Source organism: Falco rusticolus, chromosome 3, assembly GCF_015220075.1.
Source record: "Falco rusticolus isolate bFalRus1 chromosome 3, bFalRus1.pri, whole genome shotgun sequence".
NCBI lineage: Eukaryota > Metazoa > Chordata > Aves > Falconiformes > Falconidae > Falco > Falco rusticolus.
In genome coordinates this window covers 45,812,097-45,884,185 of record NC_051189.1, presented here as the reverse complement: position 1 = coordinate 45,884,185, position 72,089 = coordinate 45,812,097, and the positions used below count along the sequence as shown (strand labels likewise).

Genomic DNA, 72,089 nt, shown 5'->3' with positions numbered 1-72,089 from the left:
TTAGAGCAATTCTGGGAGTAGGTCTAATTGATTTTAGAGAGTTGGGGTGGGTGTTCTTTTTTCTTTTGTTATCGTGGTGTTTTAGGTGTGGGTTTTGTTGGTTGGGTGTTTTTTGGTGTGGGTTTTTTTTTTGGGGGGGGGGCAGGGGGTAGTGTGTGCGTTTGTTTGTTTTCCTCTAAATGTAGTATTTGTCTGCCTCCTAGTTGAGGAGGCCAATGCATAAAGACAAAGCCAAGGTCTGCCTCCAGCAGAAGAAACCACCCTCTGCAGAGCAGAATGTGAAAGCAGAGGCTGTTTTGTTTCTTTCCACACCCCAAACCCAAATGGCCGCTCACAGCCTCCTGATGCAGGCTTGCCTAAGGGCCAGTTTGTGAACTGCTGGTACAGGCAGCTCAGCCCTGTCCTGTCCCCGTCACTTCACTTGGAAGGAAGATTTGGGCACATCACCACCAGTGTGTTGGGGCTGTCCCTTTCCACAAAGGTGGGATGCTCTTACTCACAGCCAGCGTGCCAGTGTCCTGTTTGGCACTTAAGAACTGTTTTTATGCACTAGTGCAGTACAGACTGGTTGGATTTATAGAAGAATGATCTAGGCTCCTTTCCCAAGCGCGTAATTTGGATATTTTTGGGGGATTTGGATTATTTGGATAATTTATTGCATCTTTTCCTGCAAAGGCGGCATGCATCCTCCTTGCTCCAGTATGTATTTGTGTGTGGTTTATCCTAGCTTTCCTGAACATCTAAGAAGTTGTTACTGTGGTATTTTATGCACCCAGTGATGCTTCTTGTCGGGAGAGAGCTGGCTTGCAGGGCTGCTCATTCACAGTTGTTCTTTCCAGTGTCCCAAGCTTTTATTTACCTACGCATTAATGTTCACTATGCCTGGTGAAGCTAGGTTTTGCCGTTGGTGTCAGTGACGTAACTTGCCTGTTTTCTCACAGTCTAGTGAAGGAGTAGAGAACAGAGCTGGTGTTGTGACTGGAATTAACGTACCATGTGGTGCCTACATCACCTTTCTCTTGTATCATTGTCTACTGCAGAAAAATTCTTGGAAACCAGCTTTGTTTCCAAACCCAAGTCTTCAGTGCAAATTGTTTCTTTTTCTTCCCCAGGTTCCTGCATATTGCATGCAGAGGCACTGTTGCTTTTAGACTAGAAAATAAAAACAATAACTCCTTAGGTGCTAAAGATAACCTAACTGTAACTCTATAAAGAATTATTTTCTGCTGCTTCTTACTTTTTAAGCAGCAATGTTGTTTAGTATTTCCAGTAGGTTGGCATCTCTTGAAGTATGTTTTTCTCGAATAAGGTAGTATAATCTCTGATCTGTGAATCTGCTACTGGTGTTTTATCCTCAGTTTGCCGCTTCCCATTGCTTTATTAAAGACGCTAGTCTAAGCTTATATAATTTTAATTCTGAGTTATTGGGATTTTTTTTCTTCAAAAAAGGTTATATTTCATTTGTGCCAGTATTTTAGGACTTTAAGTCAAAAATGCTTCAGCAAAAGTAATGTGTTGGGTAGTGTGATAAAACAGGATTTAACTGTTGCATCTCTCTTCAAAAGCTTTGTCCTGCTTTGTCTCTCCAAAAGATTTTAGTTCTTTCTAAATTAAACTGATGGTATGAAGGGGATTCAGGTGCTGTGCAAACCACATTTATATTAGGAAGAGCTGAGTATACAAGTCTGGACAAATATTTAAAGTTCAAAAGAATCTGAAGAGGTCAGGAACGTAAAACAAAATGCAAAACTGTAATTAACTTTACAAGAGCTAATCCCAAATAAAACGATTGCATGTTATGGAGAGACTTCAAAAAGAATATCACCATAAAAAACTTCAGAATAACACTGAAAGTCTGAAATATGATGGGAGGGAGCCTTGCAGGTATTAGCCATGTAGAGATGCCGTTGTGAGCATACTGCAAGGGGGAGTAGCGGCTCTGAAGGTCTAATCCTGACCCCACTGAAGTTGGTGGAAGATCCCTATTGACATTCGTTGACAATGCATCAAGTTCTGAGTTTCGCTTGTGTGAACACCTTGAATAGGCAGTCAGTTGCAGATGCTTTATCCTTTGGAGATCAACAATATTTGAAGGATTTCAGGAAAGAAAAGCACAAATGTGAGAAATTAAGGCAAAATAAAATTGAAATACAAATTTTCAGCATAAGTAATGTAACAAGAATCAGGGATTAACAGAGAAAAATAGAAGCATGATTTCTTTAATACTCATTTTGTAGATGCATAAACCTGTAAATGGTCTGCTATAGAAGTTGGGAAAAGTCTGTATCATTTGTGGTCTCTAGTACTAGATCTAACAAGCCATTGCCTAAGAGATGGTAGAGAATAATACTCATTTGGCAGGGTAACGGACTGGAGGAAAGATCAGCTCTCTTTCCTAATGCCTGTAATTCTTAATTGCTTATTAGCCTTTTATGTGTGTGAAAGTTATAAAACTGCCTGTCTCTGTGATTCCTCTGCAAATCTCTCATTGGAGAAAAAAATTGTATCCCATGAATGAACATTGCTATTTCTCTAGAAACCTATTAACTAAATTAGACAACATGAACTCTACTTATTAGGGATATCATTTTTCTGTTGTCTTGATATGGAGATACTAGTTTTTCTTCCATTTATATTTAGGTCTTTCATGTAACCTATCTCAATTTACATAACGTGGGATTTTTTTTCTCCCAAGTTGGATCTATTCTGATACATCTCCTTACTCTCTCTTCTAAAACTGAAAGTCATAGAATCATTTAGGTCAGAAAGTACTTTTAAGATCATCAAGTCCAACCATGAACCTAGCACTGCCATGTCCACCACCAAACCATGTCCCTCAGTGCCACATCAACACACCTTTTAGATACTTCTAGGACTCACCCACTTCCCTGGGCAGCCTGTCCCAATGCTTCACCACCCTTTCAGTGAAGAAGTTTTCCTTTTCCTAATATCCAATCTAAACCTCCCCTGGCAGAACTTGAGACAGTTTCCTCTTCTCCTATCACTTGTTACCTGGGAGAAGAGAGTGACACCCCACTCACTACAACCTCCTTCCAGGCAGCTGTAGAGAGCAATAAGGTGCCCCCTGAGCCTGTTTTTCTCCAGATTAAACACCCGCAGTTCCCTCAGCCGCTCCTCATAAGCCTTGTGCTCCAGCCCCTCCACCAGCTTCGCTGCCTGTCTCTGGACACGCTCCAGCCCCTCAATGTCCCTCCTGCAGTGAGGGGCCCAAACCTGAACACGGCATTCGAGGGGCGGCCTCACCAGTGCCCAGTGCAGGGGGACGGTCACTGCCCTGGTCCTGCTGGCCACACTGTTTCTGATCATCCTCTGGGTAAATATCTACTAATCGCTGGATTTATCCCAAACTCCTTAAAACAAAGTTTCTTCTCATGCTGTGACCCATTCAAATAATTTTTCTCCTCTGTGAATCATTTGCAATGGCCAATGACAAGCTTGGCTGCTTTAGGTGCCAGTGAATACTCAGTAGGTGTAGTTTCTCCAGTGATTCCTCTGTTCATCTTTGGCTAAGCCTACAGCCAGTGGGCAAAAATCCTCACAAGTCACCTTCTCTTAGGTTGCCCGTGATGCCTGAGCTTGAGGATGCCCATGAGGGAGAGACACAGCTTTGAACCAGTAGGAGAAGAATTATGGGGCAAACTAAAATACCTCATATTGCTATCCATTAAGCTTTTCCCCTCTGGGTTCATATGTAGTTGAATGGCACAGTCCTTTAGGAACCATTCTTCTGTAAAATCATGCTAGCTGCTGTGTTGCACTAAGCATATAATCCTAAATTTGAATTATTCTTTTTTTTTTAAAAAAAAAGAACTACAGGAGAAAAAAACCATATGTTGAGTCCAAGAACTAGAAAGCAGTTTGAGTAGAAGTGGGTGCAGAGGAGCCGTCAGAGCTTGCCCTGCTGCATTGCTCTAGGATGGCTTCAGCCACCATGGGAGGCTGGGTGGTGGGGAGCCCCTGCCTCTGGGGAACAGCAGAGCCCTAAGGGATGAGAGTCGGGGCTTTCCCCCTTTCACCTTCCAGTAGCATCAGACCCGGCTATGTTTCTCACCTTCCTGTGACACGCAGTTACTTCCTCGAGGAGTTTTGCTCTCCCGGATATGGCTGGGTTGGCTCATTTGCAGAAAGGTGGGCAGGCTGCTGGTTTGCCAGCCTCGGTGCCTGAAGTGCCGTGTATAGCACTAGGGAGGTTTGGCCTCGGTGCCGGCTCCCCCTCAGTGGTCTGCCAGCACGGAGCTGAGGTGCAGCGCAGCAGCACGCAGCCTCCAGCAGAGATAACGCTTATCGTGTGTGCTGCTGGCTCAGCAATGCTTTTCCTCACGTGGTAACAATTTCTGCCTGCCATCAATCCCTACTTTGTGTACTGGTTCTGCAGACAGTGAACACGGCCGAAGGATGCGTGTTTGTGCAGTTTTAGTGCACCATCAGCCTCCAGTGGCAAACTTTGGGAAAGTTAATTCTTCTTTCCAGTCACTTTGGCCCTTTTTTGTCATATTTAGCATTAAATCTCTCTGGTGCTAACTTTGTTCTTTAAGTTGCACTGGGACTGTCATCTCGTTCGAGACGCAGGTCAGCAGGAAAACAGCCAAGTGTGGAAAAGCACGCCATTGCTGTTCCCCGGGATCAGAGTGGCAAGGGTGACCTAAATTTGAAATGCTCCCTACTCTGTGTCCAATCCAGCATCCTCGGGCTGCAGCCTGTCAGCTGCAGCGGCAGACCAAGATCTCTGCGGGTTTAATCTAATAAAATTTGGGGGTTGGAAATCTGTGACAAAATGGAGGGAAATAGCGAAAGCAAGAGAAAGGAATGCAGGAAAAGAAGTACTTGAGAAGCTTGACCAAAGCATAAGAACTTGCATTTTGGTTGTATGCTGGGGTGTGTTTCGGCATTTTGATTTGTTTGTTTTCCAGAGCAGGCATGAAATTGCTATATTTGTGTATATGAACAATAACAACAGGTTAGAAATGCAACATTAGCGCTTTTTTGGGTAGAAAGAGAAATCAAGACCTGCCTAAAGGCAAAACATTTCCAAGGTGGGTGGTTTTTTTTTTTCTTTCTTTCTTTGGAAAACCTCATTTTTTGTTGTGTGTGTTTGGCTGTTGCCCACACTGGGGCTGGAGGACATCTTTGTAATCTGCAAAAATTGATTCAGCAGGTGGCCAACTGTGCTCGGTGCTTCCTCCAGGTCTTGGCTGCCACAGTTTGCACAAGCACATGTGTTTGAGGTGTGGGAGTACAAGTTATAGGAGCACCTGGCAGCAGCCCCTGCACATGCCAGTTGTGATGCTTGCTTACAGACAAATACAGCCAGGGAGGTTTTCCTGAGGAACAGTAAGACACAGCTTGTAGAAGCATGCTTTGTTTTTGCTTCTGCTCTTAAAAGCAGCGATGTTTTGGTTTACTTCCACGCCACAAAAGTATTCCTGACTTCTTCTTTCCTGACCCCCAGCCATGGCACCAGCACCCCAGGGAAGGGATCCTGTTATTCTCTCTTGGACAAGGGACAAACCCTGGGTCAGTGGTGATGACCCAGGAATGTTTTTTACAAGGTCCATCTAACAATGAGAAAAAATGTTTTGCTTTTTTTGGGTAGAGGTTTTGAATGCAACAGAACTGAGGGTTTCGGGTGGGTTCTGCCCCCCATTCCTTCTTTTCCTTGATTATGAGACGTTTCTGGATGGTTGTGTCTGTTGAACAGTCCAGAGGAAAACAGCAGCATTCCTGCAGGGGCTTGCAAGAATTTATACTGGATTTTGCTGACACCTATTTTTATATCAGAGATGGCAAAAACATACTGACGTATCTAGTCTATCTGCTTGGGAATAAAATTCATTTCCATATGCATCCAGCCTTGCAGTGGATTTAATAAGTTGGGTTACTTGTGCTCATCTGCACATCTCCCTTTCTCTGGAGCTGATCGAGAAAAGGTCTTGAAAAAGAAGGTTTTTTGGGGAATTGAGATTTGATTTGTATCACAGAGAAAAACTGAAGTGTCTCACAAAATTTGATGTCTAGATTTTAAATCCTATAGCTTTAGTTGGTCTAGGAATGTTTTGTTCTGGTCTTTCCAAATCCTAGTAATCTGTGGGGATATTGATCCTCTGTTATTTTTATTCTTTGGTATCTTAATCTAGGAACTAAGTAACTTCTTGAATAAATGGTCTCACTGTCTGTCTCTGGCAGTATTTCTGACTTTTGTCACTTATCTCCCCCTGCCATGAGGTAAATTCTGCTTACTCTTTAGAAAATATTTTACGTTATAAACAATGATATTTTCCTTAGGAACTTCATCCTTTGCAAGGAATTGGAAAGTATGCTGGGGAGGAAAGCAGTGATTTTTCTGGAGTTCAGGGTGTAATATATAAATAAATAAATGGTATAAACACACACCACACACATCTGTAATGTAAAAAACCCGTACTTTAACTGATCTCTTTTCAAGTCTTAAGTTTACAGAAATTTTCACTAGCAGACTGGTATATATTTATTATCCAGTGCATGCATGGATAAAGGAAAAAGGTAGTCTGCTACTTTGATGTAATTTGGTGCTTCGTTGTGAAAATGGTACATACATATATATTTAGCAGTTTGGTGGGTTTTTCCCCCCTGAGTTATCGTGCTTCTGTATCCTTAAAGAGAAATGCGCATAGGTCTTGCACATAACACTGACATGGATTTCTTCAGAAATACCAGTAGTTGTTCACCTTTGGGCACTGCGGAAAATAGGTATAAGTTCATACTTGTTAAATTTTATGTTGATCTACTAAGAAGAAAATGGACAGATTTTCCCAAAGACCATGCCCAAAAACCAGAATACTGTATGTTTTTGCTGAAATCTTGGACCTAATACAGAAATCTAAGAGAAACTAGAAGGAATAGAAAAGCATACACAGTTGCCCATTTCGAATTTCATATCATTACTGCCCAAATTTATGTTTTGGACAGAGTTTTCTTATTGTTTTTTGCCTCCCATACATTTTAAAATATGAAACTTACAAACCTGATTTTTTTTGATGTACCTACTCATTCCTGGTTTATCTTATCCCCTTCGCTTTTATCCACATATTTTAATCCAGAACTCATAATGATATTCACGCTTTAAAAAAGGCGCACAAAATGAGTGATCTAATGAACGGTTTGTCACTTTTAATTTCATAACAGCTATAAGATAAATAAAATAATAAAATCATTACAGCACAAGGGCAGGCAGTTTTATACAAAAAGCGGTTACCCGAAAGAGTACAGCTAAAAAAGAAGGGAAGTGCTGACTTTCGTAATTCACTGAAGTTTGACACTTTTAAGGTTTGTATTATAACAGCACCTCATAGGCTATAGATGGGGCTGTTTCAAGTTCTGTTGTAAATCTGACTTTACAAGGCTTTAAAGTTCTGCAGGCTAGTAAAAATCACTCTGGGATTGTACGTGTGAAATAAAAAATTTGGTGGTTTTAATATATTTTAATGCTCAGGGGATTTTGTCATCTTAGATATTTTTTTACCAAAATTTCATTGTTCTTGTATTTTGGAATAAATCTTAAAGCTTACCTCGTGTCTGAGGGAGGTGGGGGGGGTGGTGGAAAAAGAGAGAACCCAGAAATACAAGACTCACATCTGCACAGTAAAGTTTGAAGTGTCAACATGAGCTTTTGGCACTGGAGAAAAGGGCATAAATATTTACCATGAAACATAGCGTAATAATAACTGATAACGTTGTCACATGGTTAGAGCACAAGCCTCCCCATGAGTTACAAAGGATAAGCTGTAAGCCCCAGAAAGTTAGCTTTTCTGGAAACCTGCCCCTCTGCACCGCACGGCTCTTCTTGTTGGAAAAGTCTGGGGTTAAGCTGAAGAGGAAATTGTCTGACCTGAAATTTTGAGGGTTTGTGTAGTTTTTGCATACAATTGTTTGAATGATTCACCTGCTTGGCAACATAAAATGGAAATGCAAACAGTTAGGAAGTATGATTAAAAATACACTTCTTGATTCCAAATAAGCAGCGGTGGGTAATACGACAGGTTAGCCGTTGGCGTGCTGCACTTTGCCATTTAAGGGATCTCTATGCAAGGCTGCGCAGGGCTGCTGTCACAGTCTCCTTGGAATCTCTGCTCCCCTCACTTTGTAGCGGTGATGCAAGACTACTGAAAAGTTTGGCTCAGGAACACTGTATTAAAATTACCCTCAATCCCCATGCTACTTGGTAATTTACGCTGGTTATGTTCACTACTAGAGTAGTTGTTTCTGACTCCATTGCCTAATCTGAAAAGAGCGAGAGATTGTGTGCGAGGGTGACAGCCAGCCCACCTGTGACCTGCCAGCAGGGCTTTCAGTGGCCTCCTCTTGGGGAAGGAAATAGTTTTGAGTGATAAACATAAGGGTGGGAGCGATCCTGGAGCAAAGACCTGCACATTTCTCTCTGCCATTCTCCTTCCCCTCTTTCTGTGGGCTTGAAGTCGCATTAGTTTCCTTTACTGAGGTATAATAAGCTTTCCAGAGGGTCAGGGGTTGGTGACGGTAGCATGCTGTCCTCCTTTACCAGGTCCTGGTTCCTGAGCATCTCTGACATTGCTGTTCCTGGACATTCCCATGCATAGGGCACGTTGCACGGCATTTGCTTGCTGTTGGGCGAAGAAAAGAGAATCGGGGCTGTCTCTGCCCACCTCACAAACCACACCGTGCAGACCCGAGGGAGTCACAGCAGTCACAAAACCTGTGGCAGATGACATACATCCTGGGCAACAGCACACTTGTTCTGAGTTTGTATGTAAATCCTTGGCTGGGAGGGACGCTGTGCCTGGGCAGTGCTTGTTTGGGCCAGCAGAGATAACTGGGCTTGCGTGGCACAGGTGTGCAAGGGACCTGCCAGGAGAAGAAGGGGAAATAAGTGTAGGATATAAGCAGCTCCTAGGATAGCATGTCCCTGTCACCTTGGTCCCTGGCAAGGTGGCCAACTGCCAGCTCATCCTGTCTGGCTCCCGTGCAGCCTTAAGCGAGGTTTAAGATGCGCTGGCTGTTTGTCTAATATTGTTCTGTGTAAGCAATTGCAGAAACTTGTGTAAGCATTCAAATAGGGTAAAAAGTAAGTGGTTTTTTTAAGATTTTTAGGTGTTGCCTACATTCTGGATATTTAACAAGCTATGGTCCACAACTTTCCTCACAGGCAAGAAAATAGCTTTTCTTGCAATTAGATGCTTGTTTCAAGGGGCAGAGACATTTGTCTGTAAAACTTAGTCCCCTTCAAGTATTCTCTTTGGGGAAAAAAAGCAATGCTTTTTATTAGTATTATTTTTACTATAGCCAGATCTACACTTGAACACTTTTGCATGCTGTATTGTTTACTCATGTTCTCTAACTGGAGCTTAAAACTGCCAGCCAGCTAGGGACTTGTTTCCCTAGCTCTTGTCCATGAGGAATTACTGGGGAAGAAGGGAAGTTTCCCCAAGAAGTAAGGCAAGGACAGGAGCTCCCGTGGGCACACCAGGGCTCCTAGAGGAAGGGAATTAAGGTATATAAAGTTTGATTATATGAATGTTCTATTGGCCTCAGTTTACATGCTTTAAATTCATGTACTGAAGTCATGTTCTGTCAGGCAGGAGAGCTGTTCAGTTGCCTGATATTGGGAGAGTGCATGGCAGCAAAATCCTTTCATAATAATGATACCCAGTTGGAGTATGTCTGGTTGCATGTTAGAAACATTAAACATAGGAGGTTTTGTTTTAGAAAGTATAAAATAACATGCCTTCAGGCAGCTGTGCAGCTTTGGCGTGAGGAAGACTGTGGAGGGCAGTTTCACAGTTGTAATACAAAAAAATGCATGCTCATTTTGACCCTCCTGTGTTTCACTTCAGAATACAGAAGCTGCGCTCTATGCAGTTTCTGTTCCTGGTAATGGTTTGGTTAAGGGGCAGAAACACGGACAAGTTTGAACACAGAGTGGTTGTTTGCTTTGTTTTTAACGTGCATCGGTATCAGCAGTGCGCAGTGAATTGGCAGCACAGCCAGCCCTGAGATAAGAATGAGTGTCTGGGCAGTAGAGCCTCCCTGTGCTCCAACTTGAAATCTTCTGGATATTTCCTGCTCTGGATGGGATTGAACGTAGCTGGGGGGGTATGTTATTACATATAGTGAGAAAACATCTGAGTGATTTTTCTTCTTGAGAGGTGCTGTTCGGATTTGATGGGGGAGGAGGGGAACTTGAAACTTCTGTGTCAACATTGTGATGCTGAGTGCCTGCTTGCGGGTACTGTCTCTGCTCGTGTTGTGGAGGTCACCAAATAAAGCCAGGTTTAGGCACATATGTTTTTAACGACTTAGAACTCTTTGGGGGTGGCTTTGAGTACTTGTTTACTACCAGATCAGAAAATAGGAGTAGTCTTAATAAACTATTTGAGACATGTTTGTTGAGGTTTTAGAAGCACAGCAACGAGGGTTGCTTTTGCATTGTGTAGAAAGTGAGTTCTTCCTTGCAGATCTGCTTATTTTTACTTTTGAATGTGTGTGGATTTAACTGAAGAACATGTGTTCACACAGTTGTGCTATTTAAATTAACGTGGGGTGACTCAGTGTGTATTCAGTGCCGTCATCCCACAGCGACTGCGGCAGAACATTTTGTTGTCTGAAGACAATGCTAATAACGGTAGCATTAAAACAGCATTGTAATTTCACAAGACAGTCTTCCGTTCCCAGAACTGCGAAGTGACTGAGGGATTTGCCGTTGTCAGACGGGGGAGCAGGAGCTGACCTGCGGTGCGAGCAGCACCCTCCGCTTCGGCTGGGCTGGGCTGCCCTGCCTCCCTCCGCTCCCGCCTCCCGGCTGCTGCGCCGGGGTTTGTCACGGCAGCCGACACCTTTGCAAAGCAAGCGCTCGAGCGTTCAGCTGTGCTGGGAGCTGTCGGAACACAGCCCCTTGCCAGGGCAGTCCTACGCTAAGCTGCTTTTGTCTAACGGGTGAGCCACCCACCAGCAGCCTGGACAGCCGAAATGGGTGGGAGGGCACGTGCTGCATCTGGCAGCCCCTTACCTATTGCTGCTCCGGTGCTTGGCCCCACCAGGTATGCTGTTTGCCGAAGGAGAACAGCTTATGGGTTTAGTGCTTTGCAATTGATACATTGTGGATGCTATAGCATTCCCATAATGTATAAAACAGCGATTCAGAACTGAAGCATTTTACAGTAGTCATGCTTTCCTTTACCTTGGTGCTTTACTTTAGCTTTGGTGGAGGGATTGCAGGATGAAAGCAACATGGCTGCAGTGACTAGCTGAGGACAGCTACGCTGTCTTTGTAATTGATGTATAGCTTATAAATGCAAATAAGTGGTCATTAAGAAATGAATAAACATTACATATCTTATTCATCCTTAACATCACCACCTCATGTAAAGATAATAACAACTTCCTTATCAAAAGAGTTGGTAATAGTGCTTGGAAGCTGAAAACAATGATGCTGTGGTGGGAGCCATATGCATTTATTCTTTAATAGGAAATCTTAAAAGTAAGACATTGCCACCCTCTTAAGTACTCCTTTTCAGTGGGTTCCTGGTATACTGTTGTAATAAACACATTGGATAATGACAGCATAGAGAACATGATGAGAAAATGAGCTGAAGAAGAGATTGTTGGCACTGCAGAGGCACTGGAAACCTTACCAACATTAAATGCATTTGTAGTACTGTGTCTTACATACAGCATGGATGATGTCTGCAGCATAAAGCCACTTAGAGGTTCATTGGTGAGCGCGTTGGTATTGCTATTGCTAAGTTTGCTTTGTACGCATTAGTATTTAGCAGATAAGATAGCTGTGAATACAGACCCTGAGACCTTGCACTGAACATCTTTAAGATGCGCAGCCACTGTGCAGGACTTGCTTCTTCAATGACCCCCTTTCTCCCAGCAGTGTTTCCCAGGAGCCATGTGACAGTGTACAAGAAGGTTGTGCTTTGATTTCAGTAGCTTCATTATGGAATTGTGCTCATGTCTTAAGATGGATGTTTTTAAAATGTAGTTTGTGTTGGATTGGAATACTGAAGATAAAGAGGAAAATTAAGGAAAATGCAATGGGGGAAAACAGTCGCATGCTTGAGATTCCAGGCATCCTTGCTGTGAAAAGTTTGTTTAATCAGCCAGTTTCTGTGTGGGTTTGCTGAGTTGCTTTAGTTTGTTTGTTCTCTGTCAGTTTCTAATAACACTGTTACTTATTTCCACTAAACAGAAAAATACATTTTTGTGATCTCTGTTGTTCCGTGTCTGCTAGGAATGCTGCTTCTGAGTTGTATTGCTACAAATATTTGTATGTTCTTTCCTGTGCTGTTGGCAGAAATACTGGGGAGAGCCAAAGAGCCTAATTCAAGATTGTTTTGTTTGCATATCTTCTATTTTCTTTTGACAAGATCATTGCATGGTTGTGCCTGAAAGTGATCTTCCATGAGCTGCAAGGAGCAGATCACATCATTATCAAACTGGCTAGTTCAGTTGATGCAATAAGAACCACAGGACTTTATGTGGGACTTTCAGTGATTTCTCTGCCTAGTACATGCTTTGTGGCATCAGAAAATCTCCTTTGATTAGACAGTTTCTGAATAGCAGTGTTTGTTATACGGGCCGCTCAGTTCTGTCCCAACATATCCTGTGTGTCCCTGCATGTCTGTGTCACCAGTACAGCGTATCTGGGGCTCCCATAGTGTATTCAATATTACAGTGTGCCAGCCAGGCTTGCACAGAATGGCACAGCCCATCAGCCCCCTGTTTAACCTCTACTGACAGTCAAACTCTGGCATCAGCAGCTCTTGTCCTTCTCAGCCCTTCCGTGAAGTGATTCCTAAATGCTGTACACAAAGAAGTCCTGCACAGCACTGTCTGTTAACTAACTGCCTTACTGAATATGTTACAGGTGCCCTCTGCTAAAAAGGAGAGATCATGCTGGTTTTTTTTCCTAGGTAGTCCTTGTTCTGCCTTCTCATTTTTCTTGATTTCCTGAAGTAATCCTGTTTTGTGTGCTGTTGACAACTAAATCACTGAGAGATGCAAAATGCAGAAGAGCAGAGGAAGAGCCCTGTGCATACTGAGAAGCAAATATCCCAGTCTTTCAAAAATGGAAAAAAGGAGCGATAGAAAGAAATCAATGTATATGGTGATGAATTTTTAAGTGTACATTGTAATATTTGTTATCAAGTCTCCCATGTCTAGATCACTTGCTGCTGAGGATAGGGTGAGGCAAAGAGACATTGATTTTTGGTACCACTGAAACAGAGGTAGCAAGATGAGATCAGAGAATCATGTAGGTTGGAGGGCACTGCCAGAGGTCCACCTGGTCCAGCCTGCTGCCCACATCAGGTCCCATTGGCTCAGGTTGCTCAGGGCCATGCACAGGACAGTTTTGAGTCTCTCCAAGGTTGGAGGTCCAGCAGAAGCTCTGGTCTCCCGCTCTAGTGTGTCACCTCCCTGACAATAAAAAGACCTTTTTTCTTGTGTAGAGCTGGAATTTCACATGTTGCAGCCCTGGCTGATGCCTCCCCTCCCTCTCTGTGCACCTTTGAGGACAGTCTGTGTCCCCTCCCGTCAGGCAGTTGCAGACGGTGGGTAGGTCCCCCTGTAGCCCTCTCTTTTCAGGGCTGAGCAAATGCAGTGCCCTTACCCTCTTCTTCACTCCAGCCCCGCAACTCTCTCTGTTGGGTCAACATGGGTCTGGCGCTTTCTCCAGGCAGTGTGCCTACAGGATGAAATCTTTTTCCTGTGCTGCGTGCCAGATGTACTCCAGAGACTGGTTCCTTTTTTTTCCATATTAACTGGGCTTAAGCGCTCTCTTTTTTTCTACCTTTCCATACAACATGTCCAAAAAAGTAACATTTTCAGATAGTTGTATATAGTATGATGTCACACCAAAATTCTGTGTGGTATTACAAAAAAAAAAAAAAAAAAGCGCAATTCTTATTTCTTAACTGAGGTATTTTTTCTCTCTCCATGTCCGCTCGTACAACTATTCCCATCCAGCAGGTCTTGATCTTGAATTTTTTTCTTGAAGAACTTACAACGTGTTGTCTAGTATAAAATTAAATATTCTGCAGTCAAATGCAAACATCCAACCCCAAAAGGCGGATGCTACTCCAGATCCAGGATCCAGATGTTAATCATATTCTGTTAGTGACTGAAGTGGGAAAAAATAGCTCTTAAGCTGTGTCTTCTGCTGCTTCCCTATTTTTTTTTTTAATTAGGTTGCCCCTGGTATTTCAAGAGCCTTTATACAGATACTGTATACTCTTGCAACAAGCACAAACACAGTTTAGCAGAACAGAGCAGAATTGGAGGCTGGCTTAGTACACAGAGCCTGGTTTTAACCTCTGCAAAGGCCCTTCTCTTTCTCAGCGGTGCTGAATGTGCTGTAAATACCCAACATTTTATACCTAGGGGAGAAAAAAAAGAAAATTTCAAGATAGAATTTCTGAATCTTAGCGAATCACATGTTGCAAGTACTGACCTGAAAGAAGGCATCAGTTTGTAATCTAAGAAATATAACCCAAGAAACAGGATCAGACCTATTATAAAGATCCAGGAAAATGAGCTGAGAACTATGGCACATGATGAATTCTCGTGTAATTTTTTAAGATCTCCATTACCTCCCAGCTGAAAATTCACACACAGTTGTTCTCTGTGTATATATTCTAAAAGCATTATGGTTTTCAGAGTATATAATATGAAACAGTAGGTTTCAAACTTTTTTTTTTTTACATGCTGACCATTAAATGTTTTTTAACGTATGTATGAACTCTATGTGGCTAACTTAGTCTTCGGATAATGCTTCTTCTTTTCACAGGTATTTTTGAGAATTCCTCTGAAATAATCCACAGACTCATCAAGTAACTATTGACTATAGTTAAAACAAATCGTATGTCAGGAGATTGACAGCTTGATTTTCTGTTGTTATTTCTCAGTGACTGAAGAAATTGCATCTGTCTCTCCCACCCTAAAATAGAGTAATACCAACACAATATTGATTCATTCTTGAAGAGCTGTTGCTCATAGCATGATGTTTATTTTGGAACTTGACATGAAGTGCATCCCTTTACAAGGCACATGAATAAAATACTAGAAACTTTGAGTTTGTGACCTAGTTAGGAGTTATGTGCATGATCTCTTCTCCTTGGCTGAACTGAGGAAACAACTAAAGCAGAGAGGGGGATATCTTTACATATGACAAACCTTTTTTTTAAAATTTGGTTTCTTTTAATGAAAGGGGCATTTATGAGTGTGTCTCTTTTGATTTTAGACTGAACATAAAACAGCTAGACCTCAGAAAACTTAATATGCACAGTGAAATTTAATTAGGTAACTGCATAAGAATCAGAGGGATGTTTTTTGTTGAGAGGAACCAAGAATCCCCTTTTGGTGCTAGAAGCACATACATAGCTGAGTCCTATTTTCATCTCCTCTTCACCAAGAGGTGTTAGTAACAGATGTGTGTGATCTTCTGCCAAGGTGGATGGGCCAGGGGTATTAGGAGGAATGGGCTGTATTCCTCACATCTTGTATGGTACCTTCTTCTTCATGTAGCAAAGGTGCACGAGGTCTAGTTTTTCAAAAGGTAGCCTTTAACTTTGTTTATTCCAGTTTGAATTGCTACTTCAGAGTAGCAGGTCTTCAGAGACACTAAGCACCTACTTCTTCATGATCACAGTTTGACTTACAGATGCTAAGTACTTCTTGAAAGTATGCACAAAGTCTCACAATTTAGGCTTAATTAACCATTTCCGTGAAAAATATGGGCCTAACTTTTCCAGTACATCAGTTCATCTATTTGTAGAAGTTATGCAAAGTGGTATCTGTTCATAAAAATGTTTTTATATCTTTATTGTATATGGTAACTGTTGGGAAAGGTAATATGCTTCAGATGTGCTCCAATTACACTGTTCCAACTTCATTTCAAAAATTGGTTTTCTTTTGTGGTAGATTAGGCAAAACTGACTACAGTTAGATGTGCTGAAACATCTGTTCATTGTTAACTCTCAGAATGAGAGGTGACCTGTAATTTTTTGTTAATCATAATTATTGTGAGACTTTTTTTAAAAAAAAAAAACACCAAACAAACAAAACCAAAAAAACCCATCACAGCTATGCAAGTGCAGAAATGGAGGATTCCATCAGGAAAACGCCAAGTACACTTTTTGAGTGAGATAAGAAAGTGGCACATTCAGATGTGAGTATTTCACATAAACCATCAAATCTCTGAAGTCACTTTTTGCTGGCAGTACCAAAGCCAGCAAAGTTTCACCATGATTCATGCAGGCAAAGGTCAATGACGACTTAATTCCCTTAAAAATTTCCACTTAGATTTTGTGGCTTTGTAACTGTCTTGTTTTTTTTTTTTTGTTTGTTTGTTTCCCCTCTATTATGGTAATGTTTTCCAAAAAGCGGTGAGACGAATACAAAGAAAGATGGTTGAGAGGTGTTTAACACAGTTTCCAGTTTCTGTTTTCAATCACGGGAAACATGTTGTAAGTAAGCTGTTATCTGTCATGCAACTTGTGGTTCCAACCACCTGCTGTATTTATTCCATTCACTGTGTGCTCCTCAGCGGAGCATGGGCTGTGGCTTTGAGCTCCCTCTCCATTCGTTTACAGGTCGGGCAGCTCGGGCACACAGCATTCCTCTCTGTGTGCCTGCACGTGTTAGTGTGTAGTATCCTGATTAAGGTTTGTTGTCATCCAGACAGTTCAAATAAAGTTGCATGTGTGGTTTTCACTTTTCCTGTTGTGGTATTTCTATGGTTTTAATGTTCAGGGTCAAGACTTCACTGAATCTGGATAAAGGCAAAAAGCAGAACAGCTCTGGAAAGTATATTTAGGTATAAATATTTTAGCTTTCCCTAAGGAAAAGATGCAAAATGCTTTCAGTTGGCATGATGTTGCCTTTTTGAAATTTGTTTTATAATAATTTCATTCCGTTATTCTTTTGTTTCAGTTTCCATCAGCAAGGGGAAACAGGCTTTGTTTTAATTATTCTTCATTAAGATTCAGATCTTTGTCTAAACTGAGATAAGCTTCGGCAGTTCTCAGGTTATGGGTATCTAAAGGAAAAGCCAGGTTCTGGCTCAGGAAGCAAACTCCCTCGTTTCCAACAAGTAAAAATGGGAAGAATTGGGTACACTGCCTGGATTTTCACCACGGTGCCTGTAGGCATACCCCAGGCAGAGGGCTCACCATGCTCTTCTGTTAAGAGATGCTGAAGAAGATGTGTCCTTGGGAATGCCTTTGAGAATTCATTATGAGATACATCCCTCTGCTAATAGTATCCAGGACCAGAAGTCTCTTTCATTCTGCAGATGTATCTCAAATAAGACATCTGATTGTTAGGTTGGCCTCTTTCTCCCTTTTGAAATCCTCATTGGGATCTTGCTTGCGTGGCAGACACATTGGTCATTCCTTCCATTGAGATTTTGAAATTTCAAGTGTGTTGAACCAGTCACCATACTCAGTGATGTGGGCCCCATGGTGTTTTTTCTCATAGTGTAGTGCTTTTTATTGTAGGGGTGCTGAACTGATAAGCAGCCAACTAAAGGGACCACAGGTGGGGCAAAGCAGAGTTTTCTGGCCCGACTGACTGGAAATGGACATGACCTCTGAAGAACTGGGTACCTTTAGAGATAAGGCTTACCCACAGAAAAGAAGTAGTGATGCTAACCAGAAAGAGAAGGAAATCTTTATTTTCATATGTTACTCTTGCATTTCCATGACTCTTAGTCCTAAAGCTCTCAAGACCATTATGAAGATACATGTTACTTCATAAGTCTTCTAATCATGGTGTGTTACTAGAATGTCCTGGCACTACACATCTAAGGAGACCTTTGGTCCTGCCAGCACTCAGCCTGGGTGTGAACGTCCTCAAGTCAGTCAGTCTTGAAAAGGAGCATCACTCCTTCCTGAACAGTATGCCTATCCTTTTGCTTGTGAAAGGATAAAAAAAATACCTATCTAAAAATAGTCAAAATGTTTAGAATTTATTTAGCTACAAATTTTAATTTTAAGATCCCCAGATCTCCTCATAGTGGTCGTTGAAGTTTTTCACTTGACCTTCACCAGCAGATGAGAGAGACTCTTGAAATTAAGATAACAAGCAATTACAGTATGCCAGCTGCCTGGCCATTGTGGAGTGTTTTTCTAGGCATTGCAGAAGGATGTTTTTTGAGAGAAATTTGAATAAGGCTGTGGGAATTTATAGAGAAAAAAGCTATAGAGAAATAGCTTTCAGAGGAGAATGTGATAGTTCACACCCATGTAATTGGTTGACTTGAAAAATACTGAACAAATTAGTACTTTTTATAGTCTGAGTCTAGTCTAGAGTTTCTTATCTTTGTTTGGGTGCTTCATGTGTAGGTGTTAGGCATTTTCTGCCCTTGCAACAAGGTTAAATCATCCAGCTGAAGCTCAGGAGGTAAACTGGCTTGTGTATGGGGCTCAGTTTCATGTTTTTTTGTGATTTTGAGAAATCTGACATCAGTTTTGTTTGTGCTGTTTTAGATCTGAGATGTTTTAAAGTCTTTTTTCTTTTTTCTTTCTTTTTTTCTGTTATTTTTTTCATTTTTTTTTTAAACAGGAATTGGAAATACAAAAATAGCTGCTTTAATGATTCAACTATACCCCATGCACTCATCTAGTGAAAGCCAGCAACAGATCAGTTCCTTGTGCAGATCTCAGCTACCATGTCTTTGGCACTGTGTCAGTATGTCTGTTATTGATTATTAAGTGAAGTACTGTGGGACCACTTACTGTTCTAGAAGAAAGTACTGCAGAGACCAGTCTTTCCTGCTGAGGTGGTATGAATCTGCTAGCACTGGCCTTGTTAAGTTACTTAAATGGGAAAAAAATATCTAAGAAAGTGGCAATGGGAAATAAATGGAGTGGTGACGGTGCATGGCTGACAGTGCATCTGTGGCAGCTGTGCTGATGGGGGTGCTCCACTGTACCCTGCTGCAGGGATCAGCTCTGTGCATTACCAGAAAGAATCACTGAGCTTTCGATAGCCGTACCTGCTAGCAAATGTTTTCAAACTCTACTGTGTGTCCAATGTAAAACAGTGTGGCAACATGACTAGCTGTATTTTCATCTGAATCGTACATCTGCAAGAGAAATGAAATTCTGGACTTCCAGGTCCAGGAACAAAACCAAGAAAGAATTAAAAAGCACCAAAGAATTGTTGGTATTAGTAGTCAGCCATAAGTTCTGTTGTCTTCTTGGAGGCCAGCATTTAATAGTGGCTTATTCACAGGTAGGTGGGCTCTTCCAAGTCAAGGCTGGCCGCATATTGTACTACAAATTCCCCAGAAGGTGTGGGACAAGCAGAGCCTGTTTCTGTATAATCTCCCTTCTACCTCCTGGAGAAGACAGACGCACATTACTTAGTGTGGCCTTTCTGGGCTGCTCTGCATTGTGGCTGGGCCATACACACGGATGGGCGTGGGAACCAAAAATTTGTGACAGGGATCTGGCGTGGTGCATACAGAAAGGATGAGGTTTTCTAAAAACATTAGAATTATACCTGTGTGAGTAATTAGAACTTGAGAAGTATCCATATGACACCTCTTACACAAAAACAGTATAATTAATTGGGAAAGGAGAATTTGATGCCTTTAGTTGTCCTCCTAAGTCCTTAATCGTGTTTTCCACTGAAATTTATTCTATATTCTGCATTTTCTCAACTGTTTCATGTAGTTGCATATTTATGTTTTAAAATATTCACTGTAGTGTACCTGATCCCTCTCAGCTGTGTTAAGGCTGTTGTGTTGATTAAGAAGTGTGTCTGAAATGTGTCACTAAAGGACACTATGTTGGACTGACAAAGTGCTACTGGAGACTTGTTACCAGAACAGTTCATCCACTTAAAACAGTGCAATCAATGTATGGTTCTGCCTTGGGCTGTTCGTCTTGCACCTGCAAAATCCAATGCTGCCTGCCTGAGGATTTGCTCTTCTGCTGGTGGAGGCACCTGAGTCCTCACAGATAGTTGTTTGCAGTGGTGCTTCTTGGCTGGTCCCATCTATGTATGAGATGCATAGACTGGTGAATATTGTGCTGTCATGTTGAAGAACTGACATAGTACTTGGTCTGACTCCATATCACTTTATCAGCCTTATCCATTAACGGTTTTGTCACTGCACTTTTCTTTTGCAGATGCTAAATGGGTTTGTTAGTGTTCGTTCCGTAGCATGAACATTGAAACTAGTCATGTGCTTAAAAGCTCCGCAGAACGTTAATCTGTTTGGGTTTTGATTTTGTCTTCCTTGGTCATTGCTGTCCAGGGTCCATACCCAAGCTAAGTGAAGCCCTTGTGGTGTGTCCTTCCCTAGTGATTTCACAGTTCAGTGCATACCTTCTTGAGAAACCCCTGAGACCTGGAGCCAGTATGTTTATTGTGGAACCAGAGGATTATGGCAACCCGCTATATGAGAGCTACTCCAGTATTAATACTTGCACTGTTTATTACTATGACCTCTTTCTAGTGCTTAGAAGATATAATAGGCTATATATTTTTTTAAATAGTATGCACTGCTGTTCACTGAACAAGAACATATTCCACTATATAGTTCACACTGACAGTCATATTCTAAATGTGTTGATCCCTGTTGCTGTTTGAAATAACAATCTAAGATAAGCATTATATGTTTTGAGAAGATGATAGAAACTTTTCTAGTCTTGCCAAAATTTTAAAGGGCTTTATTTTTGTGCATAGCTACTACTTCATGAATAGTTTTTGAGTCCATTTGAATTACGAGTATTGGAGTAAACCACACATACGTGAGGTTTTATGTCGATATACTTGTATCTATAAAAAAATAAAAGTGTTCATATGTTGATATGGGAAGAAGGAAACTTTTTGGTTCATGTCCTCACATGGTGTCTCTGTTTTGGAGCTCTCTTAGAAAATGTGCTGTTGAGTCTTCCTCAGCTTGGCATTTCTACCCTTCTGTTGGGTGTCATCAGCCTCACAGCAGGGTTAGGAAAACTGCTTCTTCCCTTCCTGCAACGGTGCCTTCCTGCACGTAAAAATGTGTGGAGGAGGGCTGCGTCCCACAGCAGAGCTGGTTTCCTCATAAATGAATGCACTGATTTATTTTTCCCTTAACTATTGTGTATACAAAGACTTCATTATAGGAATATAATCTCCAAATTTTTAAATTATGTGCTTTTCTGTCAGCCTATTTTATTGTAAAGATATTTACAAATATTTTTTTAGCAGGTGACATGAAATACAAAGGTTTGGATTTTTTTCTCCATGGAGTTTAATAACTGGTTTAAATCCACAAAAAGTACCTAATAATTTTGGAAAGAAAAAGGAGAAGGTATTGCATGTGAAATGAAAGATGTATTGACTGGCTAGATGGGAGTAGTGTTTTGTAAATACACTATTGCCATAGTTTAAAAAAGCACTGCCTAAAATAGGTGCTTTAGAAAAGGGGAAGAGGCTAATTAAAAATAGCAAAATTCATACCTTTTTAGTAATTTTGTGCCACTAGTTGAACATTATAGTTCTTCCATGAGTAATCACTTCAAATAGGTGTTGAAAAGTAAGTAATTCATAATGGATGTATAAAAATTCAGTGTGGTTTTTTGATGCAGTTGTCATTAGTTTGGAAAATATCCTGTCGGCTCTCTAGTTGCCAGCAGGGAGGTGTCGGGGGGGGTGTAAGTACATGAACTTGTTGCTCTCTGACCTTAATTCTGAATATGGAAGGTCACTTAAAAACAGGTTATCGCTGTAGATTCCATATTTTCAGGTCAAAATCAGCTAGCAGTTACCATGAAGTAACACTGATGTTTACATGTTGATACTTTTCCTCAGTTACTTGCAAAGTAGCTGACACTGTTTCCACGCCCTGCTAAAGCTGTAGCATGGAAATAGAGTGGTTTTGTTTTTACCGTGTTTTCTCTCTTCTTAATCTGGAAATAGCCAAAACCAAACCAAAAGGGATTGTTTATTTATAACTAGAACAATTTTGTGTTGTCCTTCATAGTGAATTAAAAATTTAATTTTTAATTTTGGCCCTGTAACATTGATCCACAGCATGGCTGCATCTCGACTCTCACCTCGGATACTGCAGCATATGTGAGCTTGTTGTTCTGAGGCTTCCAAAATGACTTCTTAATTAGTTATTACACAGCTCATAGCTTTTCTAGTGCACAGCCATGTTGATTTCATCACTTATCTCTCCTTTCATGTGAAATAGTCCTGGTTGCTCTTGTGGCTGCCATGCGTTTCTTTCCCTCCCTTCTCTTGTCATGGACCAGCCTTGGCATCTGGTTTCCATGACCTCCAGCATTACAGCAGCAGTGACGTGTACCCACCTGCTGCACTAATACTTTGCTGGTTTGGGGTTTTTTAATGCCTTTTTTCATATTTTGTTTTCTTTTTTTTTTTTCAGAATCCCCTGGAGCATTACATCCCTCCGTTCAGAGTGCAGACAAGAGTTTGGCATTGCGCTTTTACAGGTACCTTTTTGAATTAAAATGCACATTTTTTTCCTAGGGTTTGATTAAAAGGAGGACAATTCCAGAAGGACTTTACCATGTCCTTTTCTACTGTCCTGGGAGGTATGTTCTAGTAATGAATTTCTCTTCCTTGACCTTTAGTAATTGATTGGGTTGACAGGTTGATTAGTTGCAAATACATACTTCAGTACTGTAAGAAAGGCTGAGGCTTCCTTTTGCTGGCTTCAGTCATGCAGCAATGTATGTGTCAACATGGCAGAATCCTTCTTGGAAATAGTCCAGTAGTTCCAGGCTTTTCCCCATCCTTTATTCCCAACCTGTACTTGGATTACAGTCTTCCCGTTCAGTAGGTTGCATTAGCTTTTTATAACGGAGACCTACAGTTCAAGCAAGCACTTCTAGCCTTAGTCCTCCAGAACTTTTTGCTATTTATCTGGTTATTACTAATGGGTTGAAAAACAAGATAAATCTTAAACATCTCTGAGTCCATCCAGAGCACTCTGAGCCTGATTTCAAGGTGTGAGCAGGAGATGAGCATTAAAGTTTATAATCTTCTATTCATCATTAAAAAGCTCCTAAACAAAAGGGGGAAATCCAGTGTCAGGAATAACAGAAGGAATGTCATCTATTGAGTAGTTTCATCCTTGATGAGTACAAGGAAACTGGGCAAAACCGACAGGAGGGGACAGGAGCACTACGTGCGGCACTTTGTACCAATGGTTGCATGATTCTTGAAAGACTAGTAGAGCACTTCTGGTATTTCACTGTAGCAAAGAAAAAATCAGTAATCAATGTCTGATGTATCAAATCATTAACGCGCTTCACTAATATTAAGTTTTAATTCCACTCAGTAGAAGGCATTTCATATTAATCTGTTTCCAATCACCATATTTGGCTCCAGAACATAAGTTTGCATCATGTGGGGTCTTAAATTAGCAATTATCACTGCTGTTTTATTTCAAGACAAAAATGTTAAGTCTGAGAGTACACATGGCTAATTTAAGGGTATAAATCTGTTCCCAGAATGCAGAATTCATCTCAGAAGCCATTTCTGTCAGCTGAGGAAATCAGGAACTTGAAATTCCAGATACAATGTAGTATGAAATTAAAGGCAGCAAAATTGTCTTGGCTGTGCCAAGGACTGAGACTGGGAACATTCAGAGCCTTGTAAGTGATCTGTGTTAGTTTTTGCTACAAGTTAACCCACACCAATTTCACAGTCATATTTCATATTTTTACTTTCCTGATGTCATGCTGTATGGGATTTATTTCTGCCATTTTAGAAAGTGGGTTCAATAGTTGGTGTTCATACAGATGCTCCAGGAGGTCTATAGTTTTGGAGATATATTGCTCGTTTTGCAAACAGAAAAATTGGATCCATGATTTAAGATGGAAGCAGCATTCAGTCCTGGCTGTGGTGACACAGCCAGCCGTCCCTCGTTATTAGCTTTTAGAGAATGTCTTGAAACCAGTCCAGATCAGTGAAGAGTTGGTGCTAGTCAGTGAGGGGCATCTCCTTCACTGGAGGAACTGGGATCCCCAGCAGTGCCAGGGACAGTGTGATGGCAAGGCAGCTGACAGGAGACATTACCATTACGCAGCAGGCGTGGGCAGATGAAAACACAGACACCCTGTGTCCTCACTTGCAGCTTGGCACCTTGGCTGCTGCATCCCGTTATTTGTCTGGCTTAGGCAGCTTGACCCTGTGACATTCAAGTTCAGTTTCTCTAGATCCACCTGCTTTAAAAGTTTGCTGATACTTATCTCTGAAGAAATAACAATTTAGTGGGGTAAGGCAATAGCTATACGCTTGGGATGCCTGTATGCAGTGTCTGGGTTTGGAAGAATTTTTTTGCTGCTTTGGGCAACTGCACGCATACCTGTATTTTATTCCCTGTTTGCAGGAGAGGGGGGACCTCTTAATGTGGCTGTGTATCACACCTGAGAGGAGACCAGATACGTAGCAATGGTGTGGTGGTCTGATACTATGAGGCGGGGCAGGAATAGAGAAATAATTTAAGCAATTTTTCTAAGCAGTAGCCTAAGGCACTTGTGAGGACAGGGTTGAGAGCATCCCTAGTTCAAGACTCCCCAGGTACAAGGCTGTTGTGTGTCTCAGCATGCAGACAGCACATGAAAGGGAGCTGAAGCAATGCCAAAAGGAAGAACTGGATTTACTGAGGAGTCTACAGCAAAACTGGGAACTCATTTGATTGAATGACCGGTATTTCTGGTTGACTGGATTTCCACCACTGGTCTGTTTTTTTCTTGACAAAGTGCAGGGCTCCAAAGCTGGTATCCTTCTGTGATCTCCTCCTGCCAGCCACCCTGGTGCCAGCTGCTCCACCTCCAACCTGCTAGGCTCAGTGGACAGTCTGCCCCAGCCATGGAGGCTGCAGGAGAGAGGAGAGGACCTGTCTCTCGCCTGCAACCCAAAAGTGCCCTGGGTTGGAGGGAGCTTTGCTTCACGAGGAGCTTCACTGGGCAATACCCTTCTCCACTGCACCCTTAGGCCAGCTCTATTCCCTCTGTGGGATGTAGGAGCTGTGAAGGGAGATGATGAGGAAGAGCACTTGAAGTGTCTCGTCCTTTTTCCTCGAATCCCTCTCTGTCCTTGTAATCTAGTTTTGCTACCCAACCCAGTGTTTGGTGTCCCCTTCTCTATTCCAAACACCTTTTCCTCTCTGCAATTTTCTTGGCAATTGCGTTTCTTCTCTACCTCTCTGTGTCTTCCCATTTCTCACTCTCCTTGTGTATGTCCCCACACTCCCAATTCCAGGTTTGGGTTTGTTTTGTGTTTTTTTTTCTTGGAGCTGGAATGCCTCAACCCTCCCTGCACTGCCTTCCTCTCCGCTTCATTAAATGCACTGGTTGTGACTCGATACAACTTTTTTCTTTAAAATGGTGAGGTTTTTATGGTTTCTTAAAAGTTGCAGTCAGAAAGAATTTCATCCATCATCGTAACTCCATCAGGGTCCTCAGGTATGTGAAAACCATTCAGTGCACGGAGTCTGGATGGTCTGACTTCTTAAAAGTGGCTTTCCAAGAACATTATTTTAGTGTAGAGTCATTACATTAAACATCAGTAATACGAACACACTTTGAGCATCAAGCCTGGATATTAAACAGAAGTTTGGATGCTCATTAACAAGTAACTGGATACTCATCTTCAGTTAAATGGGTTGCGAACACTTTGAGAAGATCTGTAGTTTTAATATGTGGACTCTGGGCATATATTTCCAGTACAGCAATTAAGAAGAAAATATACTTGGTGTAATCTAACAGCTCACACCTCAACATCTAGTAAATACATCTGGTGTAGTCTAAGGGGTTACACACACAAACGTGTAATTATGCCATGTACATACAGTGTAGCATTTGTGTTGGGTTATACAGCCATATCGTTGATTGCAACATCATCGTAATACGAAAGAACTAAATTGCATTGTGTTTAAGTGCCAAAATTGGTATTTTTAACCATCTGCTTGAAGAAATCTTAAATATACAGACATGTCTTGAAGACAGTATTGTGCACTCCTTTAATTTTCTTCCTTGACTTCTAACACTGTGTATCTTTAGACTTGAGGCTAGAGAAAAGGGGAATGAACTATCCTGTGGTATGGGAAAATGTCTTCTTATATGGAGAAAAAACATTGCTGTACCAGTCAGAAATAAAAGATAGCATTCATGGAGTTCCTCTGAAGGTTGCAGTGCCCTGCAACACTGCTGTAAATTTGTTGAGTATTGTTTTTATTAGTTAAAAAAGACCTGTTTTGTTGTTGGGGTTTTTTTTCACATAGTCAAAACTTTTATAGTGAGTTCATTTAAGTAAAAATAAATGGGCAACACTTCACGTATGTGAAGTTTCAGTGCTTTGAAATGAGAGCAATTATGGTGTAGAAATTATTTTTAAATAGCCTTGCTGACCTTACTGCACTAATATCTCATGTTACAGAAAAGGCTGTTTAAATACACAGAGTTTTGACAAACAAGACCCCACAGCTAATCAGAAGAGTGGCTCAGACTTCTCAGTGGTCAGAATTAGGCCACTCCATTGTACTCCATTAGCTGACCATTACCATTTTTCTAATGATACTGGTTTTAGCATACTCATTATTTAATTGTTCCTGCTGTACTGCCTGTTAAAGGTGGTCTTGTAGGTTCTTAATACCCATAAAAGACATTCATTGGCTATATTTTAATACTTATTTCTAAAGACAAAATGGTTGTGTTTGTGTATAGGATTTATTAAAAAGAATTTTCCGTATAACGAGATAAGAGTATACTGTTAAAATCAGATTAGAAAAGATTTAAATTTATGTAATCTATCTGAACTTCTGATTTCTTGGTTGTAAAAATTTAGGAAGTATTATAAGAAATATTCCATATACTTGTGCATTATTTCTTTCAAATATATTTTCACAAGAGATAAGAAACTTCAGAAAGATGCTATTAAGCTTTGTTTTGAAACTTTGAAAATGAGTATTTTTAGAAGTTTCTCTTACTAATTAAATCTCAGATTAAAGAAAAGGAAATTTCAATTATGTGATACATTCTTTTCCATTTCTAATAGCTCATTACGGTTTCAGGTTTTTCGCAGCATAAATTGTTGGGATTTTTTCTCGTTGTCTGGACTATATTTGTGTACTTGGGGTCTTGATGTATTTGAACATTTCTGGAGTTTTGCAGGGTTAGTAACTGCAAGGGAATGCCTAACTGCAGCTGTTTCATTGCAGGGTTTTTGGTATTTCTCAAGTAAAATTGGTTTATAGCTATGATTTTGTGTTCCTTTAATATATTTCTCATTATAAACAGTTTTAGAAAACTTTTCTCAATAAGTAAGCATCTAAACATGGCAACTTGAGATTTCAGGGCTTTTGACCTCTTATGACAGAGTCTGGTAAGTTTTTTTTCTTTCCCAAAAAACCAAGCTGGCAGCGGGTATCCATTTAGTTCCATAAGGTCAGAGTTTGTTGCACTCTTCTGAGAAAAGAGAGACTGAATCAAATCTCCAGTCCCTGAACTGGGGCAAGTTTCCCACCTCCTGAGGAAGAACCCAGTTGGCCAAATACTGAGTGGGTCTTCCTGTTTCAGCTGAGATACCCTACTTGCTAGAAATTGCTTAACTGCACTGGAGCCAGGTTAGTAACCCAATTTCCTTGCCGAGTACCCTATGTGGGCTTTTTCTCTCCTTCCTAATTTAAAGAAAGATTGCAAATATTTATTTTTTTAAAAGTGCAAACCTTTGAAAAGAAGTGCTGGAGAAGGATCTGCCTCTACATATGGTATAACCTGGTACTTTGAGCATCTGCTCTGTAGGGCTGCTTCCAGTCCGCACCCCCAAGTCAAGCAGAAGTGGTGTTTTCTTCATCCTCCTCATCATCCCTGACTACATTTTTAGGGGCAGCAGGTATGTGCTGGATAAGGTGGTGTGAATGAGCAAGTTGTGTAGGGAAATCCCTGGTTCCTCTACAGCCTGGGAATTAGCCATCAGGCTTAGTTGTGTGCATGCCTGTTAGTAGCAAGAACAGGGCTGCACCTATGCTAGGTGGCATGGATGTGCAGGGTATGCACCCTTCCTCTGAACAGCCTTCCTGTCCTACATGTTCATGTTCCTTCCAGATTTCTCACACTTCCTTTTCATGGGAGTTAAATATGGGAGACTAAGAACAGTGGAAGTCAAATATGGAGGTTAGGGAAAGTGTCCAGGTTTTGACCTGGTTTGGTGTTCAGGACATAGCTGGGGTGTTGTACCCAGACAGAAGAGATCAGAAGTGATTCTCAACGTATTAGTTTAAGCAAAAAAGTACTGGCAGAGGAACATGTGCTTCAAGGCAAGATATAAGTCTAAATTCAGCTTCCCAAGATTTAATGAACGCTGCTGTCACTTAAATGGTAAACAGAGAGGCTCTGTTTCCCTACAGAATCTGCCAGTGTTTCAGTGTTCATTAGTTTTGAGTGCTCAGCTTGAGGTTGCTTTTATAGGTTTGCATGAAGCAAGGTTCCAGATCTCAAAGAGAAGTGATGTTGGCTTGCTGCAGTAACAGAAGGAGGTGAACCGACTCCAGTCACCTGGTCATGGGTCCTCCAGTCTTTGACTGCTAGGTTGTGCTGGTAGACACACTGCTCATTTAATACAAACTTTCATTTTAAAAATCTATACTTTTCACTTTATCAAAATCTGGCTTGATTTCTTAGTATTTCCAAGTTTACATGCAGAAGTTCCTTTAAGCCAAGGTGATTTATGTTTTAGGGTGCGCTCCATAGTGTAAAGTTAAGACCAAGTCTGGTCCTGTAGTTGCACTGGTGATGCTGCACTAGAATGATTTAACATTCATACAGGTTTTCAAACATTTAAAGGGTTTAGGACTGTGTTTAATTTATCTCAGGATGTCAAATGGCCCAGAATCAGCATTTTGAAAATACTCCTATTAAAATGTATGCTCTGTAGTGGAGTTAATCAGTTTTTTGGTGAGGGCTGCTGCCAAAGTTACTGGGCTGTTTCCCAGCTGACTAATTACTGATTGCTCTTCTGTTGTTCTCTGCAGGGTGGAAGATCAGACTTTGCTGTGTGGTAGGGGGCCACGTGGGTGACTGATGTTACGGAGTCTGCAAATCCTGCTAGTGGGGCAGCGTCTTTGTGTAGTAGTACTAGAAGGAGGGTGTTTTGCAAGTATATCTCCACATTTTTGCAGATAGAAGATTTTGATTTCCTTCTTCACTAGTGCATATGGTTTCTACTGGCCCTATTACCACAAAGATTTGGGTAGCTTTAAAATACATGTTACTTAAAATGGACTTGTAAAGAATTACGACGGATTTGAGATGTTAACTGAAATGAACAGTGTTCCATTTAAGACCACAAGACCCAGGATAAATTGGGAATTGGGATTTTACTGTAGGGAGGAGGCTATTAATTTAATCATGATTGTTATGGAGAGATGCAGAATTAAAAGAATAATGCGGTTTGGACTTGGGACCACTGACACTGGCTGATGAACAAGCAGTAAAGGTGTTTCCTAAAGCTTTGCAAAGTGTTTAGAGAACCATTCTCATAAAATGCACACTGAAATATATTTACATAAAGCTAGAGCTGCAAATGTAATAAAAAGTGACATTCCTTATGATACTTTTTTAGGCCCTTTCCTAATTCTTTTGTTTAAATGAGAGACTGAAATTATTCCAAAGAGTGCAATACAGTATAACAAACACAGGGGTCTAAAGAAAACAGAATTTATTTCCATTACAGCTTTTAAAACCAGCATGTAATATTGCTCTAAATAATAAGATGACTTTTAGGTTTTTGTACTGTCTAGTTGGAAGAAAGGGGAAATTTTCTTTGCTAAGCTTTCCTGTGCATTTGTGCAGCTGTCTGTGCTTTTTGAAAGAAATCAGAGTTTTCATGTTTGGGAGGCATCTACAAGGCAGTATTTACCCCAGAAGCAAGTATCGCTGAGAGTGGATTATTGCTACTGGGTAGGAAATGTAACAGTACCGGATTTCAAAACTAAAAAGAAGCAAAATACTTTCTGAAGATTTTTCTTTCAAAGAAGCGTTGCTATCCAGCTCCCAGTGAGCTCTAAGCATACATTAGAGGGGCAGTATGTAAGCATAGCTGCTAAGTTGCTTTCCTGTTTTCCAGGCATTTGTACCACCACGGATTTTCCAGAAGCTATTTCCCCATAACAGTGTTAGCTTTCCTGGTTATGGCAGCACTCTGCTTTAAACCTTATCATTTAAACTGCCCAGTGAAATAGAAAGTGCTATGTGCTGGCTGTGTTTTGTTTATGCAGTGTTTTATCTTAAAAGTCTTTGAGTGTGATGTAAAAGCAAAGCATAATTAGCCCATTTTACATTCATCTATGCAAGTTAGTACAAAGTTAATACTAGTTGTAGTTTGGGGGTTTTGGTTGGAAGTAATACATCAGCAGTGAAAAGTGGCCACCTTTGCCAAAGTTTTTACCTTCCCACTTGGTGGAGATTTCCCACATCTACATAGTTCTGCCACTCTTGGATTTAGGTCACGGTAGTTCACATTTTTTAGACCTTTTTAAGGCTTAAATGTCGACTTGAACAGATACTGCTTTTCACTTACTGTTCACTCATTCACATGTTAGGGGGGAACAGAGTTGAAAATCAGCACTTTCCTTAGTATTTTGAGTCATGGTAGATCTGAAAGATCATTCCATCTCTTCATGCTTTATCCTGACAGTTAATATTATGTGAGACGAAGTCTACACCCATACACATTTACCTAAAATTGGTTTTAAAAATGAAATATGGTTGCCAGTCTGGATGTGGGTTATCTTACGTCAGTTTAAGCCGAGTTTATTTAGGTTTAGCCTCTATTTTTAAACTTAGTAGCATAAAGATGTGAGGTTTACAATGACAATTACCCGCAGAAGAACTTAGATCAGTATCAGTATAACTTAGTGCATAGACCTGTAGCAAGTCGTTCTCAGTGAAGCCCTCATTTATAGGTTTTGCAGGGACTGTTAACAAAGCAGCACCTTCATAATGGGACCTGCAGCTCTCAGGCACACCTAGTTGTTAGCAGAGCCTGACATTTTCCATGTGTGTCCTGTGTTCCTGTGCAGATTTTTTGTGATCTCTTTGAGCCCTGTTGCAATCACTTGTTGATTACTTATGCTGGAATTTATGTGATGTTTATGGTGCATCTTGAGGTAGTGGTAGTTATATTTTATCACCTGGAAAATAAAATTGACACGGGCCTTTAAATATCAAGGAAAGCAAAGTAAAGGCTGTCAGCCTTCGTTATATTTATCCGCTTTGCTTCATCCTGCCTCCTGTACAATCCCTTCATGCGCTGTCCCAGAGGGATGAATTAAGAGGTTGAGCTTCATTGTAACTTTGCCGGGTGAAGCCATGTCCTCGCCAATGTCAAGAGCAGAAATTCCACTAATTTCATTTGGGCCACATTTTCACTGTTGGTTTTGGCTGCTTTGTTGCAACTTGAATACTGTTAGAATATGTAGTGCTCTTCTGTGAATACTTTTAGGCAAAGACTGGCTGAAACTTGGCCAACGTGTAGGAGCTACAGGGCAACACAGAACCAGGGAAGGGAAGCGCGTTGTTTGCTGTCATTCAGTTGTTAGCATCATTCAGTCTCTGTTTAGAATGTAGCTTTAGGTATGAGAGAAAAACCAAACTTGAGTATTGTACAATAACATTTTATTAGTAATAGCACTAGAAATAAATACTTACAGAATGGGGCCAGTTCATAAATTTCTTTTAAACTTCAAAAACCTGCATATTTAGAATATATGGAATTCTAATTCCAAGGTTTCTGCATAGTTTATCTCTTCCTGCTGTCCTAGCTTTAAATCAAAGAAAGACTATTTTATAGACGATTTATTTGTAGTTAATGTTAGTTGTATAACTATTGCTGCTCTAGGCTGTATTGTGTACCCTAAATTGTGCAGATAGCGTGTCTGTTATTTAAATGTGACTTTCTAGCAGACGTTTTACAGACCTAAGAGTGATTAGAACACAATGCCTAAAATGCACAAGTGCTCTGGATCTCTGCCTCTATTGCAAAGGGATCCTGAATCGAAGATTCTGATCTGAAAATCAGATCTGGCTGAAAATACAGCTTAAAAAACACAAAACCCCTCTACCCCTTTGTACAGCTTGCACGCTACTCAGCAGGTCTGCCACAGTCGCTGGGTGTTAGAGGAGCTTGCTTAGTAAGAACTTTAAGAAAGGTTTTATTAATCTATGCGTAGTATTAAAATGAACTATGTTTAAATGTGTGCACAGGAGGTTTTAGCTTTGTTTTTCTCTAAATAATCTCTTAAATCTAGCAGTTGTTATAAGGAAGAGCAATAATGGAAATCCAGAGTGAATCCCGAGAAACACAATTCAGCCGGTAGAAGAATTTCACCTACAGAGTAGACGTTTGCATGTAAACAGAGTAAAAGGAACGCATCTAAGGTCCCTGAGTATATTTCATGCATTTCCTGGGAGTGAGTGAAGAAAACCTATTTGCCTTTGAATTTCTGCAGTGCAAAACTGGTACCAGAGCTGCACACAACAGGAAATTCAGATGCGTAAGCCGTGTTTAAGCTTAAACCAGAAGAAAGCCATTTCTATACCCCTGTTCCTGCAATGATGATTTTCACAACTGGAAACCAAGTAGCACAATTTTCTCTTCCTGAGACTGTGCTGTACTGCAGCAGCTCAACCTTTTTCCTTATGGATGACATTAGTAAGTATCAAGGCTCTCTAGTGTTGCCGCTGTGTTTCAGGTGCCTGTGGACAGCAGAGAGGCTGGTAGGAATTGCAGTCACTTTCCCAGCTAGCAGCGGAATTAGGCTGCAGCCTTCGCCAGCCCATGCTGGAGAAGTAGTTTCATTAGTACTTTACCTTCGTCCACCCCTCTTTCATCCCACCTTCTTTTCTAATGGTACCTGGTTAATAATTTTTAGCTGTCCGAGATGAGAGTACTGAATAAACTTTCTGGTGATGTTTAAATGCAGCATCTCTGTGAAATGGAGCAATTTAAACAAGACACAAAAATATAGTTAATCCTTTTTCATAGCTGCATATACCTTAATTTATACCAGCAGCTCCACAGGTACAAAGCCTCCGTGTCTGGCCGTGTAACCATCTGCCCATTACTTCCCCAGCTCCCTGTAGTGGCTTGAGTGAACGTTTCAGCCTGGATCCTCAGCAGGCCTTTGTTTTTCTCTCTAGGCATGCCTGAAGCTCATTGCCAGTCACAAAATATTTCTATTGACTTCAAGGCACTTGGCCCCATATGTGCTTGCAAACGAGCACTTTTGTTCTCCTGGATGAATGTGCATGTGCGGTGGGATTTTTTTTTTTTTTTCCCTTTTCAGTGTGGTATTGAAGCCAGTGTGGATGCTTGGCCTCCTAAGCAATGCTTGTTGGCATTGACCAGGGCTGTCCTGAGCGAGGAACTTGTTAGGTGCTGGGGAAGGACTTCCAAAAGCAGCCTTGAGGCCGATGCCTCGGTTCCCACAGCTGTGATCCGTAATGGGTATGTGGGGCCACTGGCCAGGAGGAGAATGGAGTTGGCAGCTGTCCTCTGGGGCAGGACCATGGTGGCCTTTAATGACAGTGGCCAAGGAAGAAATGGAAGTCTGTGGCCTCACCTATTCAAGTGGTATTAACTCATTTGGGTGGCAGTGTTTGGTACAGAGAACTGGGGTTTTTTTCCTCCTCCTGACAAGACCTCTGCTCTCACATAGATTTGATTTCTGCACAAAAGTATCAAATATACACACCAGTGGTGTACTTTGCCAAGCACTTAGCCATCAAGCTCTGAGCTGGCGACATGGAAAGATTTGATTTGTGTGTACAGAAAAGAAATGTGTGTGTGCAGATGTGTGTTGGAATTGCCTTCAGTCCATTTGGAAATTTGATACTTGATTTCAAAATAGTACCAATAAATATGCTGATTCAAATGAGGAAAGCGAGCTTTTTTTCTCTTTCAGAAAGATTTAGTTAAAATTCAGGAAGTCTAACTACTGTGGAGTTAGCACTAGGATTTATAAAACAACATTGAAAGGGAAGCTTAATTAACATTTCACTACCCTTTCAATTGCACTGCATGCGTGTCTGGTTTATCACCCACCTAAAAATGTTAGTTTATATTTGAAGAATGCTTCTGACAGTGAGCCTTCAGGAGAAAGCTCAGCTTTTTCCTATAATCTCATTATAGCATTTATATATTTTATTTGCTTGCTTTGACCTTGGATGATTTAGAGAGTATTCAATGTGTATATCATGTATTTCTGGGAATCAGTGCTCAAGGTTGTTTTCTTTTTACTGTTAATGTATCTTTAGCTGGAAGGTAAATTTTTGGCGTTTTGTTTGGGTTTTTTTTTTCTAAACAATGTACTGATGGCACACCCTATATTAGTAAGTTGGGTATTGATGGATGAGCACACGCAGGATGATAGTACACACGAAAGCGAGTCATCCCTGGGAAGGATGCTGCTCTGTGTTCCTTAGGATGAGTGAAGAAGCAACAGCTGCTTTTCTTTCTCTCCCTGAAGAACACAGTGATAAGAGAAATGGTATATTCAAAAGGGCAGCACAGATTAATGGGGCAGTAATAAAATAAATGAGATCCATTAGCGAAATCACTGCTTGAAAAGTAGATTCTGTGATAAGTGCCCTTCAGTGCCTCATGTGGGAAGAATTGTTACAGCACTTGTAACGTCATCCGTAGTGTTGGATTTTAAACTGTTGTGACAATCCTAAGTGATAGGATCTTAAAATAATTTAGATGAAGGTAAACTTCATTTGCACTTAGCGCTTGGTAGAAAACTTGAATGATTACATCTAAACATGAAGACAAGTTCTTTTCTTTCAAACCCAGTCAGAATGTTTTTGTGTGCTCTCAAAATCTTTCATCAAAAAAAACCCAAAGCCTTTTTTTGTTGATGTTAAGCCTGTAAGGTGATCACAGGAACCTGCAAAGCTTTATTTTACTGCTGGAGCACCGGTGCTCTGGGGACTAATGTTCAAACAGACTTTGAACTAGAATCCGTGGCTTTAGCGACATCGCCTACTTTTTAATTGGTTGTGGGTTGTTTTTTTTTTTATATTAGATTAATGATGAAAGGTGTGCATTGCACTTAAAACACTACATGTGTCTGTTTTCTCTCTGCTTTTTAGACCAGATAGTTTTCTGGATCATTTAATAAAAAAGGAAAATACACTTAATTTCTTAGATTTGCAGAGTACATTGCCTATAAGGAGATAAACATTTGTGGTTTAGAGATAAAATATATACACAAATCAACTAATCAGAGCCAAAGATATTAGTCTGAAAGTGCTTTTTCATTGATCTTCGGGCGATAGGTGGGTCTGAGTCTCTGAATTGACACATTTTGCTTCCCTTTCTCCCTTCAGAAATGCATGGCTGTATCATGGTAGGGCTTAATTGTATTTTATTTTTTTCTTTTCCAGCGTAGTTTTGTTAAATGCAAGCTCAGACTGTAAGCAGCAAGCAACACATTTCTTGTAAGATGCAGAGGGGGTGCAGGGCGAGTGGAGGGCACAGGCACCCCGAGCGCCGCCTCCCCCGTGCCGGCAGCTGCATCCCATCCGTCCGGTGGTGGGAGATGGAGAGGAGGGCCAGGAGGCGGCTGTTGCTATCGCTCTGATGTCAGGCGCTCTTGCTAACGTGTGGTTGGTTATTCTGCATTTCAGATCGCTGCCGGTCGCCGAGCGCAAAGGGAACGGCGAGACTCCTGCATCTTTCAGCGAGAAGAAAGGAGTCAGCAGAGCAGACTAATACGGACTTGTGTCGAGTGGCCTTGCCCTACAAAGGCTGCCTTTAAAAGAGAAACGCAGTGTTATTTAATGAGCTGTGAGATGAGGCGCTGCTGCTAACGCTCAGATCCCAGGATTCATCGGCTATTCATTGTGCTTAATGTACATGTTTCTGCACCGTGCATTTAGGAGATCCCAGAGAAGAATCCAAAACGGCTGCGGGGGAAAGACCACCAAACATGCCTACAGAAACACTACCGACAGGTAGCATGGTGAAGCCGGTCAGCCCTGCCGTGACTTTCACGTCCGCTGTTCCTCTCCGCATCCTGAACAAAGGACCCGACTATTTTCGCAGGCAGGCGGAGCCTAATCCGAAAAGACTGAGTGCGGTGGAGAGGCTGGAAGCCGACAAGGCGAAATATGTCAAGAGCCAGGAGGTCATCAATGCCAAGCAGGAGCCTGTGAAGCCGGCAGTGCTAGCGAAGCCGCCGGTCTGTCCTGCGGCCAAGCGGGCCCTGGGGAGCCCCACCTTGAAAGTCTTCAGCAACAATGCCAAGACCGAGAGTGGCGTCCAGAGAGAAAATCTGAAACTGGAGATTCTGAAGAACATCATCAACAGCTCTGAAGGCTCCAGCTCAGGTTCAGGGCATAAGCACGGTCCCCGAAACTGGCCGCCTCACAGAGCTGATTCGACAGAGCTGAACCGGCACTCGTTTGCTGAGTCTTTGAAAGTTTACCCCACCCAGGGCCGTAGCAGCCCGCAGGAGAGCAGCTCCAATGTCAGCAGAAGGCTTCTAGATCAGTCAGCTGAGACTTTCTTGCATGTCTCTCACAGCTCCTCAGACATTAGGAAAGTAACTAGTGCAAAGCCCTTAAAAGCAATACCCTGCAGTAGTTCAGCCCCACCTCTGCCTCCAAAGCCCAAAATCGCTGCCATCACCACCCTGAAATCCCCAGAGATTGAGGCAGTCGAGTCTGGATGCGGAGTTAGTAGAAGACCCTCCCTACAGCGATCAAAATCAGACTTGAGCGACAGATACTTTCGTGTCGACGCAGATGTTGAACGATTCTTTAACTACTGCGGACTGGATCCTGAAGAGCTTGAAAACCTTGGGATGGAAAACTTTGCAAGGGCTAACTCTGATATTATATCCCTCAACTTTCGCAGTGCAAGCATGATTAGCTCAGACTGTGAACAGTCTCAGGACAGCAACAGTGACCTTAGAAATGATGACAGTGCCAATGACCGTGTGCCATACGGCATTTCTGCCATTGAAAGAAATGCCAGAATCATCAAGTGGTTATATAGCATCAAGCAAGCTAGAGAGTCACAGAAAGTGTCCCATGTGTGAGAGAAAAATCCACCGTAGAAAAAGCAAGGACTGTATCTTTGTCTGTGAATATTCAGTTGTGAAGGGTTGTGAAGTCGACTTGAAGTCTTGTACCCTTCTCAAATCTCTTTGTGTTGCTTGTTGTGCAATGTTTCCAAGTTGCATGCCTGTCAACATGTGAGCTGATCTGGCTTCCACTTGAACAATAACTAACTACAAAGCGTGGCTCAGCATACACATTATCTGCCAAAAGTTTAAGACGAGAATCTAATTAGAGCTTCGGTATAATCAAAGTGTTTACATGGAAGGGTTATATGACTTCTTTGGTATTTATGTGGTTCCTTGTGGATTTTATATATGTCACTTTTTGTCTTAATGCAGATATTGTCAACTGACGTTACTAGTTTCTGAGTTGAAACAGGATCCCTTTGGGGGGGGGGGGGGCGGGGGGGGGAATAGAATTGGCCAAAATAAGAGGTTTAGGCATACAACAATAGGCAAAGCAACCTTATCTCTTCTTGAAAGTGCATTATTGGTACATATGAAACTGCTTCTAAAAGGCTACGTTCTTAAATTGTGTGTCGTTGTTAAACTATATATCCCTACTTGTAGTAAGGGACTGTTCGGTAAAGGTTTCTTTTTTCTAAGTAAGCTCCCTCAGTTTTACAGCAGAAGTAGTCCAGTGACTCTGCTTGACCTCTCATAAACTAAATGAGTCCTGCCTTTGGGTTATTGTAAGCATTTTAATGATTTTGTATTATCCCTGCTGGAAAAGCTTAAACAAAGTTGGAGTCAACAGATGAAAACAGAGTAGGTACAGGATGTTGTGGGTTTGATTTTTACTCAAAGATTCCTGGTCTTAAACTTTTGACAGGAATGATTAGATCCTATAGCTGATATTGAATGCCTTTATTAGTCAAACACATCATGACTACAAATTCCATGCTGTCTTTTAATTTTTGTTGTAGGACTATTTGAACAGTTAATGAACAAAAATGGAAACACACAGCCATATCAATATAACACCTCCTGTTCAGAAGTAAATACACTCAGTAGCTGAACTATATCAAAAAAATTGTGATTATGTTGTCTTGCATACGTTATATCTAAGGCTGTGAAAGTTTGTTACAGCTCTAGGAAAGTGTAGAAACATGACAGTATGTAGCTTTGCTTTTTTTTTTTTTTTTTTTAATCCCTCCTCTTTATGATGGTTAGTGCTGCAGGTCAACCTGTTACAAATCTTTTGACAATCTGTGTCTTCCCAGTGGTTTGTTTAACTGTCATTTCAACAGACAGTGGTGGTGTGGTAGCAGAGAAGTTGAAAGTACAGTGGTCTGCTTCATTATTATTGTATACATGCTTTGAAGTAAATTGCAGCACTACCTTATACTTCATCAGCTAATAGGAAACTTTTTTATTGTGTAAATGCTGTAAGACTTTGTATATACTTCAGTTGTTACGAAATCTTTAAAAGGAAGAGTGTTATGCTAATAAATAGCTCCTGGTGCAGGTATGGTAGGGTTTTTGTTCTTTTTTTACCCCTCCCATTCTTAAAACTATATCAGGAACTCAATTGCAGTGTGTTTTAGTGCTGTAGAAGGTCTTGGTTAAATAATAGTTCAGTAAAAGGTTACTTTTACTGAAGTGCTTTTCAGAATATAATTTTTTATAAAGTAACTATAGCAGCATGATCTGTCTGAAGAACTAGAAAAGATTTTCAAGACTCCTAAAATAGCTTGCTTCTTCCTTACCTAGCAATGTTACTGCTCCCGTTTATAGCATCTGTTCATAATGCATCACTGCAGTCTTCTGAATTATTCTTCAGTAGTGCTTATTTATATATTTGAATATTAAAGGTGTTTTACAAAGTCGGGTTCTATCTTTTCTCTAAGCCTGTGGCTCATCTTCTCACTGATAGCCACAGTTCATGCAGGCAAAACTGGAAGCAGAGCCACACAGTCGTTTGTTGCCTATGGAATTAACCTACATCAGGTTTTATATAATTGTTTTCCAAATGGTTGTTCATGGGGCAAGGGGGCGGGGGGGGGGGGGGGGTTGGGGAAAGCACACATTCAGTTTCAGGAGGCTACTCTATGGTTTTTACCGTTGGTTTCACGACCTAAGATTTGCAACATTCCTAGTTCGGTCAAAAAAATGAGGAGCTGTGTATTTCAGCTACAGGCACATTTGTGACATTTAAAGCTCCATGGGTTTCAGTTGGCATTGACATCACACTGGTTTTTCAAGCATATTTTTCCAATAGTAAGTTCTACTCAGTTCAGTGACTATTTTGCCAAGGAAAATAATGCTTAAGGGATTCAAGCCAAGTGTAATGCAGCTGTACAGCAATGAAATAAAGAAGTTAAAACCAAAATAAAAATGCACTCACATTATTCTCTCTCAATTGTTTTAAAAATTATGACAAACACGCTATCTCAACTGTTGTCAGCCAAAAACAGTAATAAAGAAGCCTGTATAACTAGAAAATGGATTAGAGCATATGCTAGTATTCTGAAGTTGTTTCCCAGGGTTTGTTAGGAAGCCATAGGCTCTTGAGAAATCAAATTCATTTCCTTTCAATGCCACAAGGGCTTTAGGCTTGTGAGCTATCTGTAAGAGAGCATTTCCTCACCCGAGATCTTAAGCAGCACGTTTGACACCGCGCAGGCTCTGACTGCACTCTCCCTGTTGCATGCAATACGCGCACGAAGAAGGCTTTACAGGACCCAGACCTTCACAGTCAACTGAACTTGCAGCTCTGGTGAGATTGCAGTAATAGAAATCACAAGACTGCAAAATGCCCACCAGGCTTTGAACACGCAGGTAGCAATTGCCTTCATTTGTCGCTTCATTACGGTTTATGCAGATAGGGTTTATGTATTTATAGTCTTGCCATTACCTGTACGTTTGCATAAAAACCAATTTGCTGGTGTCTGATCTGTTTTTGTTTTCAGATGGGGATAACCATTTTGCCTTTGCAGACAGGTAATCCGTCATGTCGAGAGGGTCAGCTGTTTGTCTCTGCCTTAGGAGATCCCTGAGTGCCGAATGTTGGATTTGCAGGGAGTTGTAACCAAGTCACACGCCTCATCAGGGACCCGTTCTGGTTGTGTTCCTGCTGTCTCCAGCAGGCATTTACTCAGGTGCAAAGTGCACAGCAAGCCTCCGTGGTTAAACAACAGCTCTCGTGTCAGCAGCAGATCTGGAGGGAGATGCAAGTCTCTGGCATCCTGTGAAAGCCGGTGCTGAGCCCAGCGCTGACAGTCCTGGCCCCAGCAGTGAAGAGGAACGCAGTATGTCTTCAGTAATTAGTATGAATTCACAGACACAAAAGAAACAGCCACAGAGGTTTGTGGGAGTTCTGTTGTTTTGACTTGCCAGGAAGGGAAAGGAAGAGGAAAATTCTGTGGCAAAGTACACTTTGAAAGCCATGTACAGCTTTGTGCAGAGATAAACCAGTTCTCTGAGTGAAAGAGATGGGCAGCAAAGTAAAACCGGTCTTTTAATCACTTCATATTATATAGTAACAACGTTGAGAAACATGAGGGATGTAGGATCTGTGCCACAAATTTAGATTCAATGAATACAAGTACTGAAATTTTCTTTTTTATTAATAGTTTCTGCAAGAGAGCATGCTGTGCTGTGAGTGTATGCACCATCTGAGTGACCGAGGGCTTTTGAAGGGTAAACACAGAACGGTTGATGCTTTTGGCAGAAATTCAAAAATCAAAAGGCACGCTCAGACAACAGAGTGAATCAGTATTGCTGACTTATCTCTTTTTACAGCAGTTTATCCATCCATGGAGGCCATATGCGTTTGATTCCAGTCATTCAATGAAAAACAAAGTGCTTAATGGAGCTCTGCAGTACAGAGCTGAATAATTTCAGTGTGCAGAGAAGAGGAAAAGAGCTAAACCTTAAAAACAGTCTTCCCAATACCTATTGATTATGGGATGGTAATGTTTAGTACATTATGTTCAGAGCTTACTTGTTCATAAGAAACTTTTATTGTGCAGAGTAGTCAAACCAATAAATCTAGGAGGTTCCAGTTTTCTAAGGCTATAAAACGCATGTTTTATGTGATTAATGGTGCCACACCAGTAGCTGAGCACGTTAGGCTTAGACTATAAGAGCATCTGGAGCTTTGTGCCCGTGAACAGTAAGGATCCGTTGCCTATTTTGGCAATGAATATAAATGCAGATATAGTGTAAGGTTCCTTTGTGCCGTACAAAAGAATGAATTGGTCAAGGTGTTTTGTCCTGAATTGTAATGTAACTGTATTAAAATCTTTGTTACCAAGGCTTAGATGTTCACTGATATTCTGAATTCATCTGACATTACCTGCTGTCAGCAGAAAGACTCCAATAATCTGCCCCTTGAAATATATCACCCATAGCTTAATGGGAAAGGCCATTAAAATTGTCTGTTCAGTCTAAGGACTTTTATTTCCTGATGATGGCATCTGTTAAGTGAACCTCTAAATAAGCAAATTTCAGTCAGAAATATTAACTCATGAATGCCTTGCATTTTTCTCCCTGGAAGCCCAAGTGGTGATCCAAACCTGTGTCCTAGTGTTTTTTGCAGTTAGTAAATTGCTGCTAGAATTCAGTTGTTGTCCATTTGGGGTGCAGTACAATCTAAAGTGGAGACACCTACACCACACCATCTGTCTTGCCCTCATAGGTATGAACAGCCTTCAAGCACATTTTATATTTGATCGCTTAAGAATTTGGTTATGGCTGCCCATCAAAACTCAGTAATAATAAGGGGTGACTTTTTCTTCCCTTAGTTGTCACGAAAAATAATCATTTATATAACAAAAACTGTAGTCTCTTAAATGTCATTCTTCTAAATTTAAAGTAATTTTCATGGTAGTCTTATGACAAGAGTAAGAGAGTGCTAGTGTCTGTGCTTTTATTATTTCCTTCTTTTGACACGGCAAGTCTTCTCCACCTTCTTGTTGTCTTGCATTTTCTGAGTTTTCCCAGCTTCCATTCTTCCTTTCTGCATGCACCTTTCTTGTCTTGTCTAGCTTTTTCGTCTTCTCTTCTCTGAAATGTATGATCAAGGTCGTCATCTTCTCCTCAGTTATCTTCCTTTCTTAAGCAGCCTCATCCCTTAGTTACGTTAATGCCCTTGCATCCCAAAGCAACTTTCCCACAATTTGTCCTGTCTTTCACAACCCCCATATTCCTGGCAGCCTGTCTCCACGGAGTAACCCTGGCTGCCGTTGAGCTGCCATGTCCCGAACAGATAGTAATCTATTTATTGGGTTATTTTAAAATTTTCTGGCATGCCATGCTATTTTCAGGCAAGATGAAGCAGCAAGAGGTGGTTCTTCAGGAAGAAGCAGTGATTGAAAACACTCCTGAAGAACAGGATACCAAACATATCTTGAAGTATCAGTCTCTTGGTCCAAAATTGCTTGTATTTCCTTCTCTGCTCTATGTCGCCCAATACATACTCCTGCTACTTCTTTGGCTCCATATAAAATGCTGGCTTGAGGACCGCATGCAAAGGTGGTACAATTTGCAGTGAAGAGAATGCTACGTGCCCGCTATCCAAGCAGTAGATACTGTTTTGCCTTCTGCTGTTCGGCAACACGGTACCCGTGTCTCACACCTGTGGCATCCAGACCACTTGCACTGCGTGCCGAGTTCCCAGGCAGGCGGCCGGAGAGCGCTGCCTGAAGACTACCGTAAAACAAGAGGGCAGTGGGAGCTCCAGAAGAGACAAAGTCTATCCTCACCTGGTCGTTGCAGGAGACTTCCCGCTGTGGTAAGAGAAGAGCAGGTTTAGAAGGTAAAATCCCCAGGCTGCCATCTCGTGCAGCCCTGGGGCTGTGGGTCCAGCACCTCAGCCCTGCGTGCGGGGAAAGGATGAACTAGTGTATGGAAGCAGAAGGTGCTTGGCGAAGCGTGCGACTGATTCAGTAAGTGCCTGCTACTCATATTTTAAAAAATGAAGAAGATGGAAAAAAAGAGAACAGGGCTGAAATTGGGACAACATCTGTGTATGCAAATGCTCTCAGACAAGATGTAGAGGTGGGTATATAGTTTTGCTTTTTAAGAAATGAAGCTTTTAACAGATCTTTTAATAAATGACCTGTTTTCCAAGTATAATGTCTTATGAAGTCAGGCTTGCCGTTCTGACCCATAAAAGCTTTGCTACTCTCAGCATGGAGCAGTTAGAAATGCGCTGACAGTGATTTGGGGTGGCTTAAGTAGTAGGATAAAAGGGTTCTTAGCTGAACATGAACTTAATTTTACTAAAGTTTTGGAGGATGGTGGTTTTTTTCTTTATTTTAAATAGATTGTGAGGGGCAACAGAAAACTAACATAGTCTTATTTATTAGTGTTGGCCTGCAAATAAGACTGGACAGCACAGGTTCAGTTAATGTGTCTGACTGCATGAAAATTACAGTATTAGGTTTTGGCAAAGGCTTGATTTTCTTCGTCTGTGTTTTGCATGGCTTGGAGCATATCAGCTTACATGTATCTGGCACAAAACTCACTCATCTGAAAACGCTTTCTGCAAGCTTACGGGTTTGAGTCCATCAGCTGAATTTTCTACAGGAGGGACATTGAGGTGCTGGAGCGTGTCCAGAGAAGGGCAGCGAAGCTGGTGGAGGGGCTGGAGCACAAGGCTTATGAGGAGCAGCTGAGGGAACTGGGGTGGTTTAGTCTGGAGAAAAGCAGGCTCAGGGGGGACCTTATCGGTCTCTACAGCTGCCTGGAAGGAGGTTGTAGTAACGTGGGAGTCGGTCTCTTCTGCCAAGGAACAAGCAATAGGACAAGAGGAAATGTCGTTGCACCAGGAGTGGTTTAGGTTGGATATTGGGAAAAATTTCTTCACCGAAAGGGTTGTCAGGTATTGGAGCAGGCTGCCCAGGGAGGTGGTTGAGTCACCACCCCTGGAGGTATTTAAAAGACATGTATACGTGGTATTTAGGGACATGGTTTAGTGGTGGGCTTGGCAGCAGTAGGTTAGAAGTTGGACGTGATTATCTTAAAGGTCTTTTCCAACCTAAACAATTATATGATTCTATGATTCTTTCGTGTTGAAGGACTCTGAACAAAGAGTTGTCATAACACTTTTGATTTCCCATGTTTTTGTTTCTAGCATGTTCATCCAATAAGACCTTTCAAATCCTTTCCTACAGACCGAGTGAAATTTGGAGCTTTGTATCACTAAACGCTCCAGCATTGAATTCAGTAGGTAGAGAGCAGGCAAGAAGTTGTATTGTAACTTTTGTTTTTATTATTAACTTATTTTGCTGTTGTTTCTCAGTAAGTTGCAGAGTTGCACCCCCCCCCCCCCCCCCCCAATGCCATACAGTGAAGAACCTAAGAGCCAAAGAACCTAATAAAACCATACAGATTTTCCCCAGAGTGGCATAAGGAAACTTTAAAACATGTCTGGGTGCATCATCTGGAAAGACCATGGGAAAAACCGGATACCCCAATTCTGGCCCCATTGAAGTCAATGGGAATTTTATCACTGATTTTAAGAGGGGAAGGCAGGATTTCACCTACTGTCAGAGCTTAATATTTTGCCCTATTTCGGGATGGGTTTTTTTCCATGTTGTGAATCTTGTGCATTAGTTTTCTACTGCTTCCTTACTTATTCTTCTGGCTCCTTAAGCAGCACAAGGGGAAATGCCCTCCAGGCACCACAGGTAGGAGCCCCAGGAGCAGGGAAACCACATGGGTGTGCAGAGATCCCTCCTCGCTTCCAGACAGACCCACAGCAGCATGGATGGAGCAACCACTGTTTGCCTGGGCCATCAGCCTGGTTTGCTCCAGAGGGTAAAAAGCCAGTGTTTTCTCTGAATTTTATTTATCTTCCTGCCTTGCAGGTGTGTCCCATGGTAGCCTGGCATTTTTAGAAGCGTATGGATCTTACCAAGATAATGCCTAGTAAAATTAGTTACCCAAAGGCTGTGTCAGGCCCCTGAGACCTAGCGGACATGAGTGCCAGAGGACGTAGCCCTGATCTGAACACAAGGAAGCAGCTGCACAGTCGCTGTCTCATCCTTTGGTGTAGAAGGAGAAACTACCCTGGGTGGTTCAAACTCCCCATCTACAGCTTCTTCCGCTCGCTGGGCTAAGAAATTTGTCCCCATACTGTATTCCTCTGCCGTGGCACCTTTCAGGTACCTGAAAAGGACCATCTGGGCCACGGTTCTCCTAGAAGATGCTGCCCACACATGCAGCTGCATTTGTCACACCTAGGCTATGACTAATTTTTCAGTTTTGCTGCGTTCACTCCCAGAAGAGTTGTATAATCTGCACTGAACTATCTTAATGAAAAGTATTGAAAAAAGTAATGAAAAGTATTTTTTTCTACAGGATGTAGATCTGTGAGATGAGGCAAGAAAGAGGTTTGGTGAAGTACAAAATACTAGTCCTGGTGTGAGGAGAAGGCCAGGACCTACCTGCCCAGCACAGGTTGTGTCTTTTCACACATAGGTAGCACACATTATAATTTGTTCTCTGAATTTTTACTGAACTGCTAATGACCAGCTTATGGAAAACCTGGGAACTAATAAGCCATCATGTATATTTGTAACAAGCCTCAGGGGTGCCCCTTTCGTTCATCTCTAAACACCAGTGAGGTGTTTCAGGAGCAATGTACGACTGGTGCTATATTAAAACAAATTTACCCTGCCTCAAACCACATTTAAGCAATAAACTGCAAAGTAGTCAGCTGTGATCTCAAAAATCTTTGTGGAAGGTTATTTATCTGAGAGGCCATTTCAGAGATGTTCAGGGCTCCTTGGAAGGTCACTGTTGAAAGGTGGATGCTTCACCTGTGGTTGTCTTACTTACAGCTCTGCTATGGAAGAGGGAGCAAGGGGGGCGCTTTGGGGACCTGTTCTGGCCAACCCCCCACCACGGGCAGGACACTCCTGCGCTGCTGAGGCTCTGGGATGTGTGTGGTTTAATACCTAAAGACAGCTGTGGTGTGGAATTAGAGATTTTTCTAATGGACTCATTCCCATGCAAGTACCACACAGAGCTGATGCTCAGGGACACGCTGGGTTTTCAGGGGGCTGCTGAGTGAACAGATGTGTAATGAAATTGTGGAATGTGTTGAAAGCGTGTGGAAAGGGGTTTCTTGGCCACGTGTTTTGCTGAATAAAAAATAGCGTTTCACATGGTTGAAATCATGGCAGAGCACTCGGATTCAGTAGATACTGGGCAGAAGTCAGCGGTCCGTCTGGCTGGCTGAATGAAAGAGCCGGTGTGACTTCAGCAGCGATAAAGTCCTGCAGCTGTATCAGCTTCTTCTGGGATACAGCACAACATGCCAGGAGTGGGGAAGGCTGTGTGCACTGGAAGGAGGGATGAACTTTACCAAGCCAGGCTTAGGCAATTAATTATATTTTTAATTCAGCATTTTTACAAATCATTTATAGCTTCATATTAATACAGAGGAAATCTAATCCATTGGCTTAAAGTGTTGTGATGGGTGGTGGTTTTAGTTTTTTAATATTATTTTAAGTTCGAGAAGCAGTTCAATATGAACACCTGGCAGCTATTGACACTCAACCCTTTTTTTCACTGTGCCAGATGATAGCAGGTCATGCAGATAATAGTATGGGGTTGTTAGCCGGGTTGTGAAGAAGATGAACCTCTTTGGAAAAAAACAACAAACTGAATAAACACAAAACATACAGAAGCTTTTCCTGACTGATGCTAACTATTGCACATGTGTCTTTCCCAACGAGTAAGCTGTAGACTCCAAAAATAAGTGATAGACTTGCTGTCTTTAAAACCATTAAACAAGGAAGCAGGAGAGAAAACATGAATTTTTAGAGCAACCTTGATGTTAGTGTATCCTGCTCCTGTCCTGTCTGGTGTGGGGGGACAGCGAGGGAAGAGACTGCTGCTTCAGCACATGGTCTGCAGGAGAACAGAAGGGGGAGCAGAAATATGGTCTGAAAATAACATTAGCCGACACAGTCAGACCATGAGGTCTTCCTGAGGAGCAGTCTGCAGGAGCAGAGCTTATCACCGTGTTTAAATGAACAAGCTTTTCAGAGCAGGGATGTGGAACTGTTTCGCTGCTCAGTGGTCCCAAACGATGTGACTGGCCATGGTCCCCAGTGCTGGCTTTTTAGTTTTTATTGCTGCTCTCATAATGCATCCCCACAGACTCATTTGTAATGCTTCTCTCATTTCTATAAGTGGGGAATGCCAAGATAAGAATACTGGAGGTCTTTGTACTCTCAGCAGTGAAACACAGCAGAGATGGGAGTGATACGAAAGGTCCAGGAGTCCAGGAAATTATCCTCAGCCAGTTCCCTTCAGAAACCACCCCCTCTGGGGCAGGCACTGATGTGCGATAGCGGAGGCGGGAGCTGCATCCTTTAAACATTTTGGAAAGGAATTACTGGCCTCTTTGAACAAGATGCTAATCCCAGGCTCCCTCAGAGCTTCTGCTGAAAACAAATTGTCACTTTCCTCAGTCCTGCCCTGCATGCCACCTCAAACAGTTTTGCTGCTGCAAATAACCAGCATTTCTACAGTGATTTAGTAGGTGTGTTTGGGGGGTTGGGAAATGGCACATTCAGGAGCTTGTTGGCTGAGCTGTGTCCTCACATGTCCCTTCCACCCTGTTGCAGGAAGGTACACTTCTGCAGAGAAATGTTTCTTGCCTCTGTGTTTCCTCTGTGCTTCACCACTGCTATTTCTTCCCGAGACCCGTGTTTTTACATCAGCTACTCAGAGGCCAAAGATCCTTTCTCCTGGACCTCATCATTCTGATGTTGACTGGTGAAACCAGAAATCTGAGCTGCAGCTCTTTGCCAGTTTGACTCATCCTTGAAATTTTTCTGACAACAACTTGGGTCTCTATTTATGAACAGCCGTATGAAACTGTTTCATGAAGTATATCACTAAAACCTGAGTTTTCCTGTTCCTTTTTTTTACTGTAAGATGAGGCCATTTATCTTTCTCCCTTGATATTTTTAGTCTTTAGATTTTCTCAGGTTGAAACATTTATTCCTTTAGGCAATGGTTTCTATGTGCTTTGAAAGAAAGTCTATTATTTCTTAATACTATGGTAAATGTAACTCTACTAAACTATTGATATGCATGTAGTTAGTCCATCGGTTAAATATGCATTAGTGACCAGGATGAAGGAACAGTAAATGTATGGGAAATTTTAAAAATAAATTTATGAGAATCAGTTTGGAGCAGTTCCAGTATATCTGAGCCCTGCAGATGTAACATGGGCTGCCTGCATTTGCAATGCACAGTAAAAATTATCAGAAGATTCTGATTAGTAAATGGAATGCATAATGTGTTCCCAACAGACCATTTTCCCATAAGAAATAACTCATGTTGAACCCTGTTTATTTTTCAGCTGAATTGATATTGAGGAAAATTATCTGTGGAATGGGGGAAATAAAGCAAGCCACCTTCAAGTTGCAGGAACCCCAAATCAAATAATCCAGTTGAAACACTTCTGTATTATTTCTCACCAAAAAAATCTGACTGACAAGTGAGTCGTGACAGAGCAGTAAGTCTCTGGGATTTGTGGTTTCTCAGGGTCCCACAGTAGATGGGCCCCACCACCACCTGCAGCACACCCCACTGCTGTCCTGGCCCACTGCTCAGGGGCTGCTGCTCACAAGCAGAGTTAGCTCCGTCTTTAAAGTAAGAAGGTGTTTTGTGCAAGTTGCTGCTTTAAGATGGCTGCTAAGTTCTCTTTGCCCTGCTTCCCAAAGACGAGTCTCCTTTGGACAGCGTGAGCAACCGTAGCCATTGCATGGTTATCTCCCCTGGTGCAGCAGTGTGTGGTTGTGTCCTGTTATCTTTAGGAATATGTGCTTCACTCCATCTCAGCAGCCCCTGCACCACCGTGAATTGCTTACATGTCCCGTAAGAGCGTACACATTGCACAATGTGGAAGTATTTTCACAGTATGGTATCACAGTTGGTGATGGACAGTGAAGCAGCTGATATCCTGATGTACCAGTTCGCATCTCACATGAAGGAAGTGACTTGTGTCTAAACTGGGTGGACCTTTGGAGCCTGGAGAATTCATGGTTGTCAAAGTCAACATGTCCATGGTGGGAAGCGCTGTGCTCTGAGACCCTGCTCTCTGTACCACAAATGTTGGTGTTTTCTGCTCTGTGGGAATTTCAAAATTCTTTGGAAATAGGAACTTTGAGATCTCAATCTCTTCTGGAGAGGACTTTTTCCTAGGACAGCTTGTTGGCACAGCTGTGCCAGCTGTTGTTTTGGGTTAATCTGTAAACTCAAGCAGGCATTTACAGCAGTTACAACCCCTACTTTTTTCAGTTCTTTCCAAGAAATATCTGAGAAACCTAGAGATGTATTCTCTGTATTAAAACATACGAACAGAGAATCTGGGAAATTATTAGGAAAGGCAACTATTTCCTTTGGCTGTCCAAGAGCACTCACACTACAGAAAATGGGTCCATGCTCATACCAAATATCTTAAAATATGTACACTTGTTACATGTAGAGCACCGAAAACTAAATAAAGGGATGCTACTGATTTCTCTTTTTACAGATTAGGTTTTAGATTGCAGAACAGCTGCATGTTGGAAATCGCTGAGGGTGAGATTGGATTGACTGTGCCCTCAAATGAAGTATCACCTCGAAACATGAATGTGAGCTTCAAAATGCTGCATTTCAGCTTGGCAGTCAGGCCTGGTCAGGATTTGAACAGGAGATTTCTTTGAGATCTTTGGATACCGAGTGAAACGTCTCTGACCATTCAGTATCTGCACTGAGATAACTTATCAGTGTATCAAAATGCAGCAGGCTTTGTGTTTTTGAGGACCCAATATCTTTCTGATCACTTCTGCGCAGTAAGCATGCTGTAACCTTGCTATAAAAAAGATTGTCTTCTGTTTTCTTTTATCATATTAAAAACTCACCATAGTCTTTTTCATCAGTAGTTAAATTTCTGGGCTGGTAGCAGTGATTACTTGCATGTACTCTGCATTCACACTCCGATTTTGAGTCCTTCTCAGTGATAAGCTGTGGAAAACACCAAATAATTATTGCTGAGGATGCCACAATGATGTAACTGCAACCCTCTGTAGCTGAAAAATATCAGTGACATTTCTCTGTTCATCTAATCCCTGATTTTGAGATATCATCAGATCAAAGCCAACCACTCAGCCAGTGTATGCTGGGTTTTCTTCATTTCCAAAAGAAATACCACAACTTGCAGAGCAGAAAATCCCCTATATCCTTCTGTAAAATCCTGCAGTGAGACACACTTATGACTGTGAAAGGAGGGAAAAGCAAATAAAGTTCTGACCCCCTGTGGAAGTAAACTCCTATCATTTCTGTCACCAAAGCTCTGATTTCATCCAGGAATTACAATTGCTTTTCCTTTAAAAAGTAGTTTGTCTCCTTGAACAGCATTTTTAAAAAAATGCAGCGCTATCACTACAGGTATGCGTTAGTGGGAAGTGATGTGCCATTGTGAAACACAATCTCCAGAAATTTAATTCCTCCTAAGTGAGTTCTGTTATGTTGGCGTTTGGGGTTTTTTTTCCCCCCTTTTAAATATACTCATTGATTTTTAGGCCAGATGAGATCACTGTAATTGTTTTTCTGACTTTCTCTAAACACCAATTATAACCGGGCATAAATTAATTCCCCTTCGAATTACAGGCTGCATTTCAGTTGAGAAATCCTATTTTGATTTGAACAAAGGCAGTGATGGAGAACCCACAACAGCATTTACTAAACCATTTCAGTGGTTAATAACCCCCTGCTTAGATAAATTGTAATCTCCTCTGCAGTCTGAATTTGTCCAGCTTCAAACAGCAGCCCCACGGTGCTGCTGTGCATTTGTTTGCTAGGCTGAGGAGCCCACCACCGCGGTTTTGCTCACAGTGTAGGTGCAGAGACCACGACTGGGTCTGCCCTTAACATTTTCTTGGGCAAACTAAACAGCTCTCAGATGAACTGCTTTTCATCCTACCTGCTCCAAGGTGTCCAATCAGAACTGACTGGCACAGTCAAGATGAAAAGGTCTGCTATCCATGCATACACCGTTGGGGTAGTGCTAATGAAACTTTCTTGTCTTTGTGCAGTCTTTTCACATGCTGGAGCAATGGTTGAGCTTTACAGGCTGTGTCTGAAGCAAGTCACCCCTGGGAGGGTGACCAGAGCTTCTTGCCCCTTCCTGCCATTCACGAGGCAGCATGGTCACCTCTGCCAGCACACCGCCGATCTGTCAGCACATCACCACACGCCATCTCTCCCTAACCCACTTGAGTCACAATGATCCATGGTAAAGAAACAACCCACAAAACAACAGAAAAACAGCAACACATTGTTCAGAGTGTTAAGACTAACCTAGATCACAGTGACAGAACAGGGCTGGAGAGCGGTGGGGTGAGCAGCAACGTTGGGCCACCTGCAGTCAGGACATAGCACTCAAGCTCAGCCAAAACTTTGCTTTGTCCAAGGCACATTTCCATTGAACAGTCCTTATTAGGAACTCCTTTTTCCTGAATATTTACGCCTCACTTGGTACCAAATTGCATGTTACTCAAGGTCTCCCTCAAATACACACAGCCTTGGATTAGTTGACAGTTAATCCCACTAGACATCATTATACACACACACCTCCTGTGTTAGAGCCTACAGCATTCAACAGTCTCCTTGCTTGCTCTGGAGGAACCAAAATAATTTTGCTCCGTCTCCAAATTTTGTTAATTCTTTTATCTGTTAAAAAAGCCAAATGGTTCTCCAAAGTTCTTAAGCAATTACCATTCTTAAGATTGATGATCTATTACTAATAATGATTTAAAAGTTTCTCTTTCGCTGGGTTATTATATAAGTCTGTGTCAATTTTTTTGTGAGGGACCCTAGTGGTACGTTTGTTGGGAAGTCACATCTGTAGTCCTCAGTGTTGTCTTCAGAGATCACTTAAAGACAGCTAGGATGTTCATCAGTATCCATTCACCAAGTGAACAGCTACTTTCTCTTCATACCTCCCTTTTCTCTACAGCTCCCTCAGAAATGGAGCCCTAATGTCATGGTGCCCAGAGCACAAGCTTTCAGAAGAGGTTAGGTCCTCTCTAATAACAGCCTCATATAGAGCACCACAAAGTGTCACCACAGTGGAAATATTAGCACAGTTGTGTCTTCACTGTCGTTTTGCCATCACATTTTAAACATCCTCTGAAGTTCCTTATGAACATGTTGATTCAAAAAAAAAAAAAAAGTTATTTTCAGCATAAGGGAGACAACAACTAATGCTACAAGTGTCCAGTTACTGTGGGTGGAGCTCCCATCACTTCTTGGACAGCCTGACCTCTGCCCATGAGCTTTTTCCTGCTGAACTTTGTTTGACTTGAAAGAGTGAAATTAATTTTTTTTTTCTCCTCCTGTGTAGCTCATGTATCAGTCAACAACTGTCAGCTTTGCCAAGAGCAACTCTTGCTCTGTTAACCCACAAACTTGCTCGTGACAGTTCCACATGGACTTACCACAACCTACTGACTTCTGGGTCTGCTCAGGATTTCTCACCCACACACAGCACAGAAATAATATTAACATCTTCCACTTAAATCAACAAGACAGTTTTGGGACCCTGATTACCACCATTAAGCCAAAACATAAATGTTTCTGTAAACCTCAAGAATGTGAGTTTAGAGTGTGAAAAGATGTGAAAATTCACCTGTCACAGGTGCTACTGCAGTTTCAGTTTTGTATAAACATAGATTAACCTTTTTTTTTACTTAGTGGGCCTCCTAATGAAATTTCTTGTAACTGCTTTTGTTTTTAACTTTACTATGCTTTAATTCAGTGATTGGTTTATGACTGTAATTACTAGTCTTTCAGGCAAAGCTTATTAAAAACAAATTAGGTTGTTCCAAACTGGTGATTTTATGATCATATAGATCAATATAAATCACAGTTAATTAAGCTCCTTATCACTTCGGTTTTCCATATGCAATTTATTACAGCATTGCAATAACTGGCAATATTCCTACCTTTCCATACCAATTTAGTTATATTGAAACAGAATTTGGTTTACAGTAACAGAGGCTGAAAACCAGAATTTTAAGTTGCCTGCTGCAGAGTAACAATGAAATGATAGTATAAGTTGATAGTGTATATCTACATAGGAAAAAAACCATAAATGTGAGCAGAATCTGAAAAATGGTTTTAAAAAAAAAAAGAAAAAAAAAAAAAAGGCAAGCCAAGTAAAAACTGTATTTGAATCTTTGTTTCCTTTCCAAAGCTTATCAGAGCTGTTACAGAATATAATCCTGGCTGCGCTATAATGAACAAAAAAACCCCAACCCTTAGCTAGTTAAGATTGGTAGTATTCCTTAAGATGTCCAAGCCAAAATGTGCAAAAAAAATATATTCTGGACTTGTTTTCTTTCTTACAAGAACCATTCTGTAATAAATTTCTCTTTAATGGACAGTAACATTAATCTAATTAAAGTTTTTGGTGTCAAAACAAGGTAGAATTTACCAACATGCAATGCCTTGAAATTTACCTCCCTGACCCTGTAAATCACCCTGTGTTGCACTTGCTATAGGGAGCTTGCACTACAGAGCGGTATGGTGCCTGTTTCTATGTGGCAGTAAATATAATGTAACGCAGGGTCTTTCAAACATGGTTTGAGCAGCATGAGTTCAGCAGGGTGCCTTCTACTTGTCCCAGGGAACACATTGGTTCTTCTGATGTCAGTGAAGTCCTGCTACTGATTTCAGTGGAGCTTGGGTTTCTTTGTCAGTTTTCAGTGATCTGACAGCCAGTGTGTTGCTTTTTGTTGCTAATCTTGTTGATTTTTATACCAGGCTGGGTAACTTGTGTCCCTGCCCTAGGTTCTGCCTCTCAAATGTCCTTAGACTTTGCCTTTTGTGAACCACACTCACATCTTCATACATGTCTAGAAAATGTCTGTTGGGAGTAATTCAGTTAAGAGAGGTGCAGGGAAAACTCTTCTTACGTTATTTTATAATGTTATAACACTTATTACATTATTTTTACATCATTTACCTTTTCCTTACCATGCAGGTGCTAGACCAGGTGGCACAATTGGAGAAAAGAAAACTTTAAGACACACTATTCCCTCACAATGTCTGACAAGACACTAAAATGTTGATGTGGATCTAAGAAAAGTTATTACCAATCTCTCAAACCTGGTGTCTCCTATATGCCCAGATGAACATGGCTGTAGCAAGACTGATCACTATGCATGCAATCCCAGGCACTATGCATGAAAAGGATGACCCATAAGCACCTTATTCTCTGCTAATTTTTATCAGCTTCCAGATGCTTTGTTTTCACAGCTACAGACTTTTGCAGGAGTCTCTATGTGTTAACGTTTTTTAAAAATGCTGTTCTCTTCAGGAGTTTTGCCCTGAATCAGGATCCCCCAGGAATATCCCCACCAAAACCTCCAAGACAAGGTTCAACAATCTTGCAAATATTTGATCTTCAAAGAGGTGTAATTTAAAATGCAGGTGTTTTTTAATGCTTATAGAAAAAGATCATGATCCAGAAATTCCTGCCACCTAAGGTTATTTCCTGCACTGACCTTCTCCATCTTTGCTTTCATATTTATTACGGCTGGAGAAGTGCACTAGCTTAACATGATCAACACAAATTTAATGGATTTCAAAGGTGTTTGGAATAGTTTTCAATCCCAAGCATAATCCTGCTTTCTTGGAAAAGAGGCATTTGTGAGTGTGGGAGGATTTAGTGAATCTTACTCCCTTGGGGAATCTTTGCTTGGTTTTTTTTTCTTTTTTTTTTTTTTTCCCTAGTTGTCATAAGATGTGTTTTGAACGTTGCCTTTTTACTGCCTGATAACAAAGAGCATCACTTGATTGCAGGGACCATTGATAGTTTTAAAATACTTAATTTCAGAGATATCAACATGTTTCTTTACAGTCCTCTTGGGCTGAGGTGCTCTGGTTAAGTATAATTGCAGCACTACACACACACACACACTTAAACATATATCCATACCTTTTAAAAGATCACAGGGTCATGTCTATCCAGGGATGCTAGGAAGCAGTAGGAGCTGCTCCCACCTCTCCATGGACACACGAAGGCCATGCTGAATGTGAGGTAGGAAGCTAGTTGTGCTTTGGGGGCTCACCACGAAGGGGCTGGCAGGTGGGATGCTGGGCTGTAGCCAGGCTCTGCCCAGCATGGCTGCCCAGCCTCTCCGGGGCCCCAAATAAAAGCTCACCTCAGGCCAAACTGACTAGCTCCATTAATCATTTATTAAACTGGGCTGCTGTGGGACAAATGTTTCCAGGCTGCTGGGTTTAAGTCCAATGCACCGGTGTTACCCAATATAATCACTGCACGGTTCCTACAGTCAGTGCTTTATGTAATATATCTTTGGAAACCTCAGTCCTGTAAGTTTAATTGACTTACTGGAGAAGAAACAGACAAACATGAGCTGATAACATGTACTACATCTCACACTGGAGGTGGTCTATGCAGGTCAGGATTCAATCATCTCACAAAAGCAATACTCTTATTTCAAATGGAAGAAGAATAAACCTAAGATTTGGTGGTTTTCCCCCTTACCTCCCATCTCTTGAACGAAGACAACCGATGTTCATACGCATGCCTTGTTCTGTGCTTCAGGTGGGATTTGGGTTTGTAGAGGGTTTGAAACACTCAGTGAATTATACTGACACAAGGGAAGCAGACTAGTGACGACTGCTTTGAAACACTTCCATTTCTGCTCTGGCCAGTTCTGAAATGAAATCTCACTAAAGCACCCTGGTACTTAAATTAGTGAAAACTGCCTTCTGCTGTCTCCTGAAACATCTCAGCTGAACTGCATTGCCCTGGTGGGCTTGAAAAAATGAGAAAAATCCTGCCATTGAGAATGGTTGCTGGGGATCATAGCTTTGATAAAATATGCTTGATGTTCAGATTGCAAGCTGTTATTCTCTCACATTATATTTTGTTGTGTATTGATAGCTACATTATTAATATATGGCATACAGCGTGCAATTCGCCTTTAGAGGAGCTTTAAAAAACAGTGACTTCTGATGCAATCTGGGACTGAGTTCAAAAACAAAGCCCAAGAAATTGTACTGATTGAGGGTCACCAGCTGTTTGTGTCCTTGGACAAGATGAGTTATTTTATGGACTGTCATTTTTGTAGTTGTAATGGATTCACAGGGGCAAGTTTAAGATACACAATTTTATTGTTCAAAGGACTAAATATTTTATTGGATTTTCTTGTTTTTCTCAAGTGGATCCCCTGTTCCCATACACTCCAGCAACCCAACTTTTGCTGTGGTATGTTGGTAATTTGAGAATATTTATAAACAGATCAGGAGCCATGCTTTCTTAATATTCATGAACTCAACCCCTTTTTTCTTGCCTTGAGAAACAGATTAAATAAAATAACAAGGTGGATGTTGGACCCAGTTTGAAAAAGAAAAAAGTTTTGTGAAATCCTTTATTTAAAATGTTATTTTAGCAGGTAGGAGCAGCATAATTATGCTGGCCAAAAAAGCTGAGAAAGATCATTAAAGAGAAAAAAAAAGTCCTCCCTCAAATGTTACCAAAATGTCATATTACATGGAAACACTTTCAGAGAGGAAGATATGTTCTGTCCTGATGCACCAGTTTCACAATACTGTGACATTTACATTCTAATGATAACTAAACTTTGATCTTTGGGAAATTATAGAGCAAGGAGCCTGATTTGCTGTCATTTTGCCACCTTCCCAAGGGAACTAGATGCTGCCTGCAAACCTCACAGGGGTTATGCAAACAGAAAAGAAGACACTAAAATATTGGGAAAGTTGGCTGTTTGTATTATGTGTGCACAGAGAAGTGGTGAGGATTAACCAGTTAGAGCACTGGGCTTTGGTTAAGGACAGCTACAAAAAAACCATGCAAACACTCTCCTCCACTTAAGAGGAGAGGGAGCTGAAGACATAAACCTGAACCTATCTATTTGTTACTGACAGTGGGTCTTGGGAAGTTGGAAGGCAATGGGCTAAAGAGATTGCTGAGCTTCAGCTTTATTCCTGATCCATGTTACAGAATTAGCACTAACATAAAGAGGAAAGCTTGTAAAAACCCTCCTTAGGAGGGAGTAAATGACATAATTCTGCATACAGCTTAGTAGACTACTGCTGATGCTGCTCCCTAAGCAAGGTGGAGGCTACTGTGTCTACGTACTTTTGCAGGGTATGCTCTCCTGTGTCCTAATACAAAGATGTACTTTAACAATTAATCTCTGGCTAGACACGAGGTGCAGAAAATATTTGCATTGCTGACGAAATACTGGCATTTGGATGCTGCTGCGAGGCAAATCGTCGTTGTGCAGCAAAGCCATTGTTCGTTCTCCCTCCCCTCAGAGCCTAGAAGAAAACACTTTTCCTTCACAAATTCTTCCTTTCTAAAGCCCAGCAGTTACTGAGTTTTAAGGGATTATTGCATTTGCTTTGGAGCACTGGGCAACTAGCTGCCTTTGTATGAGTGCAAGAGGAAAAAGCAATTGTACCTGGGTTTGTACCCTTGGGCGCTGGATCCTGGCAGGCACATTCTGTAGCTCAGTGACAGGTTATAACGAGCAGATTCTATGCAATGAGGGGATTGTAAAGAAGGGAATAGGCAGTGCACAATAGCGTGCAAGCAAAAAAACATTGTTTTGCCTTGGTGTAATCATCTGTTACTATAACTATCTTGGGCAATGTCATGCTTCTCCAAACTGAAGAAGCCTTTAGGTTTGTTAAGGTCTCCCAGAGGCAAGTACCTTCTGCCCCAAAGTAATTTTCACCAGCTGCCCTTCAAAGTGCCATGTGGGAAAGAATCAATTGACTCCTAAGAATTAAAATCTGAGCAACATTTAATAAATTCAACTACTCCCTCCTGGGTGGAAATTTCACTGTAAGAAAGAATCTTCTTAATGCCAGAGTGCTCAAGATGATAATCTCTGGTGTAGTTTGTCAGACCAAGATTATCAAGTGATGTATACTCTATGCATTCCAGTAATTCAGTGATACTGCTCATGTGCATATTTGTGCTGGAACTGAAGTGTAGAAAAATATCTGCAGTGAGAGAAATATGGGTTTTACTAGTAGAATTCTTGCATAAAATTTTCATACAATAATTCTAAACTTCAAATAATATAATATTACATTGCATAAATGAATGTGATTCTCACATCTGAAACTCAAAAATGCCTTTCATGATTGGCAGTCTTTAAGGGCTAGAAGACAGTTTCCTCATTGCAGGGAAATTTCTGTAAAAGGAAATATAAAATTTACAAACCGTTCTTGGTTTGCTTTGTTAATAATACTTCATTAATTAATGATTTATATTTAACTACAATAGATTGCAATTCATCATTTCAAACAGGTTTAAACCTAATAGGCATCAGACTCCAGAGCAAAGACCCTTCCTTTGTGCCCAAACCCACTTGCAGCTTCTCAACCTTTTGTAATGTAAGTGCAGGAAAAAGAATTAAAAATACATACATAAAGGGGGATACACTGGAACATTTTGTCTATTCATTGGAGCTGGATAGTCAACATGACAAGAAAAATTAAACTGGGATTTAGAGACACTTTTTTAACCTTGTAGAATGAAGAGCTTTCAGGATTTTACTTTAATTACCTTCTTTTTCAGTTTTTCCTTTGTTGTCTGAAATCATCAATGAAACTTTTGTCTTCTATTTTCTATTGCCATAAATCTCTTGAGCGAAATTTCTGCCTTCAAGTAAGAGCAGAATAGAACTGAAGACAAAAGCACAGCAATGTTTAGGCAACAGATTCCTTTAAGAAAAGAGGGAGAGAAAGAGAAAGCAACTACATCTAACCGAAGCAAAATTTCTGAATATTTTAATTTCTTTCTCCTATAGAAACCTTCTGACCTTCTCCAGGAAGCTTCCCAAATCTGCTGTAAAGGCAGCAGGGCAGAAGATGGACTGAGAGACCGCAGTGCTCTGCCTTGCTCCCCCTGACAAGCCCTGCCACGAGGCAATGCCAGTGCAGCTCTGTCCTCTTCCAATTCCCTCACCCAGTTCTTGTTCATAACCTGTCTCTGTCTAAACTTCTAAGGTGTCTTGGGAAGGAAAAGAGCTAGAGGAAGCACACAGAGAAAACCTGCTGGCTGAGCCCAGGAATTAGGTACGTCCAGGTCACCGCAGCTCGCACAATGCGGCAGCTGAAATGCAGCAGCAGTAGCTCAGGGCAGATGAGCCTGTCTTTCTCAAAAGGCTATTTGAGAGAGGCAGACGCAGAAGATAGTGTCTTATTCCTGGAAAAGCAATATTCAAGTGGCTATGGACACACACACACACATACACCCCATCAACACCAGCTGAAACCAGCATGGCTTCCAGCTTAAACCCAGAGAGGTCAGCCTTGAGCACGGGTACCAAGCCTACGGGGTTGCGGTAAAATGAGGCCAGGCTATCGAGCAGAAACCCCTCAAAAGCAGAAGTGCCATGGCAGAGCTGTGGACCTGCTTGAATGACTTTGCACAAAACCCAGCACCCTGCTGTGAAAAGTTTCAGTCCTTAAGAAATAGCATTACTCTGCCAGTCAGATGTGGGCACAGAAAGCCTCTGATCAGCTGGAGGAAACAGGATCTTTGTTAAGAGAAAGCTTAACTTAGTTGGCACCTGACACAGATATATAAAAAATGCAAGGTGATGTCTTTTTAATCTCTCAATTATATTTTTAAATTGTGCTTCCGCTAAGGGGCAGGGGGGAGCAAGATCTGCAAAGTTTCTTCATCATGTATAAACCCTAAGAATTTAAGACTCCTTGATGATATTTAGTATGAATGCAAATGGTGCTTCCCTGGTCCTGTACTTTTCCCGTGTTTTTAATGGGTTTAACCTCCGAGTCCTTTACTCTTGAACAACTCTAGTGTAGCAAATAATAGGTATTACTCCAGCCCCAGAAGAGGACAATTTTCACTTGCAGCAATCCGTGCCATCCCTGTGAGCAGCCCTGGCTGATGTACCGTACTTAACGCAAGGCACCTAGCAGCGGGAGCAGGATGCAGGTCCTGGGTGCTCTGTCACTCAGCCAGTCTGTTGGCCTGGGGAGACACTTTCACCTGGGACACCATCCGTTTGGGTTCAAAGTCTAGGTGTGTGGCAGACATTATTTTATGCCTGTAAAGCCATTTATTGTTGCTGTGCTTTACATCTGAAATGGGGAGAATCACGTTTCACTATAAGAGGCTAGGGTAGTATTAATTTGCTGAAGTGTTCAGAGGATGACAGAACTGCATCAGTGCTTAGAAGATTTAGCAGAGTCCCATCCCTATCTGTATAATGCCTACGAGATTTTCATTGGGTAGACATTGTGTTGGGGTTTTAAACAGAGGTGAACCATGGTGTGCCTCTGCAAGCTCAGAAGAAGAGGTCTTACACTGCAAGGTTTAAGTAGAACTCAGGAGGAAAGCCTTCCCCTTGCCTTCTTGTTGTCTGCCTCTGGCTGGCTTAAAGACATTATGGAATCTTTTCCTCAGAAAAAGATGCCTTTGCAGAAGACAAGATTTTAAAAGATCAATTCTTATCATAGGGCTACAATTGAATTTTATGTGGAAATTTATTAGCAGCTGCCTTAACCCAGTATATGGCTTGTAAAGTGAAAGCCTGCCAGAAAAAAAGATATACCTGTTTCTCTATCTGTCTATGTTGTATTTATTCTATTTTATGGTCCAATCAAGAGAGGAAACAATAAATGCACAAGTGTCTGTGAACTACTTTCCCAGGGAAAGTCAGTGGAAGCCGAGAGTTCTGTTCCTCTCGTTAAGGCCAGCAATCTTTACAATTGACAGTCTTCTCTCTTTTTATAGATGGCCTCAAGACCCAGTGCCCGCAGCTCTCTGCTCTGCTGACAGCCTCAGGAAGCAGCGTGCCCAGATGAGCAGGGATGTCTCTCCCAAGCTGTGCTGCCTCTGCCCACATCCTTGCATGGCACGGACTGCTATGGCTCTCTCCCACACCACATGGGAGGAGGGACAGCATTTTAGGAAAGAAAAGGAAATACCAGATACAAAAGATGGAGAACGGCTAAAGCCAGGTCTGCCTCAAACGCCTGCATTTCTGGTCAGCAGTTGGGTTGCTTGGGAAGATGCAGATTGCCAGGCTGCTCTCTGCAAACCATCTTTGTGATGAATTTTGACCCTCGGTGCTCATTGCCTGCCAGAAACTCTTTTGAGAGGATGCCAGACATGAAGAAAGAATGAGGAACAGACATGACTGGACCCCGGCCAGCTCAGCTGTTGTGGTGGTGTGTGTGATGACCCAGGAGCCTGTCCAGGGACAGACCAGTGGAGGAAGCTGCTGGCACCAGAACCTGCTTTCCTTCTCCTACGCATGGCAATAGCTGGGGCACAGTAAAAGGGAGAGCCAGAACCTGAACAAAAACAGTGGTCTACACTCACAGGAACTACTGCACCACTAAACGGCTGGAGATGGATGTTTAGCTGTATGGGAAATATGGCTGTCTTCATTCTGACTTCATGTGCTATGCCACCTGCAAGGAAGAGCAACCTCTTCTGAAGCAAAACCAGCAAGTAAAGTGAGCCAGAAGAGCCATACAATAATTGGAAAGGCTTTGACTTGTGTATTATACCACATCTTCCCTGTAAATATGTGTTGCTGTAATGGTAGCTCTGGTACATCTTTCATGTCAATAATCTACCGATAAGTCCCTCAGTGTGATGTGTGCACAGGTAGCTTGTACTGATTAGCCCTTCAAGAGGGGCTAATGAAAATCACATTAACACTGTGTAACAAAAAGGTAAATAAAAAAATCTTTTGGAAGTGGGCAAATATTTGGCATCAGTCATGTGTTTCTGTGAACAAACCTTCTTAGAGTGGCTGCTGCTGTCACTGCCTGTAAAGAGATGGGCATGCAGGTGACCAGTGAAAACTGATAAAAGGGATAATGTCAATGTTTTGTTTCACAACTGATGAACTTGCTCATATGATACAGTGCAGTAATTATACCGCCAGGATTATCTAAAAGGAATTAAGTCGTTTTCAGGGCAATGAATACACAGACCAAGCAACTTGGCAAAGCCACCTAATTTCTAACCTAAAGGCTTCATCAGATGTTTCTATCACGAACTTTGTAACTGTAATGCTTGACTAAAAAGAAAAGTGGTGGGGTTAAGGGACTGAATGAATGCGGTTATCTAAAATACATTTATATGGCCATTCACCATAACAGCCTGTACAAGATTAAGTGGGGTTTTGTAATCTGCTTGCTTTCATGAATATTGTGGTATGAGCAAGATACATGATCGCTCCTTTGAAAACATGACCAGCTCTATCTCTTTCTGGGTAACTGCAGGCTAATCCTGCAAGGACTTTTAGAGTTACTCCCGGGTGGAAGTTACTAGGGAAAGGACTCATTGTACCCAGAGGTGGCTCTCGTTATGCTCTCAATGGTACACCCCACAGGCAGCTTTCCAGCAAGAAGGAATAATTCTAGTCAGAAATGTGTGGAGGCATTGGGCTAGAATAAAAAGTTAAGCAACTCTGAAAGAGATCTGCATTTTATAACACAAGCTTCTACAAGATGTAAATGTCCAGACATTTAATTAAATAAAATCTGGTTGATTATCTATAATAGCACTGCCTGATGTTTCTTGACAGTACTACAACCTTCAACTGCCGTATTAGCTTCTTTTTTCCATAAGAAGGGATGCATTTTTAAAACTGACTACAGCGCCTGTTGGTCTGCGTAACAGCAACTTCAATGCTTAAGCTGTTCTTTTCCAAGGTCAGAAGGAAATTGCCTTCTCTCCACCTACAGTGTTGCACTGCTGGCATGGAACATCAGTTACAGATACGTTTTGTCATTTCCCTCAGACACATGAACCACAGTCATTACCAAATGCAGCAGTCCTGATTGGAGAGGGCAGAGGGGTGGGATAGGAAACCTGTTTGATCCAGCATAGCAAATCTTCTGTTTAAGTTGGGAATTCTCCAAATTCCCATCATCTGTGTTTCAATACCATTCCTGTGCATTCTCAGATGAAGGAATACTGCATCTTTACACGTGTGGCTAAGAAGAATTGGTTTCAATTACCAGAAAGCTAAAATTGCCAATGTAGATACTAACTTTAATTGCAATTTGAGTACTGGACTCAGAAAAGAGGATTCAAAACAACAGCTTTTTATCTACTATCTTGGGATGCTGTAGGAGGGCAGCAGAAACCAAACAGCTGGAGTATGTGGTTTTTCTCTGCACTTGAAAATCCTCTTATTGAAGAGGGAGGAAAAAAGTGGAATTTCAAAATCTGTGTATCTGATGAGAGAAAGTGTATTTATGCCTAAACTTGAAATAAATGAAAAACAACCCATTTCTATGATAAAAGGTTTCTTCTGTACCTTTGCCAAGGTCATTGTATGCAGGGAGAGCACAAACCTTGAAAGAGAGCAGCTCTGCTGTTTCCCCACAGCAACTCTCTTAGGATTCAGAGGGGTGAGAATGTTTTCTTGCCATTACAAAACTGTTAAATACACATTGAAAATGTTTTTCATACATTGGCAGTTTGAGGTCTCACTGACATATAATGGACCTAGCAATACTTGAGCGATTCCTGCGGACAACGAGTCAGTATGTCCATGCTTCTTTCCAAAATCCTAGGTCTCCTTGCTTCAGAGATCCTGCTGTGAGCTTTCTGTGTTGCAGTCTTTCAACAACTGAGCTTGTTGTCAGGCTTTTTGAATTCAGGTCAGTCTGTTCTCTGTTTTTTTTCCATTTCTGCTGTGCAAGGCAGTGCTATTGAGCAATTCAGAGTGCATACATGGGTTAAGCGCTTCAAAAGTAGTGCTTTCACCAGCCAGCACCCTTGCCCTGAAGTAACCCATATGATCTCAGAAGTTTTACTGGGACAGAAGAACATCAAGGTGCCAAAATGTAAAAGCTTGGTGAAAAAAACAGTTTCGTTTCAATGCACCCAGGTTGTTTCCTATGTGCAACATAGACCTAAGTGCCTGTTGGTACATCTCGCTACCTGCTACAGACCCCTGAATCCCAGATAAGCGTTTGGAGATAAGAGTTGTGGTCTCACGGTGCAGTCTCCTAGTGTTGTGGTGGGGAGCCTGCATACCCTGAGTGCTTCAGTTCCATATCCAGAGACACTCAGAAGTCCTGATCTTGCTCCACTGGTGGGACTCTCAGGCTTTCCAAGTTGTTTGTTCATTGAGAAACTGGAGGCAATCCAATGGAGGGTTATCAGGAGAGTCAGAGGCCTGGAAGATGTTTAGGAGGTGTCCTGTAAGGAAAGGTTGGACTTGTTTAGTCTGAGGAGGAGGAGGCTGGGGGGGATCTAACAGCAGCCTACGACTACTCAGAAGACAGTTGCAAAGATGATAGACTCAAATTCTTGGTAGTGGCAGACCATATGACAAGGGGAAATGGCCACAAATTCTGGCTTGAGAGGTTTGGGATGGACATTAGAAAAGACATCTTTACTGAGGTGATAGTGCAGCCCCAAAATACGTTGTCCAGTGAGGTTGTAGAATCTCCATCCCTTGGGGGGGAGGTTTGATATTTAAAAATATTGGACAAAGCCATGAGTAACTTCATGAAGTGTTGATGATAAGCATGATTTTAGCAGGAGGTTGAAATAGAGACCTTCAAATGGTGCCTTATGACCTACACTTTGATGAATCTGTGGTGATCTGAAAGCTTCTATGCGTCTTGCTCTACAGATAAGCAGGATCACAGGCAGGAACAGCTTATTTATCTTTCATAAAATTATAAACAATCCCCACCTCTCCTGCCAGGACAGCCATATTTTTTTCCTTCCCCTTGCTCAGATTGCACACTTACTGAATTTCCTCTCCAACAGCTTCAGAGAGGTCTGAGCTTTGTTCTGGCTTGTGATGGCAAGCATTTCACATCTGCAGGTTTCCTGCGGGACAGCGTTAAGAACAGTGGTCAGGCTCAGTGAATCACTGCCACCAGCAGGCAGGCAGCAAAGGGTTGCAGGTAGAGAGCTGTGATCACCAGCACAATTCTGCCCTGCTAGTCACGACACTCCTTCAGCCAGCATTCCCAGGCATCCCCTCTTCCAAACGCCCCAGCTTGTGGGGTAGGATTGTTCTTACCTTCAGTGCTCCATGTTCTGACCAAGAAGGAAGTTGAAGCCCTGCTCTCTGTCTCCCCTTTAAGGGTTATCCCCCAGAATCTGGCCTGCCATTAAGAGTATTTGCAATAATCTCTGCGAAATTGCCAGAAAACCTTGCTGCTGCCCACACGTTATTTCAAACAAATTGAAAGGCTTGCCTTTCGGGATTTTTTTAACCACTCAGCAGCAACAGCAGCACAGTCTGAGCATGTAAAACGGCTCCACTGAGCACACCAGCTGAGTCATTGCTTTTTACCACAAACCCTGCACAGCAGAAGCTGGAGAAATCAATAACACTGTGCAGCTTAGTAAAAGTGCTGAAGATGTTCAAGGGTCTTATATAGAAACGCACCGAGTGTTCATAGCTGGAAAAGCAGCTCACCTCATTAACGCCTGAAAAAAGCCTTTAAGTTTAATTTGCCAGACACACCAAGGTGCAACCTCCATGATGAGGGAGAGTGACGGGTGAAGAAATACAGGAAGGAAGTGGAATCGGTGATACCACCAGAGGGGGAAAAGATTGGCCTTCAGCATTATCACTGAGCCTTGAAAAACTGTTCATTGCACTCTGTATTGCACCTCGATTCTGAACACACAGCCTGCATAAACACACAGGTCCTGAACAAAGGTAAAAGAGCTTTTCTTAAGCTGTAATGCTTAGCGGTCCAAGGGCAGGAGTACCACAGGGTAGCTGGATGTCCTCTCCCCTTGTAAGTCACCCTGTAAAGCCTGCTGTTTCTGGGAGATTGTGCTTCTATTGTCCTTTGTGGAGGGGATAACAAGGTACCAAATCCCATGTGAGTAGGGGAGACCGTGATACTCTCACTATCTATGCTGAGACAGCTCACTCCTAAGACACTTGCCTGTAAATATCAGCTAGGCTTGCTGCTCCTCGTTTGACAACCCTGCAAAACTCTTAGCATATCACAGTAATTTATTGTCTTACCAGCTTGAACATTTGGAAGACCCACTGAACTTTTCACCAGGGTAAATATATTAAGACATAACACTAGCCATCCGCTACACATTTCTTCCTTCCAGGGACAAATTTATGTGAAAACAGCCAAGTCTGTCTATACACAGTTCCTCTCTTTTCCATCTTGCATCAGAGCACCTGCTCATCTCACTTTTTCCCTCTTTTCTTTTATAACTTTAATCTGTGAACAGTCAGAGGCTCCATCCAGGAGCGTAAGACTTTCCATGGCCAGTAAGCAGGTGTTCTTTGACATCACATCCCAACACACTCTCATCTCTTACCTGCTAGCATCTTGTGATTTTAATCACAAGATTATTCTAATTATTACATTATCTTCTTTATTCAGTTATGCACCTGGTCCACGGAAATTTGATTGCATTCCACAGGGCATTTGAGCTCTCTGACATTTTAAAATCTATGATTGCTGAAGCAATCCACCTTGATAACTTTTAGTGTTGAAGGAAGAAATTGCACCTGTGCAGAAAAACTAGGTATACTCAGTCTGAAGAAGTGTAACCAGTTATAGCTGTCCCCTGGATAGGCTGCACCATTACGTCTCCTTCTAAGAGGTCACTGAAACAGTATCATGGCACCCCAGGGGCCCCTTCTCTGTCTTTCTTCACTTTTCACTTCTCGGTTTCACTGCTAAGATCTGAAGAATATACGTGGTCCATCCTATATGCATACGCAGATCACAATAATATTGATTTTGCTGGGGCTGATCTGACCTTTTGCATTTGACATTTTTGGTTTGAAAGAAAACGTGGTATTTGCCTTATATGATTTGTAGACACCCTAAAACCATTCAGCTTCCCCACTGTCTGGTGATATTGAACCTGTGGTCTGCAAAATACACTTCTCAGCAGTTGAGAATGAAGCTGTTGATGGTAAAGAATAGCCTGATGGAATAATAAGGGGTAAAGCAGAAACGTTCCCAGACCTCCTCAGGTATCTGGATCTGAATGACTTTCCTTACTACCAATCACTGATAGCTTTATATCCTCTCTGATGATTGCATTACAAGGAGAAGTCCAAGAGCTGGGGTAAGACCAAGATGTCTGCAGCAAGCCAGGAAGACTGCAGGCACCCCACCTTGTAAATCTTCCCTTAAGGAAAAGGTTTATTTTAGCATCTTTTTTTGGTGCAGCTAAGATAGCAAACAGATGAAACTAAAACACACCTGCAATTACTCATCACATTCTCCTCTGTTTACATCCGTTCTCTACAAAGAAATACAAAGCAAACAAACCCTCCTCATGCAGGAAACTCAGGTGCACCCAAGAAGACCTCCTGCCTCTCCCCTCCGGTATGTACCCTCCCGGCCTGAGGGGATCACCAAGCACGTCTCCTCCAGCTTTGAGCCCTGAGACCCAAAATTCTTTCCACAGCAGGAAACCTTTTTAAAGATTTTAGCCTTGCTTCCCACAACCGAGGGAACTGCCTCCTGGCACAAGGTGGGGAGATTTCACTGCTCCTGCTGCCGGGCTCATTGCTGCAGGGGTGGTGGCTCACCTCCAGCAGCACCGTCAGGGTGAGGCCCGGCTAAGAAACTCCCATGAGGTTAACACACTTGCCATTGGATGACAGCCCATCCTAGGATGCAACTTCATCCAGTTCCTTTATGTTGAACTACGTTTCACATTTCCAAGCTAGACTGGACAGAGCTTTAGAGCCCACGCCAGGAGAACCCAGCCTGGTGAGGCTCGCAGGCAGGCAGACCACCCTTCTGAGCCCTTCCCCTACAGGGAACCGTGGGGAAAACCACCTAGCATAAGGTGAACAAAGCAGTGAACGTATGGCTCAAGACATTACTTTAGTGCCCTCTTCCTGGGCCAGAAGAGGATGCCTGGGGTGTGATATTAAGCCAGTGGTTTATCCTGCTTGGGGATAAAAAGGCAGAAGGGTGAGGTTCCCCCATCATTAAATTTGTTAAATAAGAAATTGTAATGGCTGATGTTGTCCGAGCATTAGCATGACATAGAGAGTCCTTAGCAATGCACTTTGTAAAATCAGCTGTTCTGGGGTAATCATCCTTCACTGTGTATTTCCTCCTTACACTTCTATCCTGCAGAGGGAAGAGTGCAGCTCTTATGCTTCTCTGCAGCTTTCCTCACTATTTCTTCTTTTTTGCTTTAAAAGCACTCAGCTGCTTCTTTCCCTGCCCCTTACATACTCTCAGTCTCCTTTACAGACCAAAAAAAGCAAACTTCCAGTACAAAGGAGGTTTGCTGTTTTGTTTTGTTTTGTTTTGTTTTTTTTAATTGCAAACCTTTCAATGTATAGCCAAGGCATCTGATGGTCCTGTATCCTTTCAAAGCTACTCACAGGTAGCCAGTACTGTAAGTTTTTGCCAATCCACATTTGTGCTGATTGACTGAACAGTTTTTTCCCTATTATTGTGTATTTGCCTTTGGAGAACCACGTCCAAGGTGGGTTCTGCACTCTCCCTTTGAACCTCTATACTATACACCTCCAAATGCATAGTGTATAGCTCTTAGCATCTCAATGCCATTTGTTACTACTACAGCAGCACCACAGGGCTGCAGTGAGGCTCTAGACCCACACTGGCAGTCACTCTGTTCATACAGTATCAAAATTGGCTGCAGACTTAAGCAATACAACGAGTGGGTAAAACACAGCACACAGCACAGGATAACTGTGAAATGATCATGATTATTTTGCAGGTCTGTCCTCATCAGCATTCCTGCACGTGGGAGCAAGGGACTCATCCCTACATCCATACTGCCAGCATCACGTAGGTGACCACAAAATCGCATACACATAAGCACACAGGCTTGCAGAACATAGGCTTTGGGGTGATGGTTTTCACTAGTTTTCCTAGCAAAGACCAGACTACAATCATTTGCACTGTAGTGAATGTCTAAGGTTTAAAAGCTTCTGACTGAGAAGTGGAGATTTCCCTGAAGACAGGAATTGCCATTTTCACAGCACTGGTTGTGGACAAAAGCAGAGTAAGTATATTATTTGGGCATTTGTCCTTGCTAGTCCTTTTTTCAAAGGAGATTTTTTAGCTGTCAACCCACACAATTTTTAATGTGCTTATAGAATATTATCTACTGAATTTTTTTCTACAGTGAATTTCTTTTGGTGGAATCGTTGTCTGTCTGTTGTGCCCCTCCTCCCAAGTCAAGGTGAGTCCTGGTGGAAAGCTGGAGGTCCTACCTGTGGAAGAGGAGACGGCTCCATCCATACAGTCAGTCCAAGACTCCTCTGCTGAACCAGCCCAAAATGTGAAACCTCCACATCTATGCACGTGTGTCCTCCACTGCCAGACCAAACCATTGGCCACAGATTGGGTAATGCTTCTCACAAAACAGTGATCTCAGCTGGTATCAAATTAATTTGATACAGAAACTTGGTAGGAAATTTTGCAGTGCAGTTACCAGACTCTAAATTGTTCTGTACTCTAATCAGCAGGATCATCACTGAGGTGTTTTGGTATTTGTATTTTGTTTGGTATTTTGTTTATATCTATGCCAAATACATGAAAATGTACTGTGTACGTTAGGGTCCCTGAATTGCGTCTATAATATTGGTGTGAAAATGTGACCACTGTGCCCTTCACAAGTTTTTTTTTTAACAATACTGGAGTATCACTTATAAGTAAAACTGTAAAGGATTGATTTACCAGTACAGAACTGAACTGAGCTTGGGGTGGGAAAAATCAATTTAAATAAAACCAAAATGAGCTCTTTATTCCTCAGTGAAATAAATTTTCATTTCAGATTCAATGAAATACTCTATTAAAATAAAAACATCTAATTGTGGAGGGACAATTTAAACTGTTTTTTAGTGAATAAAATATTCAGCAAACCAAACATTATTTTCCAATAATCACTTAAAAACAGAGTTTACAGAAATGCTGATAGGAACACTAAATTAAATGTGCTTGTGACTGTAGCATTTTTACAGGTCAGTATCTCACTAGGGAAGAAAACAACTAAACTGTTGAGGAATAGAAATTTTCAGTTTCACCATCATTTACTTTCCCACAAAATTGCTTTAAAAACAGAAAAGTTCTGAAAACTGGAAGTGTATTCATTATGAAATGATTTTACATTAACTCAATAAACAATAAAATAATGGTGTGAAGATTTTTCTGCCCTTTGAGGGATGCACTCCTTATTGAGTTTAAAATGATAATAAACCACTGAGAGCCTACTGAGCTAGGTAATGAATGTAACACAGCAATTTAAGAGTTCATTTCTGAGGCTCTATAGTAGTTTCCAGAGTTTTTTTATCTTAGTGGGGTTTTTATGGTTGTGCAATTGTAGTAATTGAAAGTAGATTATAAAAATGATTCTCCTCCAGACCTTTCTGGGGGAAAAAAAAGAAAAGGAATCTGAATGATGTTTCATCTGGGGAAATATGGAAATATAATTTTGATATAACATAACGGTTAGTATGCCTGTACCTGCAATCTCATTATTATAGGGAATATGCACAGAATTTAAATTAAATCGGACATGCTCTCCTGGTTCTTTCCCCCTTCCCACTGGCACAGGCAGTGCAGAGAAAGGTGTACCTGGCACTCATGAGCAGAGAGATGGATCTTTACTACCACAGGTTCACCAGCAGAAGGAAGTATTAACGACCCCTTGAGCCGCATCTGCCCCACTCCTCATGGCAGGAGAAGCTGTACTGGTGGCAAGACCTGTCCCAAGCTACGGCCAGATCTATCCCAGTGTTTGCAATGGGATATACAACAGGAATATACAGGGCTAGGTGTTCGTGTACTAAATGGCGAAGAAAGTGCAGAAGATTTTCTCTTCATGCTGAAGACAGATGGAGAGGAAAGAGTTATAATGCAAGGGGCTAAAGAGTGTGAATAACAATTTTTTCAAGATGAGAAGATGATACCAGAAGCCTAGAGGAGAGCCAGGTAGCTCTGGGAAGCTCATGTGCCGCAAAGGTATTTTTCTGGGTGCTACCATTGATTGGAGAAAGGAGGCAACACCAGAGGCAGAAGGTGCATCTCTCTTGTTTCCAGCTCTGACTGGAGCCACTGGACTTCGAAGGAAATGGGGGCTCAGAGCCTGAGAGTGTAAATTTGTCAAGATGAAAAGAAAAATGGATTTTGGCAGAGGAACTTGAGATACTATCTCAAGCAAGATGGTATGTAGCAAGTGAGAGAAGGCAGACTTAACATCCTCACAGGCACTAGAGGTGAGAATTATGTGGAAAAAATGTAATGTGAGGCTTAAATAATATAAAAGTCTGAGAAAAAAGACACTTCCAACTGGAAATAGGTAGCCACAATACTTAAGTCAGAAGGGCTGAAAGAGAATGAGCTTGTAATTCAGTTATACTACCCACCTGCGGCAGGAGGGCAGCTTGAGATCTAGAAAGGCAAGGATGCTGCAGGTGAAATAGCTGCAGAAGAATGGAATGGAAATATGGGAAAGCAAAAAAAGCCCACATTTCTTACATGAGAATTTGGTTAAGTGCTCCAAGCCTTTCTGCTTTTCAGCTATGCTGGAGAAGGAATTATATGTTGGCATGTCCTGGGAATGCATAGTGGCATTAATGAGAAAAGCCTGTGTGATCTCAAGTGTGCTGTGTCCTATGAACATGCAGGACCCCCACACCGAGCCCAGTATCTTGGAAATCTCTGAAACAACACACAGGAAATAAATTAAACCCAACAAGGTTATAATTATGTGTAAGCATTTGACAAATTTCATTTATATTCTGTAAATAAAAATCCTGTTATCTGAGCCATGGTGACTTCTGAAATGGAGGAGCCAGGGATATTGATACACTCAGAGGACAAAAATCTCTGATGCTACATATGCATGAAAGGACTCTAGCTGTATCAGCATTGTTAGCTGGGATAATGGGCTCTCGTGGCACAACAGAGCAGGGGTCACCTC

General features: G+C 41.7%; 1 protein-coding gene and 1 long non-coding RNA gene across 3 annotated transcripts; one reads left to right on the top strand and one right to left on the bottom strand.

The window, feature by feature from the left end:
• The first annotated feature begins 35,827 nt into the window (after positions 1 to 35,827).
• On the top strand, positions 35,828 to 37,333 carry FAM110B (family with sequence similarity 110 member B). The gene has a single exon (XM_037379129.1). It carries the CDS (start codon positions 35,999 to 36,001, stop codon positions 37,109 to 37,111), a length of 1,113 nt encoding a protein of 370 aa, XP_037235026.1. The 5' UTR covers positions 35,828 to 35,998; the 3' UTR covers positions 37,112 to 37,333.
• A 9,128-nt stretch (positions 37,334 to 46,461) lies between these two features.
• On the bottom strand, positions 46,462 to 55,299 carry LOC119144165. 2 transcript variants are annotated; one of them, XR_005102976.1, is made up of 3 exons: positions 55,092 to 55,299; positions 50,011 to 50,113; positions 46,462 to 49,361 (listed from the first exon to the last, which is right to left on the bottom strand). It is a non-coding gene; the product is annotated as an uncharacterized LOC119144165 (long non-coding RNA). The 2 variants fall into 2 exon arrangements; XR_005102977.1 differs by having other exon boundaries at positions 46,462 to 49,354; positions 55,092 to 55,298.
• Between the last annotated feature and the right edge of the window lie 16,790 nt (positions 55,300 to 72,089).

Excerpts from the sequence above, each read along its gene's own strand:
- FAM110B (XM_037379129.1), top strand. The coding sequence starts at position 35,999 with ATGCCTACAGAAACACTACCGACAGGTAGCATGGTGAAGCCGGTCAGC.